The 70,115-nt window shown below is 35.0% G+C and overlaps 8 protein-coding genes and 1 non-coding gene across 20 annotated transcripts in view; 5 read left to right on the top strand and 4 right to left on the bottom strand.

The window, feature by feature from the left end:
* Window positions 1–4,255: 4,255 nt before the first annotated feature.
* Window positions 4,256–6,231, bottom strand: LOC107764212 (uncharacterized). Its single transcript, XM_016582763.2, has 2 exons — window positions 5,748–6,231; window positions 4,256–4,984 (listed from the first exon to the last, which is right to left on the bottom strand). The coding sequence occupies exons 1-2, from the start codon at window positions 6,162–6,164 to the stop codon at window positions 4,343–4,345; spliced, it is 1,059 nt and encodes a 352-aa protein (XP_016438249.1). The 5' UTR covers window positions 6,165–6,231; the 3' UTR covers window positions 4,256–4,342.
* A 10,031-nt stretch (window positions 6,232–16,262) lies between these two features.
* LOC107771840 (putative beta-1,4-xylosyltransferase IRX9H) lies at window positions 16,263–22,876 on the top strand. Of its 2 annotated transcripts, none has more exons than XM_016591289.2 (4): window positions 16,263–18,011; window positions 20,305–20,554; window positions 20,708–20,893; window positions 22,308–22,876. In XM_016591289.2, exons 1-3 carry the CDS (start codon window positions 17,095–17,097, stop codon window positions 20,849–20,851), a joined length of 1,311 nt encoding a protein of 436 aa, XP_016446775.2. In that variant the 5' UTR covers window positions 16,263–17,094; the 3' UTR covers window positions 20,852–20,893; window positions 22,308–22,876. The 2 variants fall into 2 exon arrangements, with proteins under 2 accessions (XP_016446775.2, XP_016446774.2); XM_016591288.2 differs by having other exon boundaries at window positions 22,240–22,876.
* A 974-nt stretch (window positions 22,877–23,850) lies between these two features.
* On the top strand, window positions 23,851–23,932 carry TRNAS-CGA (transfer RNA serine (anticodon CGA)). The gene has a single exon. It is a non-coding gene; the product is annotated as a tRNA-Ser (tRNA).
* Window positions 23,933–24,085: 153 nt separating this feature from the next.
* LOC107771839 (uncharacterized) lies at window positions 24,086–29,261 on the top strand. The gene is made up of 4 exons (XM_016591287.2): window positions 24,086–24,400; window positions 26,000–26,113; window positions 26,230–26,300; window positions 28,495–29,261. Exons 1-4 carry the CDS (start codon window positions 24,224–24,226, stop codon window positions 28,751–28,753), a joined length of 621 nt encoding a protein of 206 aa, XP_016446773.1. The 5' UTR covers window positions 24,086–24,223; the 3' UTR covers window positions 28,754–29,261.
* A 3,193-nt stretch (window positions 29,262–32,454) lies between these two features.
* LOC107791342 (dehydration-responsive element-binding protein 3-like) lies at window positions 32,455–35,220 on the top strand. Its single transcript, XM_075243456.1, has 4 exons — window positions 32,455–32,461; window positions 34,021–34,209; window positions 34,736–34,859; window positions 34,932–35,220. Exons 1-4 carry the CDS (start codon window positions 32,455–32,457, stop codon window positions 35,218–35,220), a joined length of 609 nt encoding a protein of 202 aa, XP_075099557.1.
* Window positions 35,221–36,743: 1,523 nt separating this feature from the next.
* Window positions 36,744–39,443, bottom strand: LOC107791351 (uncharacterized). The gene is made up of 3 exons (XM_016613396.2): window positions 39,126–39,443; window positions 38,492–38,675; window positions 36,744–37,109 (listed from the first exon to the last, which is right to left on the bottom strand). Exons 1-3 carry the CDS (start codon window positions 39,422–39,424, stop codon window positions 36,837–36,839), a joined length of 756 nt encoding a protein of 251 aa, XP_016468882.2. The 5' UTR covers window positions 39,425–39,443; the 3' UTR covers window positions 36,744–36,836.
* Window positions 39,444–40,882: 1,439 nt separating this feature from the next.
* LOC107791384 (pectinesterase 31) lies at window positions 40,883–46,471 on the bottom strand. Its single transcript, XM_016613445.2, has 6 exons — window positions 46,086–46,471; window positions 43,851–43,955; window positions 43,692–43,769; window positions 43,124–43,311; window positions 41,742–41,915; window positions 40,883–41,485 (listed from the first exon to the last, which is right to left on the bottom strand). Exons 1-6 carry the CDS (start codon window positions 46,329–46,331, stop codon window positions 41,323–41,325), a joined length of 954 nt encoding a protein of 317 aa, XP_016468931.1. The 5' UTR covers window positions 46,332–46,471; the 3' UTR covers window positions 40,883–41,322.
* A 4,302-nt stretch (window positions 46,472–50,773) lies between these two features.
* Window positions 50,774–59,409, top strand: LOC107791334 (casein kinase 1-like protein HD16). 4 transcript variants are annotated; one of them, XR_012705568.1, is made up of 19 exons: window positions 50,774–51,518; window positions 53,025–53,156; window positions 53,259–53,332; window positions 53,445–53,514; window positions 53,616–53,671; window positions 53,776–53,847; window positions 54,259–54,353; window positions 54,474–54,540; window positions 54,647–54,776; window positions 54,856–55,074; window positions 55,167–55,309; window positions 55,384–55,558; window positions 55,758–55,848; window positions 55,941–56,098; window positions 56,195–56,383; window positions 56,488–56,724; window positions 57,956–58,015; window positions 58,991–59,095; window positions 59,221–59,409. XR_012705568.1 is itself a non-coding variant. In XM_075245094.1 (16 exons), exons 1-16 carry the CDS (start codon window positions 51,117–51,119, stop codon window positions 56,545–56,547), a joined length of 2,133 nt encoding a protein of 710 aa, XP_075101195.1. In that variant the 5' UTR covers window positions 50,774–51,116; the 3' UTR covers window positions 56,548–56,925. The 4 variants fall into 4 exon arrangements, 1 of the variants encoding a protein (XP_075101195.1); XR_012705567.1 differs by lacking the exon at window positions 59,221–59,409 and having other exon boundaries at window positions 58,722–59,009; XR_012705569.1 differs by lacking the exons at window positions 58,991–59,095; window positions 59,221–59,409 and adding an exon at window positions 58,561–58,670.
* A 7,041-nt stretch (window positions 59,410–66,450) lies between these two features.
* The window catches only part of LOC107791358 (protein SAWADEE HOMEODOMAIN HOMOLOG 1), a 7,813-nt gene continuing 4,148 nt past the window's right edge, over window positions 66,451–70,115 (bottom strand). Inside the window, exons 5-9 of one of the 8 annotated variants that reach the window (XM_016613406.2) lie at window positions 69,865–69,928; window positions 69,113–69,278; window positions 68,788–68,931; window positions 66,936–67,055; window positions 66,451–66,862 (exon numbers count right to left, since the gene is read on the bottom strand). In XM_016613406.2, coding sequence (XP_016468892.1) covers window positions 66,806–66,862; window positions 66,936–67,055; window positions 68,788–68,931; window positions 69,113–69,278; window positions 69,865–69,928 — 551 coding nt within the window. In that variant the 3' untranslated portion in view covers window positions 66,451–66,805. Of the gene's footprint in view, window positions 66,863–66,935; window positions 67,971–68,787; window positions 68,932–69,112; window positions 69,279–69,864; window positions 69,929–70,115 lie in introns of those variants that run through there. The other 7 variants (XM_016613412.2, XR_012705175.1, XR_012705177.1 and 4 more) reach the window with 7 other exon arrangements.

Below are 70,115 nucleotides of genomic sequence, written 5' to 3'. Positions count from 1 at the left end.
GATTTTATTGATGACTGAAAATGATGATTACAATGATGTGGTGTCGAGGGGGAGAGACACCAGAAAATGCTGATTGAAATGTTTGATTGTTTGGTCCCCCTTAATAATGCTTAAAAAAATAAACCAACATTACAAGACTAGTCCTAATAAAGCTGTAGAAGCACACTGAAATGAAAATGATGTAAGCTAGCCTATGATTACAATGAAAAGGACTTAGATTATTACAAGGAAAAACTAAGTCCGATGGCAGCATCTTTGTCTTGCGGGTCAGGGTCTGCGCGCGTTGCTGTGGGTGCGCGCGACACTTGATGTGCTGGCCTGAGGCTGGGCACTGGTGCTTGGCATCAGGGTCTGTGCGCGAGGCGCTGTTGGAATGGGCCTGCAGCTGGGCGCTGGCGAGGCATCAGGATATGCGCGCGGCGCTGTTGTCATTGGCCAGCCCTTGGGCGCTGGCGAGAGGCATCGGTGGGGCGACAGAGGCACATGCGCGCTTGTCACTTGGCGCAGCCAAGACCACGGGGCCGACCATGGCGCTAGGCATTGTGAGGCTTGCTAGGCCGCCATGGGGCGCGGCCAAGGGGTTATGGGCCATGTCTGGAAAGCAGCCCATGACATTCTCCCCCACCTGAGTTGGCGCCGTCCTCGGAGCCTTATGATGATGATGATGATGATGATGATGATGATGATGATGATGGTTGTTGGATGGGAGGTCTGCGCCCCTCTGTTCTTTGAGCTTGCTGTTGTAGCGAAGCAATGATTTCATGCGGCTGACATGGAAGACTGGATGGATCTTCCACCAGGATGGAGTTTTGACCTGGTATGTGGACTTCCCAATGCGTTTTTCAATGGGCAGGGGCCCGATGTATTTTTGTTGCAGGCGAGGGTCATGGGTCCTTTCTGCAAACAAGTACCGCTTTGGGATGCATAGCATTACTTTGTCCCCTGGTTGATGTTAGGCAAAGCAAAGCTTTTGTTCGGTGAACCTTTTTGCCCGCTCTTGGGCCCTGATGAGATAGCTCCGCACTATCTCCATGTTGCGCTCCCATTCGCTCGAGAAATTGGCAGCTCGAGGAGATTTCGGCATGGTTGAGGCATTCACCGTTTGCGGGAGAAGCGGTTGATGTCCGGTAACAATTTCAAAAGGGCTCTTGTTTGTATGATGGCTCTTTTGAGAATTGAAACACAATTGAGCAGCATCCAGGAGCTTCACCCAATGCTTCTGTGATCCGGTTGCGAAGTTGTGAAGATATTCCTCCAGCATGTCATCGAACCGGTCTGTCTGGCCATCCGATGGGGGATGGATGTCTGAGTTGTGACTCAATGTTGACCCAAAGCACCTGAAGAGATGGGTCCAAAAGTTTCTAGTAAAGCGTGAGTCGCGCCTACTAACAATGTTTTTGGGCAGGCCCCAATGTTTGACAATGTGCGAGAAGAAGAGTCGAGCTGTATCTTCTGCTGATGCATTTTTCGGGGCTGCTATGAAGGTTGCATAGTTTGAAAATTGATCTATGACAACCATGATGGATGCAAGATTGCCGACTTGGGGCAATCCCGTGATGAATCTGAGGGAAACACTTTCCCATGGTCTCTGAGTGACATGTAATGGCTGCGAGGGTCCCGGCTGTGATGAGTGATCCGACTTGTCCTTGTGGCATGGCTGACAAGTCTTCACACAATGATGAGCGTCACCAGTCTTTTGAGGCCGATGACATGATGGTTGATTGTTGCTGCGAAGGGTAGCCTGAACCTGGGGTTCATGTCTGTTGACTACCTTCTCCAACTGCATGGCCGAGATGTTTTCAGCGGCCATCTTTATAGGAAAACATGGAATGGTGCAGGGCTTGGCCCCTTTTTCTCCCATCATCAGGAGCATGTTGGCATATGGTACCGGAATGGTGTTGGTTTGCCTCATGAACTCTAAACCCACTATGATGTCGAAGTCATCTATGATTGCGATGCGCAGGTCGATAATAGAATGAAAATTCATGTTACGAGCAGCAGTACTTAATTTGGATGTACAGTCAGACCTCTCTATAATAGAATTCTTATATAACAGTCATTTACTATAAAGTCAAAAAAATTTGGAACAGAACTTTGATGTTATGCTATAATAATATATATCCTTTATAACAACACTTTACTACAACTTACAACCAAAAAATATCGGAACAAACGCGACTGTTATAGAGAGATTTGACTGTATAAGCATTCAATCCTTTTTAAAACCATGCACGGAATTTTGCAAACATGCACTTTCAGTCAAGATAGATGAGTTCTTTCGACTCTCTAAATTTTGATGATAGAAATATATAATCAAGACTCAGTAGACAATAAATATCTAGTAATTTAAAATAAATAAAGTGTCCGCAAGCTAACTTTAAACACCAATGATAGAATTAATCAGATAAATATATTTAATAAAATAATTGAGGCGTTTGCAAACTGATTTGGACACTATCCTGATTTTTTAAAAAAAAATTGCTCTCTACGAATAATATATTGAAGGGCTCATCGAAAAAGGAAAACAAAAACAAAAGCGTATTGCTCCTTTAAAATGACTTTGAGAAAGCAAAAGTTTAATCTCCATAATTATAACAATAAAAAAAATTAATTGAGTTCAACGATTATTTTGAGGGTAAAATATAAAGGTATGATGCTCTTGTCGCTCTTCGATAATAACAGCACAAAACTAAGAGTAAGTTTTATTGATTATTTCGGTGATCACCACGTTGTGGAGATGTAAAAAGATTTGTACATTCTTAATTAAAGATTTCGAGTTCGAGTTTTAAAAATAAAAATTCTGGAAAAAAAATCCTGTCTATTGAGCCTGAAAAGGGCAGCTATGCACACAAACCATCCTGCTTTCATGCATATTTCGAAAAGGGTCGCACCTCAAAGTTGTGACGTGAACAGCCTACTCTACTGCAAGCATTAATGGTTATTTTCACCGCTCAAATCCGTGACTTATAGGTCACACGAAAATAAATTTATCGTTGTTCTAAGGCTTCCCTTCTCTCCAGCAGCCTCATGTAACATAAATTTAAATTAATCGAAACTACCAAAAACAAGATTATTTCAGTGTATGAAAAAAATAAAGGTCTGATACACTTTTGCTCTTTCTGCAATGTCCCATTTTTTCTTTTTTTTTTTTTGGTTTCTCATCCGGTATTCGGTACCTGTTTTGAAATCCGACTATATTCGGATTCGCCCCGGATAAGGGCCCATTTAAGGGATAGCATTCTCTATCAAGAATTTTCTCATACCCAGAACTCGAACCCGAGACCTCTAATTAAAAAACGAGCAGCCTCATTTACTAGACCACGTCACTTGATGGTCAATGTCCCACTTTTTCAGTAGTGATGAATGATGACCTAACTTCATTTCTGCCTCAGCAAACTAATTACAGACTATACAGTACTGCATGCAGTTTATATTAACCCCACCTCCACGTGAAGCTGTCCCAAAAAATCAAACACTTTTTTCAACAAAATCTATTGTAAGTTTCAGGTGATGATTTCAAACTAAGGAAAATAACCAAGAATCTGTATATCTTATATTATTATTGCATGGAAAACTAGATACACCCTCTTATTTAATTCTTTCATAAAAAAAAAAGATAATTCGATGCACAAAGTATTCTATATTCTTATATGCAGGGTTTGACAAAGTACCGCACCTCAAGAGGGTGTGTGATACTAATAGCTTACTCTGATAGAAGTATTAGCGGCTGATTTTACGGCCGAACCCGTGACCTATAGATCATACGGAAACAATTTAACTGTTGCTCCAAGGTTCTTATAGGCCGTATTGTACAATTGAAATTTTTTAAGGTTTAGAACTGTATTCCTTTGATATTTTTTCAATTCTATTTTCTACCTATTGTTACCAAATAATTTTTTTAAAGAAAGTTAAAATTGAAAAAATTAATAAAGCAATAAGGAGACACTTATTAAAAATTTAAATTTATGAGTTCCTTAAAATATTTAGCATTGAACTTATTGTACATTATGAATTTAGAATATAATACTCAATAAATTTTAGTAAATTTTCATCTATATGTCAATATTTCATATCAAAAATATTGAAATGAATCTCCTCCATGGAAATATAAAACAAATAGAAAATAGAGACAGTGAGAGTAAATTATCCATTTAACCGGTTTTTACTTATTATATTTCAAGATCAAAACTTATTATTCGAGAAATTACATTTCTAAGAAGTAAAGATTTCAATTTCTTCAGTATTTACATTAAACTTTAAAATTAATATATAAAAAATTATTAAGAGAAAAATCTGAAATTAAATTGCTATTTTCACACAGAGCATAGCTACTAGTTAAACATTACTTATTGAAAACAAAGAAGGTTTCAAACGGGTCGGGCTCCACTTCCTCCTCTTCCTGGGTCGGGTCGGCCCGTCCATAATTTTGCAGGATTTTCAGAAGTTGAGCCCCTTTTCTCCTCCCTCTAGCACTACAATCACTTTGCAAAGCCAACATCACCGCACGAGCCACCTCTTCCGCCGGAGCAGTCACCGGCGCACCGTCACACGCGCCGCCGTATATCACCGTCAACACACCAATAGCATATTCCTTCCCTCGATTCCCTTCCAATCTCCCCATAACTTCCACCATCATCGGCACCGCCAACGCGTGCGACCTAACTTCCTCCGCCCCTTCCGCCACCGTGCACAGCAGTTCCAGCGCCGCTAACGACCGCTCCGCCGCCGCAACTTCCAAGTCCGACAAGACTTCCACCACTACCCCTACAGCTCCTGCCTCGACCGCCACGTGTCGGTTATTCTCCGACAAACAAAGTGCTAATAATACTTTGCTTGCTGATTTTGATATTTTTCTGTCCGTTAAACACCCCACTACCCCTTTCATCACTGTCTCCGGGCATGTCACCGAATTTCCGCCGCCGTCAACGGGCGCCGCCACTGGGTTTGGAACAAGTGAATGCTCCAGCATGTGCATTGCCTTAACCTTGTTGAAATTTTAAATAAAAATGAACAATAAGAACAAATTAAAGGAGCGTTAAAGAAATTTAAAAATTAATTTGGTATTGCAAAAAAAAAAAAAAAAACAATAAATCGACATGCCTTTTTATAAGCATACATTCAAGCAAAAAATTCAAAAAAAAAAAAGAAAAGACATATCAATTACTAGCACAATTGAACACATATATTGTATTATTATTTCGACTAGTCGAAATTTAAAAAATAGCACAATTTAACTCCCGCGTTGTTATCAGCGAGAAAATGACATTTTTATAATTATAGATTTAAAGTTCAGTATTTTTTGAAAAGTTGTTCATTTTCTTATTTTATGGGTTTTTTTTTTACTTTTAGCCCGTGCTAGAAATTATTTTTCTGGGTATTATTACTTTTAGTCCGCGCCAGAAACTATTTATATTCGGTAGCCGAAAAAATATATAAAATTTATATAATTTTTATATAACATACAAAATGTATATACATACAAAAAATATATACTCCTTCTGTTCAAGTTTATGTGAAACTATTTTCTTTTTGTATAAAATTCGTGTCGAAAATGCTACTACAATTGAATTAGTTTATTACTATATGCTACTCTCTAAACATGCACATTAATAGGCTTATAAAACAAAAATTTCGAAAAAAAATCCAATTATTAGCACAATTTAAATATCTATTCCATTTTCATTTTGACTAACAAATTGTTAAAAAAAAAAAAAAAGATCAAAATTTGAACTATTATTCAAACAAACCTTGTCCAAGTCGGAACAAGTAGTCAACTGTAATTCCGCCACGTGGAATAACTCCTCCAAATTAGCGCACAAAACCGGCGGTTTAACTTTCGTTATCTGCATGTCTTCTCTTGGTGGACGTTCTTGTGTGTAATTAGTGTGTGAAAATGGTGAACTTTGTAATGGAAATCTCCATTGAGTGAAACTCTGTGAAGTACTATTAGAAGATGATGAAGACTCCGATGAACTCGCCGGAGGCGGCGGTAATGGTAACGGTAACGGAGTTAGCTCCGGTGGGTCGTCGGAAAGTGAAATGGGGAGGGTGGGTGGTGTGGTGGTAGTAGGGCTGAGAACGGTTTGAGTACAGCGGCGGAAGAAACCACAAGAAAATAGTGGATTTGGTGAGGTTTTGAGCTTAGTAGGGTTATGAGTTTTCATGGTGAAGAAAATTAAGAGAGAATGAATTTGGTGGTCCAATGATTGTGCTATGCTTGAATGAGATAGTTCATTTAATATAAAGGATGCAAATGTTGATTCAAAATTTATACTAGTATATTAATTGGTGATGTGAGGGGTTGCTTTAATGATAAGCAATCTCCAGTTTAAATCAAGAGGTTGTGAGTTCGAGTCTCCCCGAGAGCAAGGTGGAAAGTTCTTGGAGGAAAGGATGCCCGAGGTCTATTTGGAAAAAGTCTCTCTACCCTAGAGTAGGTGTAAGGTCTGCATACACACTACCCTTCCCAGACCCCACTAAGTGGGATTATACTGGGTTGTTGCTATTGTTGTTATGAAGTAAAATAATGTAATATGCCCGGGGGTGAAGCTCGAGACCGAGGCGCGGGTTCGACCGAACTCAGTAACTTTGGTCCAAATTCTATATTTGTCTTAAGAAATTTATTTAATATGTTAAAATTATTAATTTAAAATCTCGTAACTTATTAGGCCTAAAATCATGAACCCACAAACTTCAGATTCTGGCTCCGCCTTTGAATATGCCGTCAGACCTATGTATAACAGCATTCTTATATAATAGTAGTTATTTACTCAAAAAGCCTAAATATTTCTCAGAATCGACATGTTATGTTATAGGAGCAATATTTTTTTTTGGTTTCCCACCCAGTGTCCAGTACCCGCATTAGGGCCCGGGTTAAGGGAGGAGCAGCCTCATCCACTGCACCACATCACTTGATGGTATTATAGGAGCAATATATATTCTATATAACAGCACTTCATTATAACAACCAAAAAATATTAGAAATAAGACTGTTATAGAGAGGTTTTGACTGTATATTTCCTTATTGATCTAATTTCAAACTTAATAGTAGTTTCATTTTTTAGAATTTGTTTGATTAGATATGGAGTTTAAGAAAGAAAGATTTTTATTTTGGAATTTATGTTCTTATATATGCCATAAAATTTGTATTACTATAAAGTAATATTATTAAGAATAAAATAAAAAATTTAAAGCTAAATTATTTTTAAATATAAAAGTGTATTATTCTTTTAGGAACCGACTACAATGAAAATAATGTCACACAAAAAATAGAATCGAGGGACAATAAATGAGTTCAAGTACCATATACAAAAATATATACTATATAGTATATAGATCTTTTATACCATTAAGTTAAGCTGTAATAACAAGTAACTTTTCACTTAATTTTCACGGAGAGCTTGATATATGACTATATAATGTAACTAATTGAATAAATAATAAATATAACATAAATTCAATGAAATATTATCAAACATCCTTTACTATTTCGGATAGCATTTATGATTTTACATTTTTTCTTGATTATTGACGTTCATGATTTTCATGTAATTATAGATACTATTTTCTCGAGAACACATAGTATTCATCAATATCTTGGTCAACTGACCAAGGAGCATCGCGTTGGCTTTGAAATATAAATATACAAGTCTAATTACTACAAAGAGGATGAGAGAAAAAAGAAAGTTTAAAAATGTATTCAGTGATGTAGAATACCAGTATCAATTATTGGACTTCTTATCTCCGCCCCAATAAAAGCAGGTACATCCTGTAGAGTGTTAATAACGGTTCAGTTGAACCCATAATTTTCGACGCGTAATAAAATTTTATATACAAAAATTCGTTAAAATTACAAAAGTACTAGATATAAACTCATAAATTTAAAAACATAATGAGTTTAATATTAAAATCTTAAAAGTTAAATCCTTATGTGTTTTTTAGTCTGCAAAAATGGTGGGGACGACTCCATTGTTGACTGATCGAAAAGCAAAATATAGAAAGTCAGTATTCTCCATGCACGTGAACTTGGCAGAGGAACTTGGTTATTAGGTTACTCATTTTATTTTTTATTTATTTTGGTTACTCATTGAATTACATATTTGTACTCCGTACTAGGTTTCTACTTTTAAGGAATGCCAAATACATATATACATATCATTAAATTTGGCCTAATTTTTTATTTTGGTACTTTAATTCAGTTTTGTTTCATTTTGGCCCTCCAATTCTATTTCTTTTATTCCACTTTGACACAAAAAATTTTCTCCCAAGTAAAAATGCAGCGCGTGCAAATACCCAGCTGCTACCCCACCCCCACCCCACTGCCCCCCCCCCTCCGGAATTCTTTTACTTTTTTTCTAATTTCAAATTATTATTTTTTTCATTTTTTCTGCCTACTATATATTTTCAATAATAACTATGGGTTCAACTGAACCAATAACTTTCGACACGGAGTAAAAATTTGTATGTAAAAATTGATTAAAGTGTAAAAAAAGAATAGATATAAACCTATAATATTTAAAAATATAATGGGTTCTTTTGTTCCACTTTGACACAAAATTTTTTATCCTAAGTAAAAATGCAGCGCGGACAAATACCCAGCTACTACCCCCACCCCCACCCCACTGCCCCCACCCCCCCGCAAAAAAAAATTGTAATTTCAAATTATTATTTTTTTGTTTTTTCTGCCCCCTCCCGTGGAAAAAATATTTTTTAATATATATTTCAGTAATAACTACGGGTTCAACTGAACCCATAACTTTCGACGCTGAGTAAAAATTTATATGTAAAAATTGATTAAAATTGTAAAAAAAAAAAAAAATAGATATAAACCCATAACTTTAAAAATATAATGGGTTCAATGTTAAAAACATTAAACTTGAATCCATAGGATTTAAATTTTGAATCCGCCTCTACGTTGGGAGTATGAAATTTAGCTTAAAAAATGGCTCTCACGCGCCTACAACGGTGAGGCAAATCACACATGAAATCTAGTCACCTTTTGTGTTAAAGTGGAACAAAAAAAATGGGGTCGGAGGGCCAAAATGGAACAAGGCTAAGTTAAAGTGCCAAAATAAAAAATTGGGCCAAGTTTAATGGGTTGTCTATGTATTTGGCATTTTTTTTTTTTATTGAATTACATATTTGTACTCCGTACTAGGTTTCTACTTTTAAGGAAATTTGTTTCAAAGGAATTAGTGGGCTTTTGGACATAACAATTATAAAATTTTAAAATATGGGGGAAATTTTTAAGTGAAAATAATATTTGAATTTTATAATTATGTTTGGACATGAATATAATTTTGGGGTGTTTTTAAAGTTTTGAGTGATTTGAGTGAAAATTTTGAAAAACAGTTTTTTGGCATTTTTGAAATTTCCGAAAATTTCCAAAGTGCATCTTCAAGTGAAAATTTAAAATTTTATGAACAAACGCTTATTTCGGACAAAAGTAAAAAAAATTGAAAAAAAGGAAAAGACTACTTATGTCCAAACGGGCTATAATATGAAATTTTTCGCAAGAAGCAATGTTTTTTTTAATTTAAATTTCTATGGTGTATCCTAAATTTAAATTTTATGGGTTCATCAACTATCCAAGGTTGAAGCATGATTGAATAGAGGTTATGGACCCTTCTTTGGTAGAAGTAATTCTTTCTTGTAAAGAACCCATTTCGATACTCAGGGTGGGTTGATAACCCATAGCGAAAGGCATTCTACCCAATAAGGCCGATATTTCGGATCCTGCTTGGACGAAACGGAAGATATTATAAATAAGTAGAAGTATGTCTTGTTAATTAACATCTCAGAAATATTTCACCATAGTTAGGGCAGTCAAACAAACTCTCATGCGAGCTCCCAACAGTTCATTCATCTGACCGTAAACTAGGGCCACTTTAACAAAATATTTTCATGTGGGGATAACTTATCTCTTTCTTTCACATGACTCGAACGTTTCCGAGAACGTCAGAAATCTTTTTTCAAACTTTCCAAAAAGATATTTTCAAACTTTTATAAACAAGTTATTTTTTTAAAAAAATTAATCATATTAATATTATATTAAAAATTATATTTGAGTTATTTTAAATAAAAGTGTATGTTCCTAAAATTGAGAAATATTAATCATACATACCTAATTTATAAGGGAAGAAATTGTCACATAAAAATAAAAAATATCAGTCATATACAAATAGTGAAGAGGTTTAAAAGAAATAAAAAGATCATTTACCAAAAACTTTTTTTTTTTTTTGCAGGGGAGGGGGGTGGTAATTCCTATATTAAATCCTAGATTTTTTATTATGAAAATTTTCATCTCTATATTCTCCATCAATAATTTTTCACATTATGTGAGCGTACTCATTCATATATATGCAGCCTAATTAAGTAATTGTGGTTTTTGAATTCTTTCCTTTCGTTTTTAAAGAAACACCACCTTAAAATCTTAACAAGCAATTATTGAATAATTATGTATATTGTAATTGCTTTTATTGGAGAATAAAATGTTAGTTAGCATTAAGATATTAGTTAGCATTAAAATACCCTTTTAAGAAGAAATCTAATTAGTTATATAAATCATAATTACAAGTTTGTCTGACATAGAGAATATTGTCAAAGCGCAAAAAGTTAATTAATTTATTATGTATAGGTTTCTTGTTTTTAAATAATATAATTATAGATAAATATAAGAAATAGATAAATATGAAAGTTTTTTGTTGATTAATTTATTTTTAAAAATATTAAATTAAATTGCTAAAAAGTTAATTTGCCAAAAGCTGTAAATGATAAACTCCGTCCAATATTTACTTATTTATCCTACTTACCATATATCAATATTTTTAAAAATGGGGTCAAAATTGTCATTCATGGACTTGCTTTCTTGATCTATGCAAGATAACGTACTATTTATTCATGAATTTCAGTTGGCCTAACACATAACATTTATTAATTCTTTTAGAAAAATAAAGGACTCCTAAACCTAAAAGAAATTGAAAATGAGCGAAATTTCTAATGTGATTTTCATGTGTTATTTCTTTTTAAACAAAAAAAATAGATTATGCAGTTCAAATAAGAAAGAATTTTAATACATAAATTTAATCTAAAGTCTAAAATATTAGAAAAAATAATTAGACGTTTATTCTTAATATTAAAAAATAATTAACTGACTATTAAATTAACCGAAGTTTGTAAGATGTCTGATATGAAATCAACCAATCCAAATTCAAAGTATGAAACAAAGAATTATATAAAAGTTAACAAAATTTTGTAAAATAAAGAGCATATAAATTCAATTACCTTATAATTTAAATTAAAACCATTGTTGAAAGAAAACTTCCAGATGATAGGTTATATAATACATTATTCATATAACATATGCCAATAAATATTGTATACAAGTGAAAGACTAGGAATAATACAAATTGCTTTGGTATATGTTCAAAGTTCTAATCAAATACTTTAATGAAAAATCAATTACTAATATAAAGTTTATAAATATATTCACACAAAATTCAATTATTAATATAAATATATTCACACAAAATTCAATTACTAATACAACAATATTCTCAAAGAAAGAGAACCTAGAACGAAAAATATTAGGTAACTATATTAGATAATTTATTTGGGTTATTAAATAAAAAACGAAAAAGATTGAAGCCCCTAAAAATATATATATTGATCTAATTTAGTTAATTCAAGAAATAATTTTTTCTCTAGGCGTTATTGTAATTTCTTAGGACATATGCAGACATCTTATGAAAACTATTGTTGTTTTTGTTATGCAATACAGAAAACAAATAACAAGTTAAAACTATAACATAATCAATTTTGCTTTATTTTTTATAATTTTTTCACCATCAATGCTCTTCTTATAGAAATAAATTATGTATCTTAAGAATAGAGCCGTCAAAATGGGCTTGGCCCATGAGGCCAGCCCAACCCAGTCCGCTACTTGGGTAGGGGTGGGTTGAGATTGTTTTAGCCCATTTAAAATTGAGGCTTATAAGCCCGACCCAAGTCAGCTCGTTGGCCCTTGAGGCTTGACCGAGGCTGGCCCGTGGACCAAAAATTAATTAAATTCATATTTAAATATTTTAAAAAAGTAAAAACTAAAAAAATATTAACTATAATCCACATTTTCCACCCTTAGAATTCTCATTTATCCTTCCATATCAACTAGAATTTATATTTTTGATATGGATGTAGTATGACAAGATTAGTTTTTCTTTTGCTTAATTAACAACGAACTAGTAAAGTTTTAAGTGGCCAATAGTAATTTTTTTCAAAAGAAATATTACTTTAAGTGGCCAATGATCAGTTTGGTTACTTTAATATATTATTAATTATTAAATTGCTCTTCAGTATAGAAAAATATCAAGTTTTAATACCTAAAGAAAATTGGAAAACACTAGCAAATTTCATGAATTTTAAAAATTTCATGGACTATAATGATGAAATCAACAAATAATGTTAAACCTAAATTAAAAAACCTTAACATATAAACTTATCGAAGCACTACCTGAATCTAAGGAAAGTGTAAGAAAAGTATTAAAAAAATAGTCATGTAACGTTAAAAAAGAAGAGCTAGAGATATAGAGAATTTGCATTTCAATTACGAGATTCCTTATCAAATATCAAGATTCTTGTGCACTCTAAATAAACAGAAGTCGTTCATATGATTAAAAAATTATATCACGAAAAAATATCTAAAAATTTGAAGAGATATTTTTTCCTACAAAGTTGAAGGGCCGGCCCGCCCTAGCCCGCGACCCTCTAAGAGCTGGGCTGGGCTGGCCATTTTAAGGCCCATATAGATGGAGGGCCAGCCCGCCCTAGCCCACCAAATTAAAAAGCCCACGAGGTTTGGGTTGGGTTGGGCTGGGCTAGCCTGTTTTGACAGCTCTACTTAAGAATTTTATCAATTTTAAATAATCTTACTTGTATGATGATCTTAAAAATAGTAAAATTGAATTATTGTGCTCACTACTCTTTCATTTCTAGTTTATGTGAATCTTTTCGCTTTTCAAGAGTTAATATGATTATTATTTAAAGCTAAATTGAATTAGATTAACTTGATATTTTAAAGTTAAAATTTAAATATTCAAAAACTATATAAGAAATACTATAAGTTGCAATTTTTCTCGCGCCAATATGATGGAAAAAATATTTTAAAATTTCGGTAGTTTGAATCTCGAAAAATATTTTTTTTGTACATAAATTGAAGCCGGGGGAGTAATTAATTCAAAGACTTAATTATTTGTTCTAACTATTAAAAAGAAATAACTTTATTTTTTTCGCATTGGGGATTCGTACTTTTATAATTTTCGAACTCCTTCAACTCGAATAATATTTTTATCTTTATTAATTTTTATAATATTTGAAACATAAATTCACTAGTTTTAAAAAATATTTAATTAAATATAAACCTCTCACTTTTATTTAATAGTAATAATATACAGAAGCTTCCCTTAAAATTCTAAGTGCACTATATAATAAGAATAAATGTCAAGCATTTCATTGAATTTGCAGTAAGGAAAAGAAACTCAATACTCCTACGTAATACTCCTATTTCTCAAAAATAATTTTTTTTAAATGTCTATATTAGGATTTTCCATGTAATTAAAATAAGGAAAAATTTAATAACCAAAATTTTAGCTGATTTCAAAATCATAAAATTTAGGAAAATAATTAAATTATAATTTTGTCTAATATAAAGTCTATTTCTAAAGGGTAAAAAAGGCGAACGACATTTCGCTAATGACATCCGTGCTTTTAATATAGTATAGATACCCTAAAAAATTTAAATCTCATTTGTTAAAAAAGCAGGAGTAAATACTTATTAACATTTGTTGTTTATGCCAAAGTAATGCAAGTAACCTTAACAACAACAACAACAACCCAGTGTAATCCCACAAGTGGGGTCTGGGGAGGGTAATATGTACGCAGACCTTACCTCTACCCCAAGGGGCAGAGAGGCTGTTTCCAGGAGACCCTCGGCTCGAAGAGGCAACAAGAGACACTATATTAGTACTATCAATATACTCATAATAAAACAACATAAAATACCATAAAAATCATAACATAACATAAATACCATAAAAAACAATGTAACAGCAATATAAGAGATATATGAAATACGAGAAAGATGTAAGGTATTAATACACAGAAAATAAAGCACAGCATCAGTAGTTGATCAATAGCATTCTAAGACTAATTTCTAACTAAAAAATAAAGTGATAATATAAACTTTGGTTAATTAAGTAAGAAATACATATAAAAAACACTTATTTTGTTTTTATCGATTTGGTATAAATATTGGGTATAGATAAATGGGTGTCCACTGAAGACATATTTTTGTCTACTAAAATAATTAATTATTAAGAAAGCAGTGTTATTGTTTCAATTGTCTTATTCATACAATTTAATCATATGATTACCTTTAACATGTTATAAAGTATTCTATACCCTATAACATTATTCTATATGAATTTTTTTTTTTTTAACGAATTCACATTTATTTACTACGTAATATTTTAAACTCGCCGTGATATTTTATTTCAATAATTTTTTCGGTTTCTACATAAAAAGAGAAAAGGTCTAAATTAAATAAATTATTCAAAATTGTTCAATTTTGTCCTTCGTTATACCTTCGATCTATTCATATTTTTTATTGTTAGCAAGTCGTCTTATATTTGACCTTATCCTCAAGGAAACTCCAATATGAAATGGCGTTCAACTCCTCGAGAAAAAATATTTAAATTTACCCCTCAAGTTTTAAATATAATTTAAATTTATCTGCATATTAGGGTTAAGAGTAAGGGTGTGTTTGGTATGACGAAAAATATTTTCCGGAAAATGTTTCCCAATTTTTCCATGTTTGGTTGGCTTAAAAGTTTTGGAAAATATTTTTCTCATGAACTCATTTTCCTTAAATTGGAGAAAAATATTTTCCATATCAAGAGAAGAGAAATACATTTTCCAAAACTCTTTTTCAACTTTACCCACTCCATTCCTTATCCCAAGCAACTCACCCCCATACCCCACCTAACCTACCCCCACCCTACCCTATTCCCTATTAAATTATTGAACAAAATAGAGTCTTTAAAACATTGAGTATTTGGAGGGGAGATGGAAAGAGCACATAAAACAGTTAAAATAGCACGGACTAGCCATTTTTGAAATGGTCATTCAAAAATAGTCAGCGTTTATCAAGTCATTGAAAAATAGTCACTATTTTGCTGCAACAGAGACCGGTCCAGCATAATATACTGGAGTTCGATGCACATGCGTATGAACTTCTAGCATATTATGCTGGACCGATATACTTTACTGGCTCCAATATAATATACTAGAGTTACTGGAACTCCAAACTCCAGTATAATATACTAGAGTTCCAATATATTATACTGGAATTCCAGTATATTATACTGGAGTATTTTCCGAATTTTGAAGAGTGTTTTCGTTCATATTTATCTTTACATGAAAATTGACTAAATTTCGATGACTTTTGAAACTGTGGCTCTTTTTGAATGACCACTTGTAAATCTGACTAGTTTTGAATTTCTCCCCATAAAACATGGGGACTTAGGGGAAATAGGATGAGGATGGTAGCATAAAAAATATTTTCCTAAAAAGTATTTTCTACTCTTTAACCAAATACTTTAAAATATTTTTCAGAAAAAATTTTTCATTCACCAACCAATCAAAAAAATAAGTGATAAAACTACTCATTTTACATGAAAATATTTTTTTAGTGACAAAAGTATTTCCTTCGTACCAAACACACCCTAAAAATAAGATAGTTTTCTATCGCTAAACATTGTACCAATGTACTCTACATTGTACCAATAATTTAATGTCTAGAAAATAGAGATCACTAAACATTGTACTAATATACTTTTGAGTTAGTGGGACATTTTGCTTTTGTTATCCTTTGTGTTCTTTATTGTTAAAAGAACAGAATTTTAATAATCCAATAATAATTTTAAATTAACCTCAGCATCTCTGTCATTTGACTCTCTCTCGGGGTTGCTGTGACCGCAAGCAAGTGGTCGTGAGTTCGAGTCTCCCAAAAGCAAGTTGGTAAGTTCTTGGAGGCAACTATACCGGGATCTATTTGGAAATAGTCTTTGTAACTTAGCGTAGGGGTAAGGTTTGCGTACACGCTAGTCTTTCCAGATCTCACTAATTGGGATTATACTGTGTTGTTGCTGTTTTTGTCGTTTTCTTTATACTCTCCTAAAAACACTTTCAACTCAACTCAACTCAACTCTGCATTTGATTTAAAAGTGCCAATAAAAGTTTCCTCTGGACCCCAAAAAAAGAGAAACATTTGGCTAGTAAATTGGTAAAAATGAGGTTTTTACATAGCCAAATGAAGTGAGAATTATATTGTTTCCTATTCACTTGAGTTCAAAATATCAAAGACCCAATTCATATTGAACAGAAATGCAATGACCCTTTTCATTTGAGCTCAAGATTTGCTCATATGAAGTTGAAATCTGGTATTCCTGGTACTTTTGGCTAATGGGTATTGGTTTTCTTGATTTCTGTTTATGATTTAGTTGAAAAAGTTTTGATTTTTCATTAACATAGAGTGTCATTGGTTGATTTTATATCAGTTCTTGCTTACAAGAATGTTTGGAATGATTAGAAATTGAGCTGTGATTAGTTGAGTAATCAACCACTTGACTCTTGTTGTTAAATGAGTCAAGTGTTTGTATTTCTGCTGCAAATCCTCAAAAAGGACTGATTTTGCTGTAGTTTTTAGGTAGTTTGAAATTGTATTGAATATATCAATACCGAGCATAGTGTTTTGAGAAAAAGATAGTATATAGCACATGAACAAGCATGGAGTATTTATCTGTTCTGATATTTTCAGATTTTTTTAGATGAGTTTTAGCTATGTATTCTTTTAGAAGTTAAGTTCATATTGAATTATTTGGTATGATGAGGACATGAGTTGAGCTTAAATGGAGAAACATGGTCAATGAGGATTCATATAGCCGACCGCGACTTGTTTGGGACTGAGATGTAGTTGTTGTTGTTGTTCATATTGATTTAATTTTGCTTACCAGTTGGAGTGAAGGTATTTTAAGCAAATCAATGGCTTCAATAAGAAGAGCATTGTCCCCAGTACCTCGCCCGGGGAATAGAATTAATGGGGAAGCATGTTCTGTTGCGTCGCCATTGTCCAAGTCATCGTCGTGTAATCAAAGTTATACACCGGCTGCAGGGGTTTTGCATTCCTTTTTTGGTTCATTGGATTATGCATTCTATAAAGTTCGGACATTTGTAGTTGGTGTTTTGTCGCGAAGATCATCTAGGACATTAGAGAGGTCAAAGCTAAAGGGCCAAATTTGGAGGAAAGCACTTCTCCAATTTTTTATGTGCTTTGTTCTTGGAGTTTTTATTGGCCTCACTCCATTTGTTTCTCTGAATTTGTCAGCAAATATAATGTCGAAACATAAAGCTTTCTCCTTTGAGGTGTTCCACTCTTACGAAAATGGCCGCTTATTTGATGATTTGTCTAGGAATATGGCATCATCTGTAAACAGCTCGGCTTTCCTTGATAATTCTACGTCAACGACTAATAAATTATACAGTGAATTGAAAGCTGAAATTGCCGTCAATGCGTCTGTTAACCAATCACTTGATCAAGATTTGACGGCGTCAAGAAAACTTTTGATCATTGTAACGCCAACAGAAGTTCGGTCATTTCAACCTTACAATCTAAACCGTTTATCCCACACGTTAAGATTAGTCCCACCTCCTTTGTTGTGGATAGTTGTGGAGATGGACTTTCAGTCAACGGAGACAGCTAATATATTGAGGAGAACCAGAGTTATGTACAGGCATCTCGTATGCAAGAAGAACTCCACCATAGTGAAGGATAAAAGTGTGAACCTAAGGAATGTGGCACTAAACCACATTGAAACACACCATCTTGATGGGATTGTTTACTTCGCAGATGATTCCAACATATACTCAATTGATGTCTTTGAACAAATGCGGCAGATCAGGTAGTCTATTTATTCGTTTTACATATAACTTTGTATGCTAGCTATCTTTCTTTTATTTTTTTTATTGGTGATTGGCCTGCGTATTAGCAATCTTGTGTTTTGAATTGTGATATGTTGAGCAATTCTTGCAGCAGATTATGTCGTCACAGAACATTGAGATTGCTCAGTTCTATTAGTGTTTGCAAATCTCTTTTCCTTTGATTCTTGTGAAGTTGTTCTTATTTGATTTTAGCAGTTATGGAATTGGAATCCATTTTCAAATGCATAATAAATCCATGAGTCGAGGGCCTATCAGAATCAGCCTCTCTACCTGCACAAGGTAGGGGTAAGGTCTGCATACACACTACCCCTCCCCAGACCCCACTTATGGGATTATACTGGTTATGTTGTCGTTGTTTAAATGCATAATAATGAGGTAAACGATATACATCCTCTTGAGATAAATATTTGATCTATGTGCCTGGATAGGTACATTATGGCACATGTTCTTTTGTTTTTGTTGGGGCAGGGGAGGGACGGGGGAGGGGTAACTGGATTTGGTGATAATCAGGACGTGTATATCTAAATTTCTTTCATGGTAGATTTATTGCCATATATGCATGAAAGAATTTAAACTGAAATGTCGAAGACAGCTTCAAATTGTAAGTTCTATGACCTAGTGAAAGTTGGATATAAGAAGAATATCAACTATTAAAGTTTTCCTTAGTTTCCAACTGGAAAGTTACATTGAAAACTCTATTTATGTCAAGTCATTGGTTATGATAAAGATATTATTACTTTGTTAAATGTATCTACTTGTTGTAGTTCATCGTCACCAAATAATCAGAAACGATAAGCAGTGAGTTGGAAATTATGGTTCAATTTTTTGGATAAAATGCTTGTCATATTATTCTCACCCGTTTCGGTGAAGTTCTGCACTGAAAGAAGATCCTGAAATAAGGACGACAAGAATGCAATTAAATGTTCCGGATAAGTAGGAAATAAAGGTAAATAGAGCAAGACTCATAGTCTCTAATTGGTGATAGCACTTGCGCCCTTTGTATATATACGTTTTGATTCAAGCTAATCTCATAAAAGTGTACTAGTGAAATGAAGGTTCAAGAAAGCAAACAACAGCTTAATATCACAGTTGTCCTAAACAGTAAAGTCTATACGTTAGAGGAGAGCAGAAATAAAAGATTCATATAGCCGATCCCAACTAATTTGATGATTGCGTACATAGAAGAACGAACAATCAAGGATCAACATAGTCTTGAATAGGAAACTGCAATGGAGCGGAATGGATACAGACGATTCATATAGCCGACCCCTAGTAGTTTAGGATTGAGTCATAGTTATTGACTTATCTTATATGATAACTAACGACATGGCTAATATGCCAGAGAACGGATCTAGTTGGAAATGTGACATCCCCTTAGAGTTCAATCCTGAAATGACTACTCATTCTTTCTGTCATTTTCTGGCTTCCCAATCACTCGACAAATCTTCCCACATGTGAGAGTGATCAAAAATGTTTTGTCATGTCTATGGTCTTATAGTATTGTCAAAGGCGAAAAACACCAAGAACTGCTGGGAATTTAGCTGAAAAATACAACTGAATTTCACGCTTTTATGAACAAAACCACAATTTGAAAAATAGTAGTAATAGTTATACATTCGGAAACAGACTCTCTACCCCTCGGGGTAGGGGTAAGGTCTGCGTACACACTACCCTCCCCAGACCCCACTATTGGGATTTCACTGGGTCATTGTTGTTGTAGTAGTAATATTTATACAACTGTAGAAAAATAACTATACAAACAACAGTCATACAAGTTCAGGAAATGGAGATATAGAATTATGTTAAATTTATCAAGTAAAAGAACATTTAGTTGCTCAATTTCTACTCTGATCCATAGCTTCCCTGCTAGTTTTGCACCCTTTTATATTAGAAATTCTAGAACAAAAGATCCATAAATTCCCTGTCAGCTGAAAGCTGGTGTGTATATATATGAAGACAAGCACTAAAAAGAAAGTATTAGAAATGCACCTAATTGACTCTGAGCCGTCATACAATTATACATTTAGCAAATACACGTCCTATGGTGGATTCTCTTTTTATTTTATAAATGTTGCTGTTTGAGACAAACCATACTATTTTACCATTTGCATTGCCCTAACCCCCCCCCCCCAACCTTATATTTCTTATATTTAGACTGGATCTCGTTGACAAGATGATGAAATTTGGTCTACTTATTTTCTGACTTTGTCACTCTGTCGATCAGCTTTCTTGATAGAGAATTGTTGTATGCAGCCAGTTCGGGACATGGGTTGTGGCAAGACTATCTGAAAATAATAGGAAAGTTATCTTGCAGGGTCCAATCTGTAATGGCTCTCAGGTTATAGGTTGGCATACAGATGGAACGGCAAAAAGATTCCAGAGATTCTACGCTGAAATATCAGGATTTGCATTCAATAGTACAGTACTTTGGGATCCAAAGAGGTGGAGTCGGCCAACACTAGAGCCCATTAGGCAGCTCGATATAGTTAAAGGTGGCTTCCAAGTGAGTTTTGCCACTACTATTGTAACTCTAATTGGATGTGCAAACAATTTTTTTATTAGTCGCCACACCCCTATACATCACAAATAACATGATTATTTACTAGCACCTTGTAACTATAAAGATGAAGAAGTGAGCGCATTACTGCAATTACAGGTGAGCGCATTTATTGAACAAGTTGTGGAAGATGAAAGCCAAATGGAAGGCTTTCCGACGCACTGCTCAAGAATCATGGTTTGGCAATTCAACACAGAGCCATTGGTAAGGAGTTACAGGGGCACTATTACTGCAAGTGTGTGACAATGTCGACATATACAGACTGCACTTGTACAATGAAACAAGGTGAGCGAATAATGTTCTTTATTTTCCGCTAGGAGCTTATTACTAGCATTCTTTTGAGCAGTATGATATGATTTTACAAAGGAGCTTCTTAACTTTCTTTTATTTTGGAACTTTCAGTTTTTATGATAGAGATAAATCAAAGAACAGTCCATTTCAATTTTTTTTGAAATTTTATTACTTATATGTTTTAGCTTTTGTTTCAAACGTCTGCTTGTCATTGTAGAGAGCATAACCCTCCACCTCTCCCCCCGCTGTGAGTGTTCAAATAGCTACCATAATATATCTAAGCCTCATTTTGTTTATTCTATTTCATTTTCACGTCTGTTTCTGCAAACAAATAATCTATTGCAATCATAGCAAGGGAATTACACATCAGGGGTTGGCCCGGTGGCAATTGACTTGAGCGTTGGAGTTTGCTCCCTTTCAAGGTCTCAAGTTCGAAACCCACTGGGTGCAAACAATTTCTGAGGGTCATCGGACTGGGTAAAACCTGAATTAACCGTGGTGCACTTGCGGGAAACTCCTTGCCGAGGGCCTGTGCACCCCCGGGAATAGTCGGGGCTCGAAGAGACTCGGACACCCGGTGCAAATCAAAAAAAAAAATTACACATTAGGTGCATACACCTGAAGACATCTACTAGTTCGAAGCTCAGCGATATATAACAACTCATGCTGACTCACTTTTGGATTTGGAAACTGTTTCCAAGATGGTGAAAGTAGTACATTACTAGAACTTTCTTTAACCGTTATCGAGCAGAAGAACCTAACTTTTCTGCTTTTTAATTGGAATGCCGTGATTCCTTTCCTGCTATATAATATTCAAAGCACAAAACGAGGTGAATTTTGAATAGCTTAGATCAAACTGCTCCTTGTTACCTGAATCAGCCATTAAACTTCCTCCTATATAAGATTATCTCCCCCTTTTACCGTACACTACTCTAGCAATTGGCGCCAGATGAAATGAAAATGAGGGATATAGAAAAAATTAAGCCATCTAACGATTCTTGTTCAGCAGCACGTAGTCAGCAAAAGAATCCCTGCCTTACTCCTTAGTAACATCAGAGCACAACGTATTAGGAAAGTTACCTCATTTGTTAATATTTTACAGATCATGTATTGAGGCTCTGCACAGCAGTTGCACCTAAGTTCATTATTATTTGTGTTTTTTTTTTCTTCCTGAAAATGGAAGACGGAAGACCTCTTTTGAAGTTATAATATGTCTACCAGTGTCTAGGAAAATAAATGTGAAAGAAAAACAAATAACTTTTTATCCAGTTATGTTTTACTTCCAATGTATCGCGATTTTGGTTTGTGTAATATACCTTGCTCTTTCCTTCCAATTGCAGGGAGAAATAGTTAAGATTATGAGCATCTACTGCAAATATATATCCTGACTGTCCGCTGGTGGTTACAGGAATGCTGCCTCCCCACTTTTCTTGTTACAAGGGAACATTTCTGTACAGTTTCTGAGTTCGTCGCACTTTATACATCTGGCTACTAAGTGGAAAACCACAGTAAGCCAGGTTGTTAACTGATTGGTGAGAAGATATCATTGTCATCTACACAAATGTAGAGTTGCAAGTATCCGGCCAAGTCTTCAGACTAAAGATTTTTCGAAATACAACTAAATGGTCCAATGGAGGATTCAACCCCATTGAGCAGCTTGCAGATTAGTTGCTAGACTTAGCTTTGCAAGATTGACTGTAATGTTAATGCTTTCTTGAAGTATATTGTGTACTAGAGGTTTCATTTTTATGGCTGTTCTTTTAAAGAGCTAAGGAGAGGTTTTCTTGATTGTAAGATGAAAACTACAACAACGACGACCCCAGTGTAATCCCACACAGTGGGGTCTTGGCAGGGTAGTGTATACGCAGACCTTACCCTTACCTTGTGGAGATAGAGTGGTTGTTTTCAATTGTAAGATGAAAATGTAACACGAAACATCCTAGCTAAGCAGAAATGAGCCAATTCGATTGATGGTGCGAACACAGTTTCGTTCTTGTCAACTTCCAAAATCTGTCATTTTTATCCTGTATGTATGTCTTTTGGTTGTGAAAGTTCAGGTATATAGATCTTGTTCTGTTGAAAAAGAACCAAAACATTTAGTGAATGAAGGTTAAATTGTCACTGTTTTGTTATTGCATTCTAAAACTTACTACAACAACAACAAAACCAATAGTTTTCCACAAGTGGAGTCTGGGGAGGGTAAGATGTACGCAGCCATACCCTTACCCCTAGAAGGGCAGCGGCTGTTTCCGATAGACCATCGGCTAGACTAAAACTTACAACAACAATAACAACAACAAACACAGTGTAATCGCACTAGTGAGGGTTTGAAGAGAATAGTTGTACGTAGACCTTATCCTACCTTGAGCAGGCATGTAGATAAGTTGTTTAAGATAGTTGCAATTCTAAAACTAGTTAAAGATAAATCATATAAGTAATACATTTACTCTAAAGTAAACTACTAAAATATAGTGATGTAAGAGCGAAATGTGAGCAACCTAAATCGTGAAAATGGAAATGGTGGGGGCGATATACGTGTTAAGTCACATGGACAATTTTTCAAGTATTATCTAGTCCAGTAATGGATATACATCGGCTAAAGTAATGTCATCCGATAACATTTTACTCGATAATTTTATTAAGTGATATATATACATAAAATTAACATCCAATAAATTGACTCTGTTCTAGAAATGATATAAAGCAAGAATTGGTTTGATATGAAAGCAAAGCTTGGGTGACGGGTTCAAGCCGTAGAAACAGCTTCTTGCAGAAATACAAGGTAAGGTTGTGTACAATAGACCCTTATGGTCCGGCCCTTCTCCTGATCCAGCACATAGCGGGAGCTTAGTGCACCGGGCTGCCCTTTTACGAAAGCAAAGCTTGATTAAAACCCCCCACATACATAAATCTCAGTCTAAGTACATTAGGTGACAATAATTCAGCAATCTGTCGATATGTCCGAGTGGTTAAGGAGACAGACTCGAAATCTGTTGGGCTTTGCCTGCGCAGGTTCGAATCCTGCTGTCGACGTTTACCTTTTTTTTTTTTTTTTTTTAATTTTAAATTTTTATATATTTTTTAGTAACAGTTGGGCGTTGTTGACGAGGTTAAAAGCAGTTAAAACCTACCTACCAAAATCACCACTTATTTCCATTTCACTTTCTTTATCTCACTGTTAAATCTATTTTTAGCAATTTTACTCACAAAGAATTTACAGTTAACAAATCCTGATGTCAATAAACCACTGAGAAAAACCAGCAAAGATAAGGAACATTATCAGATCAAAACCAAGATTTTTTATTTTATATTCATGCTCTAAATATGGCTACAGAGAGTAAATCTAGTGTTGTAAAAGTGAAACCCAGTAGTAGTAATCAAGTTGGGTCATCTTCAAAACCCAAATTTGATTCATCTCTTATCAAGAAGAAGGTTATTCAGATCTCATCTAAGCAATCTGCTGATTTAAAGGGTAAATCTGCCATTTCTGTCAAAACTGAGGTACCAATCTGCAAAAAGATCATATTTTTATGCCTCAAAATTTGATATTTCTTGAAAATTTGAGATAAAAGATCACCATTTATGCTCAAATTTTGATATTTCTTGAAAAATTGAGGTACCCCATCTGCCAAAGATCCTTGCTTTTTTTTTTAAAATCAATTAATTAATATGATTGTTCTATGTGATTTTCTGTTATATTTGAGATGCATTTAGTTCTAGTATTGAAGTAACATCTGCAAAAGATCATCTTTTTATTCTTCAAATTTTGATATTCTTGAAAATTTGAGGTAAAAGATCATCTTTTTTTTGCCTCAAAGTTTGATATTCTTGAAATTTTGAGGTACCCATCTGCAAAAGATCACTGTTTTTTTACAATTAATCAACTAAGTCTCAGTCCTAAACTAGTTATAGTCAGTAGTATGAATGTTTGTTTGAGATCCATTTAGTTCTAATATTGGTTAATAATTTGTTTACTGGTAAAAGATTGAGGTAACATCTGCAAAAGATCATCTTTTTATGCTTCAAAATGTGATATTCTTGAAAATTTGCGGTAAAAGATCATCTTTTAATGGCTCAAATTTTAGTATTCTTGAAAATTTGAGGTACCCATCTGCAAAAGATCCTTGCTTTTTTACAATTAATCAACTAAGTTTCATTCCTAAACTAGTTATAATCAGTAATAAAAATCTGTTAAATTTGAGATGCATTTAGTTCTAGTATTGGTAAATAATTTGTGTACTGGTAATAGATTGATGTAACATTTGTAAGAGATCCTCTTTTTTTTTATGCTTCAAAATTGATATTCTTGAAAAGTTGAGGTAAAAGATCTTATTATTATGCCTTAAATTTTGATTTTCTTGAAAAATTTGAGGTAAAAAATGATCTTTGCATACTTCAAATTTTGATATTCTTGAAAAATTGAGGTACCCATATGCAAAAGGTTATTGCTTTTCTTATGCTTCAAATGTCGGTATACTATAATTCATTATTTTCCTTACTAGTAGTTAAAAGATTTAAATTTTCCTATCTTTGTGGTCTCTAATATCAGTACTCATTCGAACAAAAGAGCATTACTTTCCTTGTTCTTCAAAATTTTGATATTCTTGGGGTAGGCTGTTTACATCACACTCTCTTAGGGTGCGGCCCTTCCCCGAACCCCGTGTGAACGCGGGATACCTTGTGCACCGTGTTGTCCTTTTTCGAGCAGTTGAAAAGATTCCTCTTTTCCTCTCTTTGTTGTATGGTTTGTTTACTATTTTGATTTGGGTGTGTGAGATTTCTTGTTGATTTGTTTTCCATACTGAAATGCTAGTGCGTCTTGTCTGAGTAGGGTTAAATTCAGATGAATGTGTAACTTAAGAAAGGTATTACATGAATGGCCATGAATTAAGTGTTTTCTCAACACCAATTAGCTTGAAACCGATAATTGAGGACATGACAATGAAATCTCTACCGCATCTATTTCTTTGAGTTTTATCATCCCATCCCACCCCACTTACTCTTATTACTTAGCTGTATAGAAATTGATGACCAAAGCTTATTCTGATTTGATGATTATGGCCCTGATTAGTTTTTTGAATCCTTATTGTCCAAGTAAAGGTGAAAGGAAAAACAACCTCAAGTTCATCCAAGACTGTCACAAAAACGCAAACCAAAACTCGAGTGAAGAAAGTTTATTCCTTGGCTGGCCAGAAGTATGATGTTCCTGAAGAGGTGATAGATCGATTGCTTTGCTCGTTATTTTCTTCATGATCTGTTAAATGCTTCATTATGATGGAAATCCGAAGTGACTTGTCCACTCTTTTGATTTTGTATGTTCTCTTCAACAGCGAGAACCATTGAGGTTATTCTATGAATCGTTGTCAAAGCAGATACCTTCAAGTGAAATGGCAGAGTTCTGGTGAGTTTTCTTGACAATTGTATCTGCATCTTTTACTTTTAAAAGGATCAAAAACTTGTCTAGGGACCTGACGTGTGTAAGTTATATGTAGTACACTTGTATAGGAATCAATTAATTACCTCTCTCATATCACAATGCTCGCCAGTCGAGGGTCTATTGGAACCAGCCTCTTTACTTTCACAAGATAGGGGTAAGGTTTGCACACACTACCCTTCCCAGACCCCAATTGTGGAATTACACTGGGTTTGTTGTTATTGATATCAGAATGCTTGCTATTACCCATTTTGTTATTGATATCAGACGTGAACTAGCACTATGGTTGCTTGTGTCTTCTTTTCTCAATATTGTTAACTGCTCTTAAGTCTATTTCTTAGCCACTTCCCCTCAAGCAGATTCCACGGCAGGAGTTCTCTTACACTGTTGAGCAAAATCCGTATTTTTCCTGCAAAACTATTACCTAAAAAATGAATATCAACAAATTACCTCTATCGTATTAGAATGCTTGTGATTGCCATTTTGTTGGGGCAATGGAAGGTTGAATGTACTTGAGTATCGTGTAGAAGACTTGGAGTACGAACGAGGTTTGTTTTGAAGGAAAGGAAGACTATTATTTGCAGTACTTTTTATATAAGAAATTTATAGATTAGAATCCTTACCATAATGATATAGGATGATCCCACACCAAAAATCACCTCAAATCTGTAGCTCAAAGTCTCAAAAATGGAGTTAGAACTCTAAAATCAACGAAATCTGATCTTTTTTACTTGGGGGTTTGCTATGATTGCAGTGCCCTTGCTGCAATTGCAGTATAACTGGACTTCGGGGGCCTGGGCCTGATCCAACTTTGGTGCAATCACGGACACCACTGCAGTATGGAAATCTCATGTTTTCCATACTCAAAAATCACATGCATTGGCACATACTCAAAAATCACATGCTACTAAGCGTCTTCTTCAGGGGGTCTGTTAAGTTTTTATTTCGCTAAAATGTTTTAACTCTGGAGGTCAGGTATCTTCTTTATAAAAATAATTATACTGCGAACTATTTTTCTTGGACTCTCCGAAAATGTTGTCTGGTGTGTGTCGGATCCTCCAAAAGTTGTGCATTTTTGGAGGATCCAACATGGGTGCGGCAGCATTTTGGTCCGAGTTAGAAATGGTTGTTGGTTCTTATATTGCCCCTCAATAAATAAGGTCAAGGTCCATTTAATATGTGCAATTGGGTCTAATACGATTTTCCGCCATCATCTACTGTGGGATGTGCATCAAATTTGTGAACCTTGTTAGGTGCTTTTCTTGGAACGTAAACTACGATTTTAGGCAAGTTAGCAAGCAGAGCAATGAGCTGATAAGATTTATATTTTCGGGTGAAAAAGGGATAAATGTACCTTGAGGCAAATGATCTTAAGGTAGAGATAATTACCATAGTATTCTGTATCGGCCAATAAGCTAAGTGAAAGGAACATGTATTGTTTATTAAATGAGGCAGTTGAGGCCTTGCATTTGATATAGCCTCAAATGCTGCCCAATTCGATGTTTGTTTGTGTTTCTGAATGACTGGTATTAGCTCTGCTCGGCATTGACAACTATATCTTTTGCATTATAGCCATTACATATTCTCAATCATGTGTTCTTTTTGGCTCCTGAGACTCTCATTTACCTGTATGAATTGAGAGACTAAACGAGTAAAGTGGACATCTGAATCCGTATAAGAACCTTACAAAGCATTGCACATTTGAATCCTTTATTCACACAGTACTCTGTTGTAATAGTAAAGGTAGTCATACCAGATCTTAAATGAGGAATCAATCAGAGAACATATGTCATATGCTCCTTGAGCCTTTCGGTAGAGTATCCATATACAGCATGTAGATAGTCCACTTCTTGACTATATCTTTAGGTCCAAGCTTACTATGACATCTTAACCACAGGACGATCAACAACGATGTGCTTGTCTTCGTATCTTGTAATTGGTTGTTTCCTCATTTTAACCGGGTCCTTAATATATACTAGTAGTATTCTTCAGTTCTGTGGATCTCCATCAACTCCTTAAGTTTAAGTATTAACCGTAGCGTAGGTTGTTTACTGCTTAATTATCACACTATTTTTTACTGTTCTTTCATATTTTTGCTCCTTCCATTTCTTAAAAGAGTTGAGAGAAAAATGTTGAAATAAGACTGAGGCATGTAATGCAGGTTGATGGAGCATGGTCTGTTGTCACCAGAGAGATCAAAGAAGGCATTCGAGAAAAAACAGAGAAAGCAAAAGCAAATCCGCATGGGGACTCCTATTAAATCTCCTCCTCCGCGGCCATTGATAAGCAAACCTGAGAGTTCAAAGAAGCAACAACAAGTATCAAAGAACGGTGATGTAAAGGCGAAGAAACGACTAAAATCTGATAGCAGCGACGACGATGATGATTTTATTCTGAGTCCAAAGAGAAGAAAAGGGTAAAAAGATTTTTCCTAATAGTGCAATCTTGTATGTATTTTGTAAGAGACTTGATCAACAAAAAACAACAACCCAGTATAATCCCACTTAGTGGGTCTGGGGAGAGTAGTGTGTACGCAGACCTTACCCCTACCCTGGGATAGAGAGGCTATTTCCAAATAGACCCTCGGCATCCTTCCCTCCAAGAACTTCCCACCTTGCTCTTGGGGAGACTCGAACTCACAACCTCTTGGTTGGAAGTGGAGGTTGCTTACCATCAGAGCAACCCCAAATAGACTCTCGGCATCCTTCCCTCCAATAACTTCCCACCTTGTAAGAGATTTGATCAATTAGATTTAGTTAACTTTAGACTGAGGAGCCTGCCATTCTTCATTTTCTTTATCATTGGAAATGAATAATCAAATAAAAGATACAATTGGCCAACCTGTACACAATGAAACTATAGCTGTACTTTATAGAACCACAGTTTACTGTTTAATGTAATACTATTTGCTTAGTCTTTTTGATATTAGAAGATAATTCCAAAAATTCAGTTCCTTTGTGGTTTCTTATTTTCTGTTTTTCTTTGTTTTTTCTCATGAGATTAGGTTCCAACATAAAAGGTAATTTATCCACCTTTTATGTGGGACAGTGGCGGATCTAGAGTATGATATACGGATTCACGGAAACGTAGTAGCTTTTCTCTAGACCTTGTATATATATTTAAAAAATTCACTAAATATTTATAAATATTTCACTGTGAACGCATTATTATTGTATATTAACTTGAGGTCACTGTAGGGACTCATAAACTTCAAATTCTGGATCCGCCTCTAATAGAGTATCAAGATTTTGGTATAAAATAATGTCAGTTTTAGTTAATACCTTCAGCTAAATACGGGATAAATTTAATCCCAAAATTTATATCGAGATAATCCACCTTATCCCTTGAACCAAACGGGCCCCTAACAACATACAATAGGGTCCATTAGGTGAAGTATTGTTTGTAGAGTAGATCAAGAAACAAGGGTAATTTTCTGAGATATAATGCAACTGAATTGTGAAGGAGAGCCTTGGCGTAACTGGTAAAGTTGTTGTCATGTGACCAGGAGGTTACGGGTTCGAACTGTGGAAACAGCCTCTTGCATAAATGCAGGGTAAGGCTGCATACGATAGACCCTTGTGGTCCGGCCCTTCCCCGGACCCCGCGCATAGCGGGAGCTTAGTGCACCGGGCTGCCTTTTTATAATGCAACTGAATTGTCTGAGTACTGCAGATATATATTTTGTCCAGCTTATTTCTGATCTTTTTCTAAAGCCTTTTTGATAGTTTGATGAGTAACTGTTGCACAAGTGACTTGACACTTGTATGATATTGGACATTTTGTTCATGGGAAGTTGGCATTTTGTATTCAAAATTCATTGGCCCAACTAATTCAGATTTGCATCGAGTTGTGCTATGGCGCTATGTCCCCTGACCCCTATATAGAGGCGGAGCCAGGATTTGAATCTTATGGGTTTGGAATTGTAATCTTTTTAAGTTACTGGATTCTATATTAATAAGTTCTACATGTTCAATGGATTTCTTAAGACAAATACATGGTTTGAACAAAAGTTATTGGATTCAGCCGAACCCGCATCCCGTATTCTACCTCCGGCCCTACCCCTATAGAGCGAAAGAGCTGCTTGGTGTAGGCTGCAGCATGTCCGGTTGTTAAGTACTCCTCGCACCATCGCCGTCTTTTCTAGGACCGACCAACGGCTCACCAGTACATGTACATACATAGTGTAGTCTTGATCGCACATTCAGCATAACCTTAAGTTCTTTCATTTTTCGGATTCCGAACTCACATGCCTTTAATACTCAATGACAAACACAGCTGATAACATGTAACACCATACTATTATCAAGGTGTGCATTGGAAGCACATTGAATAGAATGAGTATCTCAGTCTTAGCACTAGCCATAGCAGATGTTGCAGAGCTTTGATTATAATGCAAAATAACATCAGGTTCATGAACCCATAATTAGTCACACTTTGATTTATCTGTGTAAAATCCACTGAAATTGCTCAAAGTACTGTACTATGAACCAAATAACTCAAACAATGTGATGCTTCAGTAGTTGGAACTTGAGTCCTGAACCCAACAACAACAACAATAACAGACCCAGTGTAATTCCACAAGTGGGGTCTAGGGAGGGTAGTATGTATCAGTGGTGAAGCCAGAAATATTTCCAAGGGTGTTCAGACTTGAAGGAAGTAAAAGAATAATTCCCGACAAAGGGTGTTCAATATATGTTTTTTACGTCTAAAATCAATATTTTACCTGTGCACACAGTGTAATTTTTCGTAATATTTTGACGAAGGGTGGTCAGTTGATCATCCTTAGCAAAAGGTGGCTTCGCCCCTAGTATGTATGCAGACCTTACCCCTATCTTCAAGAAGGCAAAAAGATGGTTTTTGGAAGACACTCGACTTAAGAAAGATAAAAGAAAGGGCAGCAGCAAGCACACTGATTAGAAAACCGAAGCAAAACTACAAAGATAGAAAACTAAAACTGAATATTGCAATCAGAAGGCCGGAACGAAAGCAACGACAAGTAATCACAGAAGTTAAGTACCTGAGTCTTGAACCCGTAAAATTAAAATTCTGGATCTGCTTCTGCGTATTCGAAGCTCATTGAATAGCATGAGTATCTCAGTATTAGCACTAGCCAGCAGCAGTAGCAGAGCTTTGATTATAGTGCAAAATACACCATAAAGTTCATGAACCTGAATTTCACATGTGAATGGAGCAGAAGAAAAAGGTCTAGAAGGTCATTTAATTTAAGGATCGTTTAGTATACAGTCTAGTTATGTCAGAGATTATAATCAGGGCCAGAGCTAGAGTGCTAGAAGTTGGGTTCGACCGAACTCAATAGCTTTGGTTCGAATCTTATATTTGTATTTAAAATTTCATTGAATATGTATAAATTATTAATTTAGAACCCAGTAATTTCAAACGATTAGAATCCCGAACTCATAAACTTGAAATCTTGACTACGCTTTTGAATTTATAATGCAATGAATTGGAGGAGTTATCATGCTGCGAAAAATAATATGAAAATTGTTACGTGATGAACAATAATGTAGGTATTATTATGTGATAGAATAATAATACAACAATTTTGCTTAATTTACAGGCATTTTGGTCTGTGGATAAGAGTATTTCTCGAATAAAATAATATATTGATTCTCATATAAGTTATACTAGAATTAGTAATACAACGTATGACTTTCAATTTGGTATTAAATTTTGCATGATTAATACAAAGTTTAATACCAAAAGTTTAATTATACGATGCCTTAGTTCATGCATGCACTTCCAATGCGAATATCGAACATTGAAATTTTAAAAAAAAAAGTTGTCGTATTTTGTGTAATGCATGCATGCAGTGATAACCCCTTACACAGTGACAGGGTATGAGTCTGACCAAAAACACACTACTTATTTGACATGAATATTGTAATTGGGGGGGGGGGGGAGTAAAATAGTACTTTTAATATATATTTGGTCGATGAGCTAAAAATAATTACAGTCGTTAATCAAATATATATAAAAAAAAAGTATACATTGATTATGTATAAAATATATATTATATGCATACCATATGTTAATATACAAAAATTATATATATTGCCTGCTTTAAGGGACGACTATATTCAGGGGCGTATGTAGCACGTAAATGACGGGTTCCATTGAACCCATAAATTTCGATGCAGCGCATAAATTTATGTGTAAATCTAAAATTGCAATAAATAGTATAGATGAACCCATAACTTTAAAAATATATCGGGTTAAATACTAAAAATCTTAAAGGTTGAACCCATAAAAATTTCAGCAAAAAGTCAGCAGCTCTGGCCCTCCCTTGCGTACCATTACCATATTTATTTGATATAAACTGTCATTTCTTGATTTTTGGAACAAATAGAATAATTTTGACGAGGATAACGTATTATTTTAAGAAAGCGAAAAAATATATATTTTAAAATCGCACCAATATTTTACTCTTAATGAGAGTTTTAAATAGAAAGTAATTTATTTCCTTAGTTAGCCTACTCAATGAGAATTTGAATTGATCACGACTTCAAGCGACAATAAGTGAGTTTTAAATTTAATATTTATATATATTTAATACATTTGTGAGCACACATACATTATTTAAGTAAAAGCTACTAAGTTTGGACGAACTATTAACCGTACATCTAGACCCGAACCTTATTACTACTTGAAGTTGAAAGGTTGAAATTGATGGGATTGCTGATAGAGGTAGAATCGAATCCAAAATTTAAAATTTATGAGTTCCTATAACGATCTTAAGATAATACTATAATAATAATAATAATAATAATAATAATAATAATAATAATAATAATAATAATAATAATAATAATAATAATATAGTCAATATTTATAGATAATTAGCAGCTTTCTTAATATACGTATTGAATCCGAGCATAAGTAACAACAGTACAAAAAACTGAAAACTTTGACCAGGCGTTTTCGACGAAATTCGTTTGATAGTGTTATTAGGTTCACGTAAACTCATAACTAATATCGTAGATTCGCCCCTTATAGAAGTATAGTATAGTCACCCATTCACGGGCCGAGTTAGTGTGTAGGTTACGGATTCGGCCAAATTCAGTAACTTTGGTCTAAACTTTGTATTTATCTTAATATATTCATTGGATGTATACAAAATTATTAATTTAGAACTCATAACTTAAAAGAATTAGACAAAGGTGTATCGAGGATTTAATGTTTATGGATTCCTGCAACGATCTCGAGTACATTTTCAATAATAACTTGTTTCACGTTCAAACATTTATAAATATTTTGTAAATTTTTCGAATATATTTATACTGTTTGGACAAAATCTACTGGGTTCACGTGAACCCGTAAGTCGAGAGGTGGATTTGCCCTTAGAATTAAAATCCCAAATCCATAAACTTCAAATTCCGACTTCGCCTCTGCATTTCTTCCATGGGTCCCCTTGCTGCCATGCCCCCCCCCCCCCCCAACCAACCCCCCAATCCACCCTTCCTCCTTCCATAAGTATTGCAGTCGACTCATTGGCAAATGATGTAAAATAAAAACCAAAACTTATTCTTGAATGAATCTTTTTTCTGTCATTCTGCATTATATATTCTCTTATGTATATATATTCTCTTCTATATATATATATATATATATATATATATATATATATATATATATCTTATATTTGTTTTTTTCTTCATTAAAAAAGAAGAAAAGAAGATAAAAAGAACTCGAGAGAGCAGCAAACACCAGGTATATCGAGGTGTTCGTATGAGAAATTGGGGAAAATGGGTTTCAGAAATACGAGAACCACGTAAAAAATCCAGAATTTGGCTTGGAACTTTTCCTACCCCAGAAATGGCTGCTCGAGCCCATGATGTTGCTGCTTTAGCCATCAAAGGTAATGTTGAATTATGTGACCATGTTTCTTAAATAATCAAGGGTCGTTTGGTTGGGAAACTAGTTATTTTGAAGATTAATTATCTCGGGAATAGTTATTCCGGAATTGATATCCCACTCTCCTATAGGGATAAAAAGAACACCACAATCTGAGAATATAAGGGGAGTCTTGGCGTATCTGGACGTTTTTTTTCTCAAAAGATTTGGACACGTGGAGATCGTCTATTTCACCTAGAATTCTTTTATATGGCAAGAGTAAACACGAGACGAATTGCTAACTGTTAGGATATGAAAGGGCCTAAAGTGCAAAAAATGACAAAATAATGCAACTTCATATTGTACATAAAAAAATTTAAACTTTTTCCTTTACTTAATTATGTCTTCAGCATGCCATTTACGTGCAAACTTGATTCTTATATGAGTAAAACACGTAAAATTTATTCTTTTATGCATGTAATAATGTTATAAAAACTTAATTAAGTTGTCAGAACGATCGTATTTTATTTAATTATATTATATCTCAACAGGTGACGGTGCAACCCTGAACTTTCCAGAACTTGCAAATTCACTTCCAAGACCAGTGTCACTAAACGCTCGTGACATTCAAGCAGCAGCAACCACAGCAGCTTCAATGCAAATCTCTGACTCTTCATGCAAAATCGATGCTTGCATCAGGGTAGGCTGCCTACGTCACAACATCAGGAGTGCGGCTCTTCCCCGAACCATGCATGAACGCGAAATGCTTCATGCACCGAGCTGTTCTTTATCATCATCTCTGTCAACTTCTTCTTCTTTGTTACCAACTAATTCAACAATGACAGATTTGGGGACGACGATCGATGAATTAACACAAATCATTGAGTTACCAAGACTGGAAACTATTTTTGATGACTCGTTCTATTTGAAAAATGATTTTATGTGTGCTGACTATCCTTCTCCATGGTTGAACTGTGAAGATGAATTAAGAGTAATTTCAAGCTATTTTGAACCGTATTTACTGTGGAATTACTAAGTAAAAAAACAGAATATGTGTCATTCTTCAATTTTTTATGGGTTCTGGATTATCTCTCTCAACTATACTTACTATTATTGTCATTACTGTAATTATATGTGGTTGATTCAGAATTTTAAAGTCACGGGTGACTTCGTAACCTCAACGTACCTTTTTTCTTACTGTAGCATAGGCCTTCGCCACTTCAAACGGGCGCTTCGCCCCTCTTTTTTTTGAATTAGAAAGAGCGGGGTCTTACTTATTCAGGGGATGAAAGACAAATAAAGGGATCAGGGGGCTTTATAATCGAAGAAAGAGAAGGGGCGTGGTTGGTGTGTCACTGGGTTGGTGCTCGTCGATAAAAAAATCCGAAAGAATAATTACGTATCTATTATCTCTAATCAGTACAAATATCTAATAAGTACTGTAATATTTATGTCAACAAAACTAAGTTGCAATTATATAATAATTACGTCTTAGTTCCAAATAAGTTATATTGGTGGTACGAATCCTCACTTTATTCTTTAAATTCAACTACCACTAAATTATAGAAGAGAAGAAATACTTTAGTATTTTTTTTTTTAATTTTTGTTAAACATGAATCCTAATTTCCATGATTCGTTACGGGTGTCCTTGGTGTCAGGGGCAGATGTAGAGTTTGGCGATCGGGTTCATCGACTAAAACAAGTATTTTTACCGTGGAGCATAAATTTATCTCTAAAAATTATTAAAATTGCAACAAATGGTAGGTCTGAATCATAACCTAAAAAATTCTATGGGCTCAATGCTAAAAACATTAGAAGTTGAACCTACAAAATTTAAATCCTAGATTCGGCTCTGTTTGGTCTATGTATATGTATAGAAATCTTCAATCCTTTTTAATTTATTTTTTTCAAAAGGTACTAAAACGACATTTCATTCATTCATTGAAACTTCTTTATCCTCTCATTTGGTGATGTCCTTTAATTTACCAGTGTAAACTTTATTTTGCAATATTTCAAAATCTTATACTGTGTTTGGAGCAAGAGAAATAAATGTCATAGAGTTTATCGTCAATGTAAATAATGTTAATATTATCACATCATTCAAAAAAAATATTCATAGGTAACTCGCTTTAAAATATGAGATTTATAATTTTAAAAATAAGATAAATTACCTATTATTACACGTAAAATTTTCTGCCACCGCGAGAAAGCCAACACATATGCGCAACAAGTAACGATGAGTACGTAGCAACAAAAAAATAATATCATTACACAAATAATCGACCAAATTTACTATTTACTTTCTAGCCGGTATACATAGATTATATATTAATTATATACAGTTATATACAAATTATACATATATTTATACATCCGCTGTTTATTTTTAATTTAAAAGATAGGTGAAAGGTTATTTAGGTTAGTTCTTCAAAAAAAATTAAGAAACTAGCTAGCTAGAACGTACAAATCCTTCTCTTGATCAAGAAATTTACATTCTTAATTACGTACCCAAATACTTGAATTTCTTTTGCAGTTATATACATTAATAAAATAATGACATCCTATCCAACAAATTAAATAAGTAAATAAATCAGTACATAACCAATAAAAACGAAGAAAATAATAGTTAAATTGTAAAAACTAGACTAATAATTAATCCCTACAACGACTTTGATTTTCCTCCAATATTTCATTTCCCCCACTAATATATGCAGATAAATTCAAATATTTTTCTCCTTCTTCAGCCCTAATATCTCTCCAACGTGCACGACAAAGCACACAATTAATAAATCTTTTTCTACTACTTCTTTTCCATGCCATTAAACATTTTTCATGTATAGGGTTTTTACATGTCCCACAAGCAGCAACTCCTTCTTCTTCGTTCATTTCTTCCAAACACACCGGACACGTGGCCCCATTTTCGACCTGTTGAAACATAATTAAGTAATTAAAATGTATATTTTCTTTATAAAAAAATAAAGACAACCCGGTGTACTAAATTCCTGCTATGTACGGGGTCCGGAGAAAAGGCGGACCACAAGGGTTTATTGTACGCAGTCTTACCATGTATTTCTGTAAGAGGTTGTTTCCACTTAGGGCTGTGCACGGATCGAATCGAATCGGATTTAGCATATTTCGGATTCGAATTTCGGATTTCGGATTCTAGAAAATGCAATCCGAATTATATCGGATCGGATTTTAAAGTTTGGATCGGATCGGATATCGGATCGTATTATTATGCCTCAAAGTTAAACTAATATGTATATTTTCTTTGTAAAAGAGGCAATACATTAAGAAAAATTCATGTTTATGCAATTATGAGAGTACTATGGTGCCAATATAGCTAAATCTAGCAATTGTTAAGGTAATAACTTGGAGGTTGATGTAAATTAAAGTGTAGTATTTATACATGTCCTAATAATTTCGGATTTCGGATTGGATTGGATTAAAATATACCAATCCGAAATCCGAAATTTTAATAAACATAATCCGAAATCTGATCCAATCCGAAATCCGAAATTCAAAATTGAATGGATCGGTTCGGATTTCGGATATCCGATCCGAATGAACAACCCTATTTCCACTGCATGAACGCGTGACCTCATGATCACATGGCAATTGAAACATAGTAATTAAATAATTAAAACTGTGTATGGTCATACCTTTCTATAACAGCATCGCTATATAACAGTCATTCATATAAAAGCCAAATTTCTTGGAACTAATTTTGTATGCTATGTTATAATATATGTTCTCTATAATAGCACTTCGCTATAACAACTAGAAAAATTCAGAACAAATGAGGCTGTTATAGAGAGGTTTGACTGTATTTTCTCAAATAAAAAGGCAACCTAGTGCACTAAATCCCCGCTACGTGCGGGGTCCGGGGAAGGGCCAGACCACAAGAGTCTATTGTGTGCATTCTTACCCTACATTTCTGCAAGAGGTTGTTTTCAAGGCTCGAACCCGTAACCCAGGGGCGGATGTAGCTCTATAACATCGGGTTCAATTGGCCTCATAACTTTCGGCGTAGAGTAAAAACTTATGTACAAACAATTATTAATATCGCAGTTTAATTGAACCCATAACTTTCGATGTGGAGCATAAATTTATGTACAAAAAATACTAATATCGCAGTAACTTATAAATATGAACTCATAACTTTGGGATATAATTTAAAGGTTGAACCCATATAATTTAAATCCTAGATCCGCCTCTACGTTAATCTCCTGATGCAGCAACTTTACCAATTACGTTAAGATTTTTCTTTATTTTTATGAGCAAAAGTCCTATAACAGAATGCTAACCTTTATTTGTATGGGCGAAGTCCTTTGGCGCTTTTCTTGAGAAAACAGACGATGAAACATTCCACGTAATTTTTCGGTTGCTAATGCTTCAGTTGAAATAGGTAAGTTAAGAAGACGTTGAAGCTGACATGGCCGAAGTGTCCTTCGATAGAGACACGTGTCATCAATGGATACACCCAAAACCCTAATAAGCACAAATATTATGCATAAGGCAGTAATAATTTTAATTTTATTTCACTTATAATATATAATAACAATGTAATAATCTTCATACTATGGATGTGTTTTAACTTGTTATTTCAGAAAACATACTTTATTTTCAGTTTTATATAACTAATAGAGGGTGCTTATTTTTAGGTTAATAATTATTTTCTGTAATTATTTTTTAGGTAATTACAAGAGGGGTTGCTCTGATGGTAAGCAACCTCCGCTTCCAACCAAGAGGTTGTGAGTTCGAGTCTCCCCAAGAGCAAGGTGGGAAATTCTTGGAGGGAAGGATGTCGGGGGTCTATTTGGAAACAGCCTCTCTACCCCAGGGTAGGGGTAAGGTCTGCGTATAAATAATATTTTAAATATTTCATAAAAGAATGAGCAAAAGGATTGGAAAGTTGAAGATAGAACAAAATGCTCTCACCTAATAAGAACAAATAATATGTGTTTGCATGGGGTGGTACGATCAGGGCAGCTGCATGAAAGGGTGGTGGAGAGAGTCACGGTGTAGACATTACACGTGGCACCTAAGACGAAAAAAGTGGCGTCGCAACGGTGGAGGAGGCGGAGGTGGTGGCTGAGAGCTCGGAATATTCTGTCGGCGAGGGGTTGAGTTGGCGTTAAGCGGCGGCGAGGACGGTAGTGGTGGTGGTGGTGGTGGTGGTGGTGGTGGTCGGAAGAAGAAGAAGAAGAAGGGGTGGAACTAGAGCCAATGGATTCCATATTTTTGGAAAGGATAAAGTAGTTGTTATTACAATAGTTGGTTTTGGGATATTATACTGTAAATAGAAAGAGGAGATTATGTTTCTTTAGGAAAAGGAAAAAGTGTGGTGGAGATTCTTTGTAGAGTTTGAAGGGATACGTGAGGGATAATTTAACCTTTGATTTGGTATTTTCAATAAATTAGGTTACCCCTTAAGCATGTCTTATAAAAAAGCCGGTGCACTAAGCTTTCGCTATGCGCAAGATTCGAGAAAGGGCAGGATCACAAGGGTCTATGGCAGTGGCGGAGGCAGGATCTCCTCGAAGGGGGTTCAAAAAAAAATTCTTGTAACTAGTGGGAATTGAAACCCATGACTTTATGTAGATTTTGAACTCACTTAACCACTAAACTACACTTTTGGATTGTGTTAAGGGTGTTCAAAACTTAATAATATAGAGATAAAAATAGATTTTGCCTTATATATACAGTGTAATTTTTCGGCAAAGGGTGTTCGGGTGAACACCCTTGTCCCCCCCCCCCTAAATCCGCCCCTGGTCTATTGTATGCAGCTTACCCTGCATTTTAGCAAGAAGTTAAGCATGTCTTATAAGAAAGGCCAGTCTAGTGCACTAAGCTGCCACTATACGCGAGAAGGTCTATTATACGCAGTCTTACCCTACATTTTAGCAAGAAGCTAAACACGTCTTATACAAATCCCAAAATTGAAAGAAGAATCAACTCAAATAGTCTACAATAGTCACCTACCAATTACCACTTAAATTAAAAATAGAACAGATGTATAATATATGTAATAATCGCCTAACAATTACAATTTAAATTAAAAATAGTTGACTGTATAATATATGTATAATTTATAAATAATCAGGTATAACTAACAAATAATCTATTTATACCGACTAAAAAAATGAAACTGTTCAACTATTTATGTAAAGATCCCTAATTGAAACTAGGACAAAACTTGTACCTTTTCTTGTAATCAAAGAATAGAGGGGTTAATTAAGGAAGGGGAATCGTACGTGGATGAACAATCTTTGTTACATACTATAAAGAATAATAGTAGAAGAAATACGGGGTATTATACTTTTAACTCGCGCTAAAAACTATTTACTTTTGTAGCCGAAAAAGTAAATAAAATTTATATAATTTTTGTGTATAACATATAGCATATATATATATACAAAAAGTATATATTTTTTCGACTATTACTTTAAGAGCGGCTATACAACGTCATTTTCCCAAGGAAAAATAGGGGGCTGAAGTTTTGGGGACAAAACACCAGAAATTAAAATTGTGGGTAATTTATGTCATTAGATAGAAAAAAACGAATATTCACAGACATATTAATAGTGAAACATTAAATTTTCATTAACTTTAAAAACTTAAAAGGCACCACCATTTTATTCCGAACAAACGACATACATATTAACAAGAGACATAAAAACTACAGGAAACACTGATTGGCACCTTGATGTTTACATCAATTAATGAAAAACATAACACATGTCCTTACACACACTGTTGTCACTAAACCATAGTTAATTAACATATTCTTGCCTCAATTTATCACTTAACTATGGTAACGTATCACTCGCTTTTTGGTGTAAACATTTGGTGCAGATAATTTTTTACCATCTCGACCCCATAACTGCTGTATGGGGTTCTTTCCAATGGTGATGCTCAAAAGATGATCTTCATAGTAGAAGATACTCTCCCAGATGAACTTGGTACAATAATGGAAGCAACATAGCCACTAAAATGAACCTCACTCTCACTAGACCTTCCACATTACTAAAATTTTATTTAAATTGCGTGGAATATCTAAATTCATATCAGATGTTGTAGGTGTCGATCTGGAGCGAAGGGATATCTAACAAAGTAGAGGTGAGACACCTGAGCTTCACGCGGAATATGGTATGCGCAATGCCATCCTCTGACAAAGCCAAGGCCTTTGTTGATCTGGATCGATGAAACCATGCATGAGAAATTGTTCTGCTTCATCATCCATTAGTTCTCTGGCCCAAGTCACACGTTTTGACGGGCAACTACCCGGTCCAAAACACCTGCAATAGTTTCACCAACAAGCTAAACTACCTTAGAGATGATACTTAATGATAGGATACCGATAAGTGTTCATTAGCTTATTTTACAAATGGACTTGCACACGTCTCGTCAAGATTTTAGGGAGGAATTTAGGCCAGAAATAGAACATTCCTACCTCAATCTCTACTATGCAGTAGATCACTAAAATTTAATGTGAAATAGTAGTAAATATGATTATTTGAAGCTTGTTGTAATTGAAGATTTCAGATGACTTACCGGTACTCATAGAAGCAAGCAGTTCTCTCATTTTCTGTCTTGCCCCAGTTATTCCAACCGTCATGTTTAATACAGTGATCCATATGACAATAGGCGTAAACCACCCTTCCGAAAGGCCCCCATGGGCGTCCAAGATGTGCATATGAAGAGCCTCCATTACCGGTGATCACACATCTGCATAATCCCAGGAAAAATGTTTTGGAAAAATAAGGACGAAAATTAGCATGAAAACTGGAAAAAAGTTCTTGCAAAATAAAGTCTCTAGATAATAATCTGACATTGAAAATCTTTAGTGAATCAAACAGAAGTGCGAGGTACAATCTTAATGCCGAGCAGCTAAGATAAGCTCAATATCAAGCCTATCAACCAAGATGATCTATCTAGATACAGCTATGGGCTTACTTTAGATTTATCAAAAGTACTCCACAAGTTGGAATTCCCAATTAATTCTGGTCGCTGAATAAGTGAAAGTTTGACAAGATTGAGGATGTGGCATCACAGTAAGCGGAATTGAGCTTTTAGCTGGAAAATCTCCAACAATAGTTTCCATTGAATGAACAACGAGAGATCTTAAAGATAATGAAGAAGTATAGCCTTTCTATAAGAGCCCATGCTTATAGCTAAGATCATCTAACTGAAAGGTTGTGGAAAAGGCTAAACATCACTTAAACAATAAATCGACATAGTGAATAAAAGATCTTTTGACCGAGAACACATAACAGACGAGCAATCCGAGTCAAAAATCATCAAGACACAAAGCTCGTTAGCCAACACAAAACTAGAATTTTGCTCGGTGGATATATAGACAGAAAAATATACTATCCTCTACTTCAAGAAATAACACTATACATAGACTGTCATTCCATCTTAGCTTCTAGCTTCTACAAAATGACAGTGCTTTTTCTCTGGTTTTCTTTTCCTTCTGCTCAACTCAACATAAGTGTCAACCCTTCAAGTTCCGGAAAACATCACAGAAAACTCCCTTTTGTAATACTGAAGTATGACGTCTTTAGAAGTTATGCTTGCAACATTCTTTATCCCACCAAAAAAAAAGATTGGTGGAATCTACACCGGATCAAGGAAAGGGGAATGTAGCCAAGAATTAGGAAAAAAAACCAATGTCCCATAAATTGGGAAATTCAATCGCCCACAACTGGATTAATGTCAGGCAGTTAAAGTTTCTTAGTGCTGAGGGTTTTAGATGCCAAGCGATTTCTTCTACCCTATTCGTATAAAGGTAACATTGGGTCTGCACCAAATTTATCTAAAGAGAAAACAGAATGAGTGACAAACGTAAGAACCAGCATGAAGACAAAATGAAGTGCTTCAAACTCTAAATAACCAGAGCTCTGAAATAATAACCAATCTAACTGCTCACAAACCTCAGAAACACATAGCCAGTGGTCTCTTGAGAAGATTTCCTGCTTTGTGCAGTAATGAATCCGGCCGATTTGCAGTGTATGTGACAATGCTCAAAAAGTGCAGTGCTATTACCAAAAATAAAATCTACACTTCCTTCAATATAGCAATCTTTCAAATATTGCTTCCCGTAATGCAAATACAGTGTATCCTGTAGACATAAATCAAATTATTTTCCTAAGAAAAATGTAGAAACTCTCAAAGCCGTCAATCACAGACGGTACTGAAAAATGAGTATGTTAAGCAACTATATTCCATGTAACCGAGAAATAAATGTGATATACACATCCAGAAGGGGGACAAATTGGCTGGGAATTAATATTTGCAGCTGTACCTTTTTGGGCATGGCAGGAAAATGCAAGGAATTTATAAATGATCCTAAAACATATGAAATCACTCTTGGGGAAATCAGAGCACATATAAACTACAAAATTTCTTCTTTGACATGGGGTCGTTGACACTTGCAGGAACTGGGAACTGACTATTAAATTGGACTTTCCACAAGGTGCATAAGTAATGTAGTATACACACCTGCCAACCAAGAAATCTGCAATTATAAAAGGCAGAACGATCCGCTGTAACTCTGATTGCCACTGCCTGTCCTGATCCCTATTGGAAAAGAACAAAAAGAAATGAAGCATAATAAACCGAGCTACATGGAGCATTTGTAAAGAGCAAAAAGGACATTACCTGAGGAGCAGAGTTTTCAAAGGTGATGTTCTCAGCAATAAAATCCTCTCCTTCAACTATTGTACTTCCACACCCAAATGTCCCGGTACCAATTAGCCTTGCAGCCTACGTGTCAATCGAACTGAAAATTAATAACTGAATAGCACAATAGTAAGCATATGAAGGAGAGATGAATATCGAAGTACATGTGAATGTTTCATCTAATATCTTAAGCTGCTAAAGATTAGAACTTTTATTTACTTAATTATGGGTTACCACATCTGTCACCTGTTTAATACATATAGGTCCAATTCTTTTGTTTCAGCTAAAGCTGGACGCAGACATTTATTTGCTTATTTATGTCTTCAACACGTCCATCATGTGTTTAACATGCCTAATCGAGTTATTCCGTTACATTTAATCCTGTTTGGCTGTACAATATTTCCATATTTGCAAAAAATACTGAAGTTCATTATTCGCAAATAATGGTTTGGCCATCAACATTCAAATACTGAACTATGGTGAAATATTGAAAAATCTTATGAAAAGAGTATTTCAAGTGAAATAATGATTTTTACTCACAAATCGTCAAAACATTTCCATCTGAAATTCATGTCCAAACACAACTTCAACATTCAAATACTCTTGTTTAACTTCAACTGCAGATACTCCTTTTTTTTTTCTACTTCAACCAAATATTGTCCAAACAACGACTAAACCATTACAGATAGACATTTCTTTTCGCTTACTTTAAGCACATCTCAAGTTAAATCCTTCTCTTCAACTAAAAGTTGAAACCATTAAAGACAAACACTTTTATTAATTTCATTATGCATTTTTTTTATGTCCGTGCATGCTATTAAAATTGATAATCTTTATTTATTTAATTAAGAGTCAATGCAACAGTCACGTGTATTCCACCAAAATGCAAAGAAAAAAAGAGATAACAGCACTTCGGTCCCTCAATTATTGGTAATTTATGATTTTGATCCTTGTGATATCTAACTAAGAGCCCGTTTGGATTAGCTGATTTGAAGTAGCTGATAAGCATTATGTGCTGAAAAACACTTTTAAGTGTTGAAACTGATTTAATAAATAAGCAGTTAAGTGTTTGGGTACAAGTGCTGAAATTGATAATAAGTTTCTGCATTATTTGATAAAAAAGTGCTGATAAGCTCTTTTTCTGTTAAATGACTTAAATAACCTTAGAACTGTTTATACTTATAAGGGCGTAATTTCTTCAAAATTTTAGATTCCAGATCGATTCAAATACAAAATATTCTATTTGTCATTTTATTTTAAATACAACTGTGCTTAGATAAGATAATTTTTTATGATAACTATAATTTATTTTATGATAAGCATATAATCATAAGTTATAGTAATAATTAATAAATTGACAAAAGTTTCTCAGTAAAAAATAAACCTAAATAGGACAAATTATTTTAAGAGAAACAAACATTGTCTTCATCACCACAATACTAGAAAGCAATACACCAAAAATTTGATACGTCCTCATTTATTACATACAGTTCAAAGATTAATACACAATCACATAGATAAGTATGCAAAGGAATAGAGAATTTGCTTATCTTAAATAGTCAATGAGAATTGCATACTTGAAGAGGTGGAGGGGGGGGGGGGGGCTTAAGTTGAATACTTGAGGCAGTGAGTATCAATGTAGGAAGCACTTTTAACTTTACCAAACAAATAGATAAGCCGAAAAGTGCTTATAAGCTAGTTTGACCAGCTTATAGGCTTAGCCAAACACCCTCTAAGCACATTGAATCTTCAAGAAGTGGTGCACTTTTAATCCTTCTGCTTGTGACTCTCCACAAAATTACTGAGTTATCAACTGTGAGACTACTTAATAACCAATGTGTCATATTAAGTTTGCATTATTACTTTCCTACATAAAAGGACCAAAAACACACATTTTTGTTAATTGAAAGTTAAATATGCTAGGTCAGATATCACAAGGACCAAAATCATAATTTACCAATAACTGAGTGACTAAATATACTATTCCTCCCCCCCCCCCCAACAAAAAAAAAAGTCCCAAGTGAGGCAAGTTAAAAAGTCCCAAATGGTTGGTTTCCAAAATCTCCCTTAATTTTACAAACAAACACATATTTAAAAAATTTCTTCAAAACTTATGGCCAAACACCTATTAAAACTCTAAAAACCTTTATTATGTCAGTTTATATAACTTAAATCCAAAAAAAAAAAGCAAAAAAAAAAAACTTGAAGATGTACCTGATGATGATCAATTTTAGTGGCGGTATTATCCCAAGTGAGGATAGTGTCTTCAGGATTGAACCCAGCAAGCGTGATGAAATTCTTCGTTTTAGGAACGTAAATTGGCTGCTTGTAAACACCAGGAGCTACACGAATCACAGTACGACACTTGTTGCTTAACGGAACGGCGTCTATTGCTTCTTGTACTGTGCAGTAATCGCCGGTACCGTCCTGAGATACTGTAACGGAGACCCTCGATGACATTTTCTAGAGACTTAACGGTGGAAGAGGGCGGTGGTGGGAGGTGATTTTGGGATCAGGTTGCGGAGGAAGAAAGCAGAGGAAAATATAGGGACATATGATTGCTGCTTCCATAAGTCGAAATTACTGGTTGCGATTTAAAAGCAATAATCGAAATTATCTGTCGCTTTGTTTATGTATTGCGATTTATAAGTCGTAAGTGATGATTCAATATGCTTGGTGCGATTTATACCTCCATTTTGTATTTGACGTATAAGCCACATTTGCTGATTATGATTTATCAGTGGCTTTGTTTATCGCGATGTATAAGTCTGTTGTGATAATTGCGATTTATAAGTCGCAAATAAATAGTTGCATTTATAAGTCTTTAAGTTTGGTAATTGCAATTACAAGGGTATTTCTCAATATCGTTAAGTCGTATTTGTCAATTGCGACTGCACGTATTATTTGTTAGTTGCAATTGTCAATTTGCGTATAAGTCATAAATCACATTTATCTATTGCGATTTATAAGCCACTTATCTATTGCAATTATAAAGGGCATTCGTTGAATTATAAATAGCATTTGATAATTACAAATTATAAGTCGTATTGTCATTGTGATTCCCACGACGCTGTTGTTTTGCGATTCATATGTCTAATTTGTCAATCGTGATTTATAACTTGCATTTTACGTTTCTCAATTGCGATTTATATAGCGTATCTCAAGAGCGATTTATAAGTCGCTTTCTCAATTGCGGTTATAAGTCTCCTTTCTCAATTGCAAATCGTATTGAAATACGGATTTATAACATGTGAATCATGTTATATATATGTGCGTTTTGCATATTTTTATAATTTTCATAAATATTATACATTAGTGAAATTTTTTAGCCAAAATTAAATAATCTTAAGAAAAAGTTCAAAGATCTAAAACTTATCATCATCATACTATATTATAAGTGTAAAGCCAGAAATGTAAGATTAAATTACTAAAATATCCGTCAAAACCTAAATGACCTTTTTACCCTTTAAACACTATTTATATAATTATTTTATACCATAAAGTAAACTTACCTTCAACTTTGTACTCAAGCATCTTATAATAAATATGTAGGGGCAATAATAATAGTCATTATAATAATGCTTGAAGATGTAGAGACTGAATGAATACTTTTAGTACATGTACATATATAGTACCTAAATGACCTTTTTACCCTTTACGAATTTAAAAAAATTTGTATTGATTAATATGGATACACATGTAACGTACGTGAACATAAGCTAGTACTATAAGGACACTATATATGGATCAAAACATCAAATGACAAAAATACCCAATCTCTTTCCTTTTCTTAAGAATGAAATACTAATTAAGAATATAACCCGTTTGGTCATAATTTTTTTTTTACCTTTTGAATTTTTTTTACTTTTTCCCGAAATCAGTGTATGGCCATAAATTTTTAATTTTCACTTAAAAACGAATTTTGTAATTTTTCAAAAATTTGAAGAATTTTGAAAAACTATTTTTCAAAATTTTCATTTACTTACAACAACAACAACGACGGCGACCCAGTAAAGTCCCACTAAGTGGGGTCTGGGAGGATAGTATGTATGCAGACCTTACCCCTACCCCGATAGGGCAGAGAGGCTGTTTCCGATAGACCCTCGGCTCAAGAAGATGAAAATAAAACAAGAAAACAAGAAAAGTCAATTCATCAGTAACATCAACATAACCATAGAAATAATGACATCATTATAAAAACCATAAAATAGATGACATGCAATAACCATAGCCCACAACTAAGGTCTAGAGCTATGGAAAATAGTAAGGTTAGTGTGAACTCTACATTAACCACAAGCCTGTCTAGGACCAACCTACTCAAACTCGCTTCACCCCTAGAATGGAGGAGGAGAAGCTCGACTACCAAACCTTATGCTCGACCTCCAAACCTTCCTATCAAGGGCCATGTCCTCAGAAATCTGCAATCGTGTCAGGTCCTGCCTGATCAGCTCTCCCCAATACTTCTTAGGTCGTCCTCTACCTCTTCTCGAACCCACTAAAGCCAGCAGCTCACACCTCCTCACCGGAGCATCCAGGCTTCTCCTTCGCACGTGCCCGAACCATCCGAGTCTCGCTTCCTACATCTTGTATTCCATAGAGACCACACCCATATTCTCCCGAATATCGCCATTCCTAATCTTATCTATCCTAGTGTGCCCGCACATCCACCTCAACATCCTCATCTCAGCTACCTTCATCTTATGGATATGAGAGTTCTTAACTGGCCAGCACTCTGCCCCATACAACATGGCCGGTCTAACCACCGCCCTATAAAACTTACCTTTGAGTATCGATGGCACTTTCTTGTCACATAAGACTCCAAATGCTAGCCTTTATTTCGTCCACCCCACTCATATGCGGTGAGTGACGTCCTCGTCAATCTCTCCATCCCCTTGAATAACCGACCCAAGGTACTTGAAACTACCTCTCCTGGGGACGACCTGTGATCCAAGCCTCACATTCATGCCTATTTCCCTCGACTCAGCGCTGAACTTGCACTCCAGGTACTCCATCTTAGTCCTGCTCAATTTGAAACCCTTAGACTCGAGAGCCTGTCTCCAAACCTCCAACCTCTCATTAACACCGTCCCCGCGTCTCATCAATCAGTACTGTATCATCAACGAATAACATACACCATGACACTTCCCCTTGAATATGGTGTGTTAGTGTATCCATTACTAAGGCAAATAAGAATGGGCTAAGCGTTGATCCTTGGTGTAACCCCATAACAACCGGAAAATACTCCGAGTCGCCTCCCACAGTCCTTACCCTAGTCATAGCTCCATCATACATGTCCTTGATCGCTTTAACATAAGCTACTAGCACACCTTTGACCTCGAGACACCTCCATAGCACCTCCCTAGGGACTTTGTCATACGCTTTATCCAAGTCAATAAACACCATGTGCAGATCTTTCTTCCTATCCCTGTACTGTTCCACCACCCTCCTAATAAGATGGATAGCTTCCGTGGTCGAGCGTCCCGGCATGAACCCGAACTGGTTGTCAGATATAGACACTATCTTCCTCACCCTCGCCTCCACCACCCTCTCCCAAACTTTCATGGTATGATTTAATAACTTGATACCCCTATAGTTGTTACAACACTGAATATCACCTTTGTTCTTGTACAATGGAACCACTGTACTCCACCTCCACTCATCTGGCATCTTCTTCGTCCTGAAAATAACATTAAATAGCCCAGGCAACCACTCCAAGCCTGCTCTACCCACATACTTCCAGAACTCCACCGGAATTTCATCTGGCCCGGTCGCTCTGCCCCGACTCATCTTACGCACAGGCCCCACAACCTCCTCCAACTTAATACGCCTACAATACCCAAAGTCTCGGAGACTCTCTGAATGCCCCAGATCCCCTAGCACTATATCACGGTCCCCTTCCTCATTTAGAAGACCCTGAAAGTACATCTGCCATCTCTGTTTAATCTGGGACTCCCCCATCAAGACTCTACCGTCCTCGTCTTTGATGCACCTCACTTGATCCAGATCCCGAGCCTTCATCTCCCTCGCTTTAGCCAATCAAAACAACTTCTTATCTCCGCCTTTTTTCCCAATTCCTCATACAGTCGGCCAAATGCTGCATTCTTAACCTCCGTGACCGCTAGCTTAGCCTCATTTCTTGCTACCTTGTACCCCTCTCTATTCGCTCTCCTCTCCTCCTCGAATGTGCCCAACTTCATATACGCTTCCTTCTTCGCCTCCACTTTGCTTTGGACGATGTCATTTCACCACCAGCCGCCTTGGTGCCTGCTAGAGTGACCCTTCGAAATCCCTAGCACCTCTCTTGCCGCCTCCCTAACGCAGTTCGCCGTCGTAGCCCACATAGCATTGGCGTCCTCACTACTCCTCTATGCTCCCATAGCCGATAACCTCCCCTCCAACTCCTGGGCTTTCCTTAGTTAAGGTTCCCCACCTAATCCTTGGTTGACCACGAGCATACCTCTTCTTCCTCCTTATCGTAATACCGACGTCCATTACCAAGAGCCTATGCTGGGTCGCGAGGGTCTCACCCGGGATAACCTTGCAATCCGTGCACAACCCTCTATCACACCTTCTGAGGAGGAAGTAATCAATCTGAGTTTTCACAATCGAACTTCGGAAAGTTACTAGATGCTCCTCCCTCTTCCGAAAACAAATTTTCATTTTACTTTACTCACAAAAATTCAAAAATAACTTAAAATTATATTTATGTCCAAACACAACTCTAATTTTAAATACTATTTTCACTTGAATTTTTTTTACTTTTTTTCAAAATTTTACAATTCTTATGTCCAAACGCGCACGAAGAGTAAAAAAACAAATACTTGGTGCTTGATCTTAAACAAAAGTATAATAAGTTGGAATACCAGTACTACTTTAATTCAGACTTGAATGGACACGTTTTCACCGTGGAGTTTATATAATTAAATGGATGTTTTTATATTTAATTAAATCTACAATTTACAAAAATCAAATAAGGAAACAAAGAGAGCATTGCTTTGTCTTTCTTCTCCATCTCTCTCTGGATATAAACCCATTTCTGTTGTGGAGCCATTTTTGCTTTTCATTTCCCTCCACAGAGATTTTCACCGATCCAAAACCCTAATTCACACACACACACACACACACACACACACTACATTCCCCGGGCTTACAGGTCCTCCGATTTTCAAAAACTCCGAATTTGCCTGTAGAAGATTCTAGAAGTCGTCTGTGAAGGTCGATTTATGGTTATGAACAAGTTGATGGATGATCGTTATGCCTCAACTGCGTAGCGCAGTGCGCAGAGGCCGTCAAAAACCGATTGCTTATAACGCACCACCACACGCGCCGTCACCGAACAACGAGCCGCACGCGCTGCCGATAAGGAGAGGGAGGAAGAAGAAAAACGACGTTCAACCGATTGCTCCTAACGCACCGCTACACGCGCCGCCGAAAAGGCGAGGGAGGAAGAAGCAAAATGACGTAGTGCATGCTGTGGCAGTTGAAAATGATGTTGTTGTGAAGAAAACAGTGTCGTCGCAGAGAACTGGTGAAGAGGAAAAGGAGAGCGAGGAGATGGATGAGTATGAGAGTGGCGGAGGAAGTGGAAATAAGGCTTTGGGAGGAGGTGCGGAGGATGAAGGCAACACACCTCCATTGCCTGAAAGGGTACGGTGTTCTAATAACCAGAGCCACTTGCGGTCGATAATATGAATTCTTAATACTCTATTCATTTTACTTCATTTAGGTCCATTTGATTATGACACTAATTATATATAGTGGTTTTTGTTTGATTTTTGCAAAAACAGTTTTTAGGAAACGTGCTTTTGATAGTTTTGCTAACAAAGTAGTCAAAAGCGTAAAGCCAAAGGAACACCAAAGTTTGTTGGAGCTTTAAGCTCAAAAGCGCTATCAAAGCATGGGCACAGAAAAGTGCCAATGAAGAAAAAACAAAAAATTAGAAATATAATGCAGAAAAATGTAATTGTAAACACAAACATAGTTGTTTGACAAAAGAATTTAAAAACCATATTTAAGTTATAGATATATGATGTGCTCTTAAAGATAGGACCTCGTTGGTGAAGGTCCACACGCCTTAGCACCTTGAAGCCTAGACTAAAGCAACGATTAAGTGATGTGAAGTGCACAACCTGGGCTTCTCCGAGCTCTAGGTCTTAAGCGTGCTTTAAGAAATCCTTTAGAAATGTTTTCTGCAATTTTCATTTTTGAAAATTGAGTATGAAAATCTTCAAGAAGAAAAGCTTCTCAAATAAGCTGTTTTGCCACAGTCTCGAAGATTGAGCTTGCAAAACGAACTCTTTTTCCTAAATAGTTAGGCAAATAGAGTATTCATTTTGGCAACATATGAAGAATCAGTGTGTCTCTTAGGTTATATTAAATTATTTTTTTTCTCTTTTTTTTTTCTTGTTGGAATTTTAAGTGTTATGCGTAAGTGATGAGGATGTGATGTAGGAGGTTTTTGGTTGCTGTGAAACTAAGGTTGTTTTTCTCATCATCTAAAATGGGTGATGAATTTTGTGCATAATTTAGAGCATGAAGTTGGAAAGCTTCAGTCTTTTAGGTGTTTTCGTACACACAGTTACATAAACCAGAGTAGCTTCTCTCTTCTTTTATTTGTGACTGTTTTGCTTTTTGTCACCTGTTTTCTTGAACGAAAAGTTGTTTTCTTTTTTCTTTTTGAAGTCTTTTGAGGGAACGGATTGAAAGGACGAGTGAGTGCTATCTGCGAGTTGTTTCTTTACTTTCCTTGTTATCTCTAACATGGTAGGCATTTACTAAGTTTCTCTTGTCAATTAAGCTATGCAAATATAGATTCTCTGATGAGAATTATGCTATTGGGCTAGTTCCTTTAAGAAAGGGTACCACGATAAGAAAAAAAAGTATGCTGTTACTATTAATGTTGATTGTTAGGATAAATGTATATGCTGTTAAGCTTGTCATTATTAATGTTGATTGTTAGGATAAATGCACTTTTATGACTGATAAGAATATGTGCTCCTGTATGGGACAGAATCCGGATTTTCATAATGCTGTCAGCATGGAGGATTTTGTTGCTGCTATTCTTGCCTTTTTGTTCATATTTTCCTTGTAGTTTCTAATTGAAGGATTCAACTTGAGTTGTTGAATTTACTATTTTCCTTGTGCGGGTAGCAGGTCCAGGTTGGCGGATCACCAACTTATAGGATTGAGAAGAAGCTTGGTAAAGGAGGATTTGGTCAAGTGTACGTAGGTCGTCGTGTAAATATAACAAATCCTCATGAACGAACTGGCGCTGGAGCCGTAGAGGTGGAACATTACTTTTTGCATTTATTAGCCTTTTCTGCTGAATACGTTGGAGAGGACTCTCTTTGATATGCAAATTGATCATACTGTTGTTTCTGGCTCTAGGTTGCCTTAAAATTTGAGCACAGAAGTAGCAAAGGTTGTAACCATGGACCACCTTATGAGTGGCAGGTCTACAAGTAAGTCTTCATTTTATTTTTATCATTATATCTGTACGTTTTTTATTCCGAGTATTGATACCTGATATAGCATTATCTTAACAATTCATGCCATTTGCTTTTTTCCCCCTAGTGCCCTTGGTGGTAGTCATGGTATACCACGTGTTCATTATAAGGGACGTCAAGGTGATTTCTACATTATGGTACGTGATCTCTTTGTGTGGTTGAGTTACTTTATTCTTGTTTCAAGTTGCATTTCATTTCAAATCTCCACTAATATTACTGATATCCTATAATATTGCAGGTCATGGATATGCTTGGTCCTAGTTTATGGGATGTCTGGAACAACAATTCCCATACGTGAGATCTATTTTCCATTATCTGTACTCAGGAGCTTATCTTTTGATATCATATGCTTGTTCCTCCAAACTCTAAGTTTGGATCTTTAATGTTGCCAATTTCAGGATGTCTACTGAAATGGTAGCATGCATTGCCATTGAAGCTATCTCAATATTAGAGAAGTTGCACTCTAGAGGGTAAGTATATCTTTCTAATGTTAATGACTGTTTTCTTACTTTGTCTGGATAGCTGTGTTCTATTTTAGAGATTATAAGTTCTGTGTAATCGTGATATAGCCTAGATCTATGGAGCTTGTCTCTGAACAGAGGAAAATTGTTGTTTGGTTGTTATAGAAGAGATCAAGTTGTCTTGTCATAACAAGTAGATGTCATCAACTATGAATCATAAGAATAAAAGGTTTCTCTAACTACATTTATTTATGTGTTGAAGTCTATGCATCCACAAAGTGCTGAATTACTTTTACCATACTCGACGTGATCTTGTTGAGTGTTCACAATGGTGCAAAAATTTCAGTATTTCAAGGAAAGTAACAGTGTTTATTGGTTCTGAAGTAAGCCTTGTCATTCTGGCTGCTGTTTTTTTTGCAGGTATGTGCATGGGGATGTAAAACCTGAGAACTTTCTTCTTGGACCACCTGGGACTCTTGACGAGAAAAAATTGTTTCTAGTTGACCTTGGATTAGGTATAATATTCATTGGAACTTATCTAGAAAGAAAATGTATATGAATCTTGATCTACATTTGATATCTTCATTTTCCTCTATTAATACAATGTCTGTTCTTTTGCCGTTTGAATACTGCAGCAACAAGGTGGCGGGACACTTCAACTGGTCTACATGTTGAATACGACCAGCGACCTGATGTCTTTAGGTACAATAATCAACAGTTCGACTTGTTTTTTCTTTATATTTGGTGTCCTATATATTTTGCATTTAGATTCTGCATTCAATAACTAGTTAGAAAACTATTGCTTCAGAGGAACTGTAAGGTATGCTAGTGTGCATGCTCACCTTGGACGGATTGGAAGCCGGAGGGATGATCTAGAATCTCTGGCCTACACACTCATTTTCCTTCTCCGAGCCAAGTTGCCGTGGCAGGGTTACCAGGTATGCATTTTCTCTTTAATACCAGTATTTTGTTACTATAGATTCTCCTATCCTCTGATAATGAAAATTTGTGTACTAGGGTGATAATAAAGGTTTCCTTGTCTGTAAGAAAAAGATGGCAACTTCTCCAGAAACTCTTTGCTGCCTCTGCCCGGCTCCATTTAGACACTTTGTGGAGTATGTTGTGAACCTGAAATTTGATGAGGAGCCCAACTATGCTAAATATATCTCCTTATTTGATGGAATAGTAGGTCCAAATCCAGACATTAGGCCAATTAACACTGATGGTGCACAGAAGGTAGTTTGCATGTTTCGTTAATTCCAGGCTACTCCTGAAGTTGAATCACTGACAGAAGCTAGATTTCTCTAACGCGTTTCTGATCTATGTAGCTTATATATCAAGTCGGACAGAAGAGAGGCAGACTGACAGTGCAAGAAGATGATGATGAACAACCAAAGAAGAAGGTGCGAATGGGAATGCCTGCAACACAGTGGATTAGTGTTTACAATGGTCGTCGCCCCATGAAGCAAAGGTTGTACTCTTTTGCCCAAAATTTGTTTGCTTAAGGCTTGTGAAAAATAAAGTGACTATAACATTGGGTTGCAGGTATCACTATAACGTTGCTGATGAGAGGCTATCTCAGCATATTGAGAAAGGAAATGAGGATGGACTGTTTATCAGCAGTGTGGCCTCCTGTTCGAACTTGTGGGCCCTAATCATGGATGCAGGGACTGGATTTAGTGCTCAAGTTTACAAATTATCACCTTATTTTCTTCACAAGGTCTTTTATCTATCACTGAATGTGATCAATCTTGAAGCATAATATATAAATATATGTTACATATTCTTCAAAAAAAATATATGTTGCATATTTCCACATTTAGTATGCTATATCTGTTAAACTCTTGCATGATTCAGATGTTCAATTTTTTTACCGATATAGAGTTTGATTAATCCTATGTGCTTCTGTTTGAATATAGGAATGGATTATGGAGCAATGGGAGAGGAACTATTATATTAGTGCTATAGCAGGAGCTAGCAACGGGAGCTCCTTAGTTGTCATGTCAAAGGGTTAGAGGAACTTCAGTGACTTGCTATACATGCGTTTCTTTTGTGGTTCTGTGAATTAGAGTGGATAAATTTAATTTTGCGGTTTATATCAGGTACCCAGTATCTTCAGCAGTCTTACAAAGTCAGCGAGTCCTTTCCATTTAAGTGGATAAACAAAAAATGGAAGGAGGGTTTCTACGTCACTGCCATGGCAACTGCTGGAAGTAGATGGGCAATTGTTATGTCTCGCGGATCTGGGTTTTCTGATCAGGTTTAAACCTTTTCTTTCCTTTTTATGTTTTTTGGGTAATGTGCATCATGATCCTATATCTGAATTGAGTATTCATGGGCTTCTGTGAATTATCAGACAGTGGAATTGGATTTTCTGTATCCTAGTGAAGGGATCCATAAGAGGTGGGATGCTGGTTATCGTATCACAGCGACTGCAGCCACATGGGATCAAGCTGCTTTTGTTCTAAGTATACCGAGAAGGAAACCTGCTGATGAAACGCAAGAGACGCTTCGTACCTCTGCTTTTCCCAGTACTCATGTCAAGGTGGTTGTTGAACCAATTGTCTAATTTTCTTCATTGAAACCACATCTGTGTGTGTGCGCGCACCTACTATTTCCTAAGCTAACTGTGTATATTGCTCTCTGCAGGAGAAATGGGCAAAGAATCTTTACCTTGCATCTGTCTGTTATGGGCGAACTGTTTCTTAGACAAAATGTTGCTGGAAGTACTTTCAATGGTGCCATGAGATTCTCTTTGTAGTGCTTGAAGAAAGTGCTACTATTTTTGGTCTAAGGGGAGAAATGGATTACAATATTTACTCCTTGTCAAAGCTGACTCAGAATTCTCCACTGAAGATGATCTTTGCAAAGTCCCCTGTCATTAATGTATGTGATTGTTCTTGATGTCCAAGATGGTGTTTTTGTCAGTCAGTTCGTGAGTGTAGATTTTTAGGGGTGGGATTCACAATTGGTTAAAGTTTGTACAGATCAAATAGTTCCTTTTAGGGGGTAAGCCAAACAGGCTATCTTTGTAGTGTTATGAACCATGCAAAGATCTTGCAACGAGTTTGAACATTAGCAGTCAAACCTTCTCATTTTATTTTCTAGTTATTTTCCCAGTTTTGACTTCTGTCCTCTGCCTTTATGCTAGTTAATTCTACTTTGCGGGTTCAACCTCTAAATGATGAAAGTACTTGGTTGTCTCTAACATGCTCTTTATATGCACTCGTTGATTAGCTTTGATAGTTTTTGTTATTGGGCAGGAGATATTTCAGTGCAAGTCTCTCCCCCCCTCTTTTGTACCCACAAATAGGTGCTATAGTTGGTGTCTGTCTTGGATATTCTAATTAGTTTATTTTTCCATCCCCAGAATACATCTAATCAGTTAATTAAAGCTGTTTTAGAAACAATAGCCCGGGAAAAGGTTTCTCCTACTATTAATATTTTTTTTTATTCCTGAATTGCTCTCAGATGTCCCGTCTTTTAAGTTCTTTTTGGGCCTTATTTACTTATTGTTGTTGTTTTTCATCTATTTTCTGGTCCCTATGCTGCTGTTATTATTTCTTGATTTTTGTTTATGGTACTGATTTATTGTCTCTGTTCGTCTTCTTGAGCCGAGGGTCTTTCGAAAACAACCTCTCTACTCCTCGGGGCAGGGGTAAGGTCTTTGTACTCACTACCCTCTCCAGACCTCACTTGTGGGATGTTGTTGTTGTTGTTGTTGTTGTTTTTGTTTGGTCCCATTCCCTGTATTAGGAGGTTCTGAGTATGAGTAGACATATTTCATTCACTGCATTGACGTGTTGTTATGTATATGAAATGTTGTGCATTAGCCTGCATTGTCTGTGGGTCAAAAGTAGTAATCAGTATGTAAGGTCTCATTATGAATTGTATACACAACAGTATACTCTAGATAGCTACATCCTTGCAACTGACTGCATATTTTGAATGGCAAATTATTGGGTACTAAACAAGTTAGGCTCGAGCCACTTGAGATATGGAAGTTACTAGTCTGCTTAATCTGTTTTTAAATCTCTAGATGATGCATATGTTTGGCACAGATTTATCTCTCATGCATATCTCTGACAGTTTTATCAAGTTTGTAATTTCTTTTCAGGATAATTCGAGTTGCTAGCTGAAGAATGAGCAGATTCCTTCTAAGGTGGTTCTTCGGGATGTAAGTTTCTATAGTTACTCATTACTTTTGGCATTCATTGTTTCTTATCACTCTGCACATTCTCAACAACAACAACAACAACAACGACCCAGTATAATCCCACAAGTGGGGTCTGGGGAGGGTTGTATGTACGCAGACCTTACCCCTACTCCGAAAGGTAGAGAGGCTGTTTCCAGGAGACCCTCGGCTCAAAAGAAGCAATAGGAGATGATACATTAGTTATGTAAAAATGCGTAATAAAACAGCAACAATATATAAGAGATATGAAATATGGAATATCTGGCCTTACTCAAGGTCAAGTTTCTTGATGACCTGTTTGGTTGGGCTTCTGATAGAAAGATAACTTATGGCCACATGGAAGTCATCAATTTAGTTCTCTTTGCCCTCATCAGTGATTTTGCTCGATTCATAAGATATGGCCAAAACTTAAACAGGGTTCAAAACTGATGAAGCCTAATGATGTTTAGATAATTCATGCTAAGCCATTCTTAAACTGAAAGAAACTGCTTCTTCCTGCCTGTTACAACAACTGCACTTCTTCATAGGGGGTACTCTCAATTGTGTTGCTGCTTGTTGGCGTCCTCTTTTACTGTTCCTTTGAACTATTGTCCTCCGTGCTAGCTGTGTAAATGTGTGCGGTCACTTTATCTCCTCCATTTGGTGCTTGTGATTCTTGGATTCATATCGAGATTTCTGGCTTCTGCAGAGTGCCTTATCAGAAGCTAACTCCACTCTTTGCCCCCAAACTTTTGGACAAAATTAGAACCGGACAAATGTTGGGCATATTCTTCTAGTATCTCACGAGATGATTGCTGCAGCCAATGATATATTCGAGATTATCCTATTATTTGATAGCTGAGGCAACATAACTTTTGTATATTCATGTGCTTCCACTGTGACATTTGCAAATTTGTTTTTAGAACTAGGTTTGCAGAATTGTGGTAACAGTGTGATGTTGGCGTTTCGCTTGTTCAGTTAGTTTGGTGCTCTTCATTCTCAAGGTGTCATTTCTTCTGCCGCTGGCCCTCGACTTGCAAAATTTCTGTAGATGTTAATTTGTGCCTGCTTGTGGCTTAATAGGTGAGTAGTAACATTGATCTGAGATCTTTTACTGGTGAACTGAACTTCAGTTCCTTTTATCGTTGACGATTACTTGCCTTAATGAGACAAGCAATGTAGGTGCTTAGTCTTCTTTCTTCACTCAGGATGACTTCAGCAGCTTTCATTGTTGACGAGCACTTGTGCTGAATGGTACTTGTAGTAGCTAAGCTTGGTGTCTATTTGCCTATTCTTAGTACTTCTGCATTAAGAGTTTGAATCGACCAACAACAAAGTGTCGGCTTATGTGTATTATTCCCATATCTTTGCAGTTACAGTCAAACCTTTTACAACAACTTTGTTTGTTCTGAATATTTTTGGATGCTATAACGAAGTGCTGTTATAGAGAACATATATTATAACATAACATAAAGATTGGTTCCGGAAAAGCTTAGCTTTTATAGGGTGTGTTTGGTATAATGGAAAATGTTTTCCAAGAAAATATTTTCTTGGAAAACAAGTAATCTTATTCATTTTCCGGTGTTTGGTACGCAAATTAAGGAAAATGACTTCTCAAGAGTATTCATAAATAATTTAGATATAATAAACATGAAGCCATAATTTTCCAAACTAACAACCTTTCGAACCCACAAATTTCATAAACTTTCGAACTGGTAAACTTTGAAATTGCGAAATTTCGAACCCGTAAACTTTATAATGTCTAAACCCGTTAACTTCTAAACTCATAACTTTGGAACTTGTAAAATTTTGAACCTTTAAACCGATAAATAAAAAAATTAAAACTGAAAAATATATTTAAATTTTTTTTTTGGTGGTGGTGGTGGGGGGAGAGTAGGGGTGGGTGATGTAGAAAAATAAAAAAATAGAAATTTGAAATTGCAAAAAAAAAGAATTAAGGCTAAAAAAATAATTTTTTTGCAGGGGGTGGGGTGGAGGGGTACTAGAGTGGGTGGTAACGGAAAAACTGAAATTTGAAGAAAAGAAAAAGCTTTTTTTTGGAGAGGGGGTGGGGTGGGTTGGTGAGGGTGGGGAAGGTTGAGAAGGAGTTTTGGAAAATGTTTTTCCCTTCTCTTGATAAGGAAAACATTTTGAGTTCATAAAGAAAAATGTTTTTCAAAACATTTAAGCCAACCAAACATGGAAAAATTGGAAAATATTTTTCGAAAAATATTCTCCTTCATACCAAACACATTGTAAAGTGTTGTTATATAGGGATGTTATAGAGAGGTCTGACTGCATAATGACGTGAAGATGTGTTGACATTGAGTAAGATAAAAAGGAACATGAATAGAAACGGGAAAATTGGTATTGTCCTTCACAAAAAAGAAAGAATCATAAAATATTCCCTTTTTTTCTTGGAATATCACAAAATTTCTAATCAGAAAAATCTTCATGCACTGCGACTAAGATGAGACAAAATATTTCTTTAGCTTTGAAATTTTAACCACTAGAACATCGTCAATAATGATATTGCAGTATTATAAGAATTTTTATTTTACCATGCTTATCATTTATGTACTCCCATTTTAATAGTAGCTATACACAAAATCTTGTATATTTCAAATGGAGTAGCAGATCAAAATCCAGAAACAGGCAGGAGACAGTCTCTCTACCCTTCGGGGTAGGGGTAAGATCTGCGTACATGTTACCCTCCCCAGACCCCATTTATGGGATTATACTGGGTCGTTGTTGTTGTTGTTGTTGTTGTTGTAGGCAGGAGGATCATCTGACTATTTTCATCTTGTTCGGAATCGATTTTATGATTGAGTAGCATATGCTTGGGGATATACTATATTTATAGTTCAAACTATGTCAAGGACAGTCGCCCCAAACAAACAAAAAATTATTAAGTTAAGCACACTATGACAAAGTAATGTGGGGAAAAACTTAACCGCACCTAGTATCGACATCAAACTAATAAGTACAAGATACATGTTATATTATTTGTATACACATCTATCACTTCATTATGGTTGGGTAAAAAGAATTTTCACTTTAATATGGAGCTAATATAGATAAATTGCTTGGTTTGGTTAAATATTGAGTGCAAGTAAGCATTTATCGGGTGAAATTCAAAAATAGCCAGATTTACTAGTGGTAATTGAAAATAGCCGCAATTTCAAAAGTAATAGAAATTTAGTCACCTTTCATGTAAAGATAAATCTGAACGAAAATACTGTTCAAAATATAAAAAATATTCCAGCATAATATACTGGAGTTCCAGTATAATATACTGGACTTCTAGCATAATATGCTGGAAGTTCATACACAGGTGCTCCAATCTCCAGTATATTATGCTGGAACTTTTCGTGTGTTGGAGTTTCAACATAATATGCAAGAAGTTGATACACAGGTGCACCAATCTCCAGTATATTATGCTGGAACTTTCAATGTTGTAGCAAAATAGTGGCTATTTTTAATGACTTTGCGAACGCTAATTATTTTTCAATTATCAGTCTAAAAACTGGCTACCCATGCTATTTTCACGCATTTACCCTCAAATATGTCACGTTGTAGGCAGCAAAAAATTAGCAAAAGATGAAGTCACTCAAAGAATTTCCGACTTAAGGCCAATCCACTTATATCAACCAACTTATTATTTGAACACTTATGTCAATTATGTTCACTTAACCTATCTATGTCAATTATTTAAAAAATAATTTGTTATATGCACTTATACAACACATAAGATCAATTCCATCAATCTATACAAAAAAAATTAATAATGTTTCTGAATTTTTATCTATTAATTCTTCGGTGGTCTCTCGTATATATACGAAAAAGTCCTATTTTTATTTGGAGGAAATAACGAGGGATAAGTACTTAAAAGGCCCATAAACCCTACTAAAAAGGGAAACATTTGCTATCAAAATTAATTTAGTTAATGAATTTTGAATATCGAATTATTAAACCAAAAAAGTACTTTAAATGGTAAAATATATTTCAATCATAATTAGGAAGACATATAAAATCTTGCTAATATTCCCCTTACACATACAAACAACAATTTTATGACCACTTATACACTAAGGGGTCGTTTGGTAGGGTGTATAAAAATAATGCTGAATAGAGTGTATTAGTAATACTGGTATTAATTATGCTTGCACTAGTTATGCTGGTATTAGTTATGCTGACATATTTCTTATCCATTGTATGGTTTGATGTATTAAAGCATTTTACAATTTCTTAAAGAATTGTTTGTTTACAAAAATGCCCTTAAAATCAATCCATCCCTCTAACTTTTTAAAAGAAACATATTTTGAGAAATATTTTTATATGAAAAAGTTTTAAAAAATTATTTGATTTGTCTACCTATATTGTAATATAGAACTAAATATTCATTTATAAAAAAAGAAATATGGTAAGTAATTATTTATTTATTACTAAGGATATAATTTTATTTCTCGCTATTTGGGTTATTTTAAACTTGCAATTATATAATAACTAACATATTTTAATCAAATATAAATTTTGAAGGACAATTTTATCTTTAACTAAGCTAATGCATGCATTAAAACTCATTGCATCGGTAATACCATTATTTTCTATGCATTAGTTATGCATAGGATAATACCAAATAGTATGTATAACTAATGCATAGGTTCAAAATATCTACCAAACAAGATATTATTAGTACACAAAGCTAATGCATGCATTATTTTACCTAATGCATCCTACCAAACGACCCCTAAAGTTATATGGTCAATAGTAAATATATAAAGTAAATAAGAATTGGGTGTAATTGGAGGGGTATAATTACACTTTCCAATTCTCAAGGGGGAGGTGAGAATTGGTGGTAATTACACTGTGCAATTACAAGGTTGCTTTTTAGTTTCTTTCCTTTTTGTTTTATTTTAATTTATTTTCTTTATAACTTTTTATTTCTATTATTTTAGTTTTTAATTTTATTTTTACTTTTTAATTTCTTTTGAAATTTTAAAATATATTTTTTTTGTACATTATTTATCTTTTGTTTCTCTATCTTTACTTCTTGTGATTCCATGTAATTGCTTATATTTTATTTTTTATTTTTTGAAACTACACCTCTTAATATTAAAAATATTAATGAGTCATTAACAAACTTGGCATATAATGAGTGATGCAATTAAATTGAAATTTCATTGTTGACTGTGGTTATAAACTTGTCATGTTTCCTAATCTTAAGTTGCAGTAGAACTTACTATATCATGTCGAAATTTGAACTATTTTTTTTTTTTAGAATTTTGAAATTGTGTTATATTCATGGTTCTAAATTTGAACTATATCATGTCAAACTTGCATGTTGTTCATTTTTTAGTTAGAGTTAATAGATTAGTTTTGTAAAATATTTGACTAATGTTATGACATTATATTTATCAATTAATTTATTTTATCAAATATGAATTCCATGATGCTCTTATAAAAGTTATATTTTTAATTTTTGTAAGTATCTAAACTAAATTATAGGCATATATTTATTATATTAACTTTTAAGTTTTGATAATTACTTAATTTAAATTTTAATTTAACTATATAATTACACTTGTGCAATCAAACAGTAAACATGTAATTATACTGTAATTACACTATGACAAACAAACAGGTCATTGTAATTATACAACTGTATAATTACTAGGTTGTGTAATTACTACCCTAGTAATTACGTCAATTCCAATAACAGGGTGACTTTCCAAACAAGACTCTAAGTTAATTAGATTTAGGGGGATGGGAATTCATTGCATTTGAAAAGAAAAAACATCCTAAAGGAATTTGGTAACTTATTTATTGTTCTACCCTGCTAACTTATTTATTTCCTCCGGTCCATAATAAGTGGCATTTTGGTTTTTGGCACACTCCTTAAGAAAATACTAATAGCATGTTTGGCCAAGCTTCTCAAGAGGTCAAAAGTGTTTTTTTTTCTCAAAAACACTTATTTTTCTTAACTTGAGGTGTTTGACCAAGCTTTTTTTGGGGAAAAAAGTGCTTTTGGAAAGAAGCAGAAGCAGTTTCTTTCTTTTTTTGGGCTGGTCGCTTTTTTGTGCTAGTCAATTTTCGGACTGGTATTTAAAAAATAGTCAGAATTTGCAAAGTTATTGAAAAATAGCCACTATTTTGCTGCAACACGAAAAGTTCCAGCATAATATACTGGAGATTGGTGCACCTGTATATGAACTTCCAACATATTATGCTAAAACTTCCTGTGTAGCATAATATACTGGAGATTGAAGCACATGTGTATGAACTTCCAGCATATTATGCTGGACCAGTGTATTATGCTGGAACTCCAATATATTAGGCTGGAAATTCATATGTAACAAATTCAAACTCCAGTATATTATGCTGGAATATTTTTCGAATTTTGAACAGTGTTTTTGTTCAAATTTATTTTTACATAAAATATGGCTAAACTTCGATTACTTTTAAAACTGTGGCTATTTTTCAATTACCATTTGTAAATCTGACTATTTTTCAATTACCACTCGTAAATCTAGCTATTTTTGAGTTTCACCCTAATCTATTCCCCTCACACATTCAGTGCTCGGGCCTCGTCATATGCGAAATTTGTCTAATTAGACATAGTATTGACTCTTAAAATTCTTTAATTACTACATTGCTCGTCAAGAAAATCTATTCATCACCTATCCAAAAAATGAAGTTTTAGACTTTTCACATATTAATTTCCAACTGTGCTGGAAATTAAAGTATTTTAAGGGTTATCGTAGTATGGTTTAGACTTTAATTAGTTTGTCTGGCTAATTCGAGGAAGTTCGTGGTAGTTTTTTTTATTATATCTCATAAAATACCTAGTTTGACGTACCTTTATCTCAATTTTTTTTTGTTATTGCCAATTAAATCGCTTTATTCCAAAATATGATGTCACAACTAACTTCGTAATCCACTTATTCGATGGCCATTTCGTATTATTTCACATATGAACACTGAAATATTATTTCACAAACAATGATTAGTTCCTCAATATTAACGGATTCGATATTGACAAGAGAGGTTGCTCTGATGATAAGCAACCCCCACTTCCAACCGAGAGGTTGTGAGTTCGAGTCTCCCCAAGAGCAAGGTGAGAAGTTCTTGAGGGAAGGATGCCGGGGGTCTATTTGGAAACAGTCTCTCTACCCTAGGGTAGGGGTAAGATCTGTGTACACACTATCCTCCCTAGACCCCACTAAGTGGGATTATACTGGGTTGTTGTTGTTGTTGTTGTTGATGATAGCGGCTACGGTGGAGAAAATGTTGATGGAGGATGCAGGAGAAGAAGAATGAAAAAGAGAAACAAAATGATAATAAAAAATAAAAAGAAAATAAATAGCGAATGAAAATAAAATAAAATATTATTAAGAAAATATTTATGTGGCAAAACGTGATTGGTGCGTGTCATACATTGGTTTTCTATTTTCAATAGTTCAAGGGCATTTTAGCCCTTACAACTTTTACCACATAAATTATCTTTAAAGGAGGACATACAACAACAACAACACAGTATAATCCCACTTAGTGGGGTCTGGGGAGGGTAGTATGTACGCAGACTTTATCCCCACCCTGAGGTAGAGAGACTGTATCCAAATAGATCCCCGACATCCTTCCCTCCAAGAACTTCCCACCTTACTCTTGGGGAGACTCGAACTCACAACCTCTTGGTTGGAAGTGGAGGTTGCTTACCATCAGAGCAACCCCTCTTGTCTTAAAGGAGGACATGCTTACAGAAATTAATACACAACGAAACTCTAAAGTAGATAAAATTTAAAGCATATGCAATGCCTGATTTTTGGAAGTTGAGAATCATTTATGTTCAAATTGATTACTCCCTCCGTTCACTTTTACTTGGCACCTTTTGACTTTTCACGTCTCTTAAAAAATAATAAATGAAGTGCATAATTTATCATAATACTCATATTAATTGATGCATATTTTATTGGATTTGAGAAAATGATTTGAAATGACTAATAAATACTGTGGGTATAACAGAATTTTTTTTTATCTTGTCATGATATGCATAAAGTGACAAGTAAAAATAAAAATCTATTTTTAGTATACATGCCAAGTAAAAGTGAACGGATAGAGTATTTTTGCATCTACATTTGGACATAAAATCTTCAAAAACTTTTGTAATAAAATTTACACAACTTACGTAGAAAGTACTCTAAGTCGTAATATTTAACAATTTAAAATATTTAAAAGTTATTTAAAAATTCATAATCAAAGAAAAGCTCATTTACCTCTCCAAATAATAACTCAATCACTAAAAGTGGAACAAAGAGAGTTAAAGAATAATTTTTGGGATGTGATTACTATTTTGTGGGGAAATTTGGCATCTCAGACATTACATGGATGATGTAGCAGTAATTTTCAACTATACTATAGTTGAAAATTGAACCATAATCTAAAGAGAAATTTTGACACAATTGTTTCAAACACTAAAACAGTCAATAATGACATTAAAGTATCATCAAAATTTAGCTTTTCGTATGTTGTTTTTAGAGCTAATTATTCACAATAGACAGTCATATTAAGCTAAACAAAATGTTCTCCCCATTTAATAGCTATACACCTAAGGCAGCAGCAATTCACCAGATGGAATTTTCAAATTCTTTTGCACCTCTCAGATAGAGCAGTAGAATCAAAATCCGGGAGCAGGGGTGGCGGGATCATCGGACATTTTTCACCTTGACTGGAGCCGATTCTATGATTGAGTGGCATATGCTGGCGGCATGTACTACATTCAAAGTTCAAACTACGTCAAGGACGCCCTAATATGCTTGGTCGAACACACAATCGCCTCAAACGAACTGTTTCCTGAGCAAGAAATAGTAAAATCTGGTAAAAATTTAGTCCATCTCCATAGTGTATGCTTATTACTAACACCTACCTCGGTGTCATCACAACCATATCGAATCACAAAGAGACATCTGCAGCCCCTTATGTCATGCAATCTCTTTTGAATCTCTATAACATGAGCTTCAAGATATTTTGACTGGTTCTTTCCCTCCTAGTTAAATGAAGACGAACCGAACAAAAAATAAGAAGTCAAGCAATAAAAAGATAGAACACATTTGCGCTTGTTTTATGATCTTATCTGTACTACCCTCAAAATGAAATAAGGATTTGGCCGAGAAAAGAAATAAAGCTATGGATACTCTAACCTATGACCATCGAGAAAGAAGAATCTCTCTAAATCGTTTTGCGTTAGTGGGGCATTCGAAATACACCAGGATTTAAAGTGGCACAATATTGATTTCCGGTGCTTTTTCAATCTTTTCTACTAGCACACCACCCAAGCAACAACAACAACACCGACGCCTCAGCCCAAAACAAAGTTGGGTCGGTAATATGAATCATCACTTCTTTCTTTAAGCTCAACTCATATCATCATCATGCCAAAATAAAACGGAAAACGGTCAAAAATACACCTTTACTATGGTAAAAGGATTAGATATATCCTCTGTTATACTTTTGGTCCATCATTGCCCCCGACGTTATAAAATTGGTGCAAAAATACTCTTCTTCCGTTAGGACCCTCCACCATGGACAACACCTTCTTATGTGGTCTAACATTTCGGTGAGGTGGACGCCACGTGGCATTGCCACTTCACTGTCCCAACCTCTCCACTTCTTCCACACAATATCTGTCTTCACCCAATTGCCGCCACCATCACCTCCTTATTAGTTATTCAGTTTATGGCAGTTAATTGAAGAACTGAACTTTACTTCAACCTTTAAGCAATTTACTGCCACCTTAATCTATGCATGTGCCATAAGTAGGACCTCTGAGGAGCTATGGCAGTTATTCCTATCAACCACAATGAAAAAAGCCGAGTAAAGTTAGGTTCTTAGTTGAAGGTTTTGCTACAGAATTGCTTCTTTTGCTTCAGTACTGTTATAGCCCCATCCATGAAGAACCCACCTGAAAATTACAAAACAAACGTGGGCATTTGTCTAATGAACCCTTCTAAAAAAAGGTCTCTTTTTATTTACACTTGTAGAGTGATCGATGTATATGTTTTATTTATTTTCTCTTTGATTTAACTATTTTTAGTTTTAATCCAAATTCTGCAGATTTTGGGTGCTTCAAGGCTTGATATACCCCAAATGCCGTCGGTAAATTATGGAGAATTTAATTGGGTTTGGTGCATTCTTTTTTGTTTTAATTGTTGTTAGTTATATTTGGATTTAGATGGCATAATCATTTTGGGTGAAGTAGGGAGGTGGTGGAAGAAGTGGAGGGTGTAAAATAGTTGGGGTGGTGAGGTGGCATGCCATGTGGCGAACAACTCAGCAACATATCAAGCCACTTGGGATGGTTTTGTCCATGATGGAGGATCCTAATAGAAGTGTATTTTTGCATCAGTTTTATAACGTCGGGGATAATAATAGATTAAAAATATAACGAAGGGTATATATGATCATTTTCCCATAGTAGAGGGGTACTTTTGACCCTTTTCCAAAAATAAAATAATAGTAGTGAAAATAAGCTACATATATATATATATATATAGTAACGATGATAATAATAATTGTTATTATAATAATATTAAAGGTTATTTAAAACCTATCATAACTAGTAAGTATCACCTTTATGAATCTTTTTCTTCCATTGTGCACACCACCCAAGCACTCTCAGAAAATTCTTTTTTCTTGGAAATCATGAACTGAAAAGTCACTTATTTCTCTGCTTTTCTTGATTGCAACATTGGGAAAAGAAATTCCAATGGAAGTAGTACCTGGAAGCACAAAACAAGATCCCCAACCTTCAGTTTGTTACACTCTGAATTTTCAAGAGTAACAGAGCGCTCGCGGACTGCCTTTCTTATGTTTACCCATTCATCCTCCTCCGATCCAAGGCTCACAAATCTCACAAGAGCCTCCTGCAAAAATATTGACTTGGTTATTGCATACATTACAGATTTGATTTCTGTCGTAATAGAAATATAATTAGGAGCATATTTAGATTCTTGTTAAAAAATTAATTAAGTAGGCTTAGCATATTCAACAATGTCTACATTCGGTTATAATGTGTTAGTTCTAGAAGAAATATGAACTGCTTACAGGTTCTCCAGAGTTAAGAAATCGGTGAGAGATAAATGAATCAACATCATACCTGTAAAATCCAGAAGAAAACACTGTATTAATCATGTCACCAACACGCACTGATGTTTTTGACTTCATCAACCTCACGAGGAATTTGTAATTAAGGTAATTGTTTTTGGCAAAACTGGAAAACAACTCCCCTTAAGAAACAAGCTTCGAAAGTTTTATGTAAACTAAAACTAAGATGATTTGAGAAGCAGACTTTCATTGCCTCTTATTTGAACACTTGAACTCACTAACCACACATAAGACAAAGAGAGTTTTCTGGTTCCATGTGTTTAAAATGGATGGGGACTAATATAGCACAAATTTCAAAAGAAATAAACATAAAGACATTATCCAACCAGCAGCCATTGACCACCCATCAAAAGGGAAAGCAACAAAAGAGAAAAACAAATAAAACTCTGAAAAGAAAATATAGAGAAATAAGACATTTTTTAGTCGACATGGATGTCATATTCAATCAGTTAACTTCATTTTATGGAACCTTTTGAGATATGGACGTCACAAACAAAGACAATATGCAAACAAGAGTCATTACAAGTATATGCATCTCAAAGTTAATGTTGAAGGAGCTGAAAATGAACTAACACAGTGCTGATAAAACTCAATTATGTATCCAAAAGGATATGCTGAAACCATCGTGTACCCAGTAAGTACTTCTGACTGTAAAGGACCAAAACCTTCTTGCTTGCTAATTGTACTCTTACCATGCCCCATCTCTTGAAGACCTCGCCTCAAATTCTAGTTCTGATTGCGATGGAACTTTTTGGCCTGCAAAAAGTTTGTCATGACTACATAAAGTACATGTCTGATGCGAAAGGAAATGCAACTTTAACGTTAAAAGAGAAAGGAGCACCAACTATTCAGAACAAAAGAATTTGAACTATCTATATTAGAAAAAGAAAAGGAAAAAGAAACGCCTATGCAATTTTGGTATCTCAACAATTACTTACTTTCT

This window comes from Nicotiana tabacum, chromosome 22 (genome assembly GCF_000715075.1).
Source record: "Nicotiana tabacum cultivar K326 chromosome 22, ASM71507v2, whole genome shotgun sequence".
In the NCBI taxonomy this organism is placed as follows: Eukaryota; Viridiplantae; Streptophyta; class Magnoliopsida; order Solanales; family Solanaceae; genus Nicotiana; species Nicotiana tabacum.
The sequence above is the reverse complement of the archived record's forward strand: the minus strand, read 5'-3'. Positions and strand labels throughout refer to the sequence as shown.

Bases quoted from the DNA above. Each gene is read 5' to 3' on its own strand.
- LOC107791334 (XM_075245094.1), top strand. From the start codon at position 51,117: ATGATCGTTATGCCTCAACTGCGTAGCGCAGTGCGCAGAGGCCGTCAA. The intron at 51,519-53,024 runs GTACGGTGTTCT...TGCGGGTAGCAG, and splicing joins CACCTCCATTGCCTGAAAGG to GTCCAGGTTGGCGGATCACC. The intron at 56,099-56,194 runs GTTTAAACCTTT...GTGAATTATCAG, and splicing joins GATCTGGGTTTTCTGATCAG to ACAGTGGAATTGGATTTTCT.
- LOC107771839 (XM_016591287.2), top strand. From the start codon at position 24,224: ATGGCTACAGAGAGTAAATCTAGTGTTGTAAAAGTGAAACCCAGTAGT. The intron at 24,401-25,999 runs GTACCAATCTGC...GTCCAAGTAAAG, and splicing joins CCATTTCTGTCAAAACTGAG to GTGAAAGGAAAAACAACCTC. The intron at 26,301-28,494 runs GTGAGTTTTCTT...CATGTAATGCAG, and splicing joins AGTGAAATGGCAGAGTTCTG to GTTGATGGAGCATGGTCTGT.
- LOC107791351 (XM_016613396.2), bottom strand. From the start codon at position 39,424: ATGGAATCCATTGGCTCTAGTTCCACCCCTTCTTCTTCTTCTTCTTCC. The intron at 38,676-39,125 runs GTGAGAGCATTT...TGTGCTTATTAG, and splicing joins ATATTATTTGTTCTTATTAG to GGTTTTGGGTGTATCCATTG. The intron at 37,110-38,491 runs GTTAGCATTCTG...ATGTTTCAACAG, and splicing joins CTTCGCCCATACAAATAAAG to GTCGAAAATGGGGCCACGTG.
- LOC107791384 (XM_016613445.2), bottom strand. From the start codon at position 46,331: ATGTCATCGAGGGTCTCCGTTACAGTATCTCAGGACGGTACCGGCGAT. The intron at 43,770-43,850 runs GTAATGTCCTTT...CTTTTCCAATAG, and splicing joins TTGAAAACTCTGCTCCTCAG to GGATCAGGACAGGCAGTGGC. The intron at 41,916-43,123 runs GTTTGTGAGCAG...GGGATTATGCAG, and splicing joins ACTGGCTATGTGTTTCTGAG to ATGTGTGATCACCGGTAATG.
- LOC107771840 (XM_016591289.2), top strand. From the start codon at position 17,095: ATGGCTTCAATAAGAAGAGCATTGTCCCCAGTACCTCGCCCGGGGAAT. The intron at 18,012-20,304 runs GTAGTCTATTTA...TGTTGTATGCAG, and splicing joins GAACAAATGCGGCAGATCAG to CCAGTTCGGGACATGGGTTG. The intron at 20,555-20,707 runs GTGAGTTTTGCC...CTGCAATTACAG, and splicing joins TAGTTAAAGGTGGCTTCCAA to GTGAGCGCATTTATTGAACA.
- LOC107791342 (XM_075243456.1), top strand. The intron at 34,210-34,735 runs GTAATGTTGAAT...ATATCTCAACAG, and splicing joins TGCTGCTTTAGCCATCAAAG to GTGACGGTGCAACCCTGAAC. The intron at 34,860-34,931 runs ATGCAAAATCGA...TCTTCCCCGAAC, and splicing joins ATGCAAATCTCTGACTCTTC to CATGCATGAACGCGAAATGC.
- LOC107764212 (XM_016582763.2), bottom strand. From the start codon at position 6,164: ATGAAAACTCATAACCCTACTAAGCTCAAAACCTCACCAAATCCACTA. The intron at 4,985-5,747 runs GTTTGTTTGAAT...AATTTCAACAAG, and splicing joins CTTGTTCCGACTTGGACAAG to GTTAAGGCAATGCACATGCT.